General features: G+C 44.8%; 3 protein-coding genes and 1 pseudogene across 3 annotated transcripts; all 4 read right to left on the bottom strand.

Moving 5' to 3' along the window:
* Window positions 1–4,731: 4,731 nt before the first annotated feature.
* On the bottom strand, window positions 4,732–5,670 carry LOC135888191 (olfactory receptor 6N1-like). The gene has a single exon (XM_065416005.1). It carries the CDS (start codon window positions 5,668–5,670, stop codon window positions 4,732–4,734), a length of 939 nt encoding a protein of 312 aa, XP_065272077.1.
* A 12,705-nt stretch (window positions 5,671–18,375) lies between these two features.
* On the bottom strand, window positions 18,376–19,314 carry LOC135888193 (olfactory receptor 11L1-like). Its single transcript, XM_065416007.1, has one exon. The coding sequence runs from the start codon at window positions 19,312–19,314 to the stop codon at window positions 18,376–18,378; it is 939 nt and encodes a 312-aa protein (XP_065272079.1).
* A 14,907-nt stretch (window positions 19,315–34,221) lies between these two features.
* On the bottom strand, window positions 34,222–35,223 carry LOC135887508 (olfactory receptor 10A7-like; annotated as a pseudogene).
* Window positions 35,224–52,358: 17,135 nt separating this feature from the next.
* On the bottom strand, window positions 52,359–53,297 carry LOC135888192 (olfactory receptor 10A7-like). The gene has a single exon (XM_065416006.1). The coding sequence runs from the start codon at window positions 53,295–53,297 to the stop codon at window positions 52,359–52,361; it is 939 nt and encodes a 312-aa protein (XP_065272078.1).
* Between the last annotated feature and the right edge of the window lie 18,792 nt (window positions 53,298–72,089).

Below are 72,089 nucleotides of genomic sequence, written 5' to 3'. Positions count from 1 at the left end.
ACCTCCTTGTTCCTCAGGCTGTAGATAACGGGGTTCAGCATGAGTGTGAGGACAATGTACAACAGGCCAAATAGTCTGTCGCTGCCCGCTCCGTAACTCGACTTGGGTCGGAAATTGATAACACTCGCGGATCCATAGAATACAGTCACCACCACGAGGTGTGAGGAGCAGGTGGAGAAGGCTTTGCGCCTGCCCTCAGCAGAAGACATCCTGAGGATGATGTAGGCATAAGACACGAGGATCAGCATGCCGGGGGCCATGACTACCAACACAACCACCACAAATATTTCCACCTTGTTCAGGTAGATGTCGGCGCAGGCCAGCTTCAGAAGAGGGGGGATGTCTCACAAGAAGTGATGAATCTCAAACCACTAACATCTGGATCAGAGGAACAATGGATCAGAGGAGACTTAAGTGTATAAAATAATTAATGGTCTAGAGGTGGTAGATTAGGCTCTTCTGTTCTCCCTGTCTCATAACACGAGAACAAGGGGACTGTGACGCAGGAAGCCCCTTGGTGCCAAGTGGCAGAGAAAAAACGGGTGGGGGATCCATTGGGTTGGATATCTGCATAATACCAAAGGGTGACATGTGAGGTTACCAAGAGCCAGCTGCCCACTGGTCATCATAATCACTGCAAAATGTATGAACGGATAATATTTAAGGAGTTATGTATCTATACTGGGCATAGAAAAACACTAAATCCTTCACTTGGGAGGCAACTGACAGAGTGTTTGCTTCAGGAAAGGAGGGTCACAGCCAAGTCTAGTTGTAGTGCTCTGCAAGCATTTTGGGGTGAGCAATATTCTGCTAGATGTGAGAGTCTCCTGTTAATCAAGTCTGGGCTCTAGAACACAGGGTATGATTTTGTTTTATATGTAACCATTTGTTCCCGATACTTCTACTTGCTGCTACTTGACTCTCCGTGGTTCGGTAAATAAACTTACACTTGTTTGACTGTAAACATATCTTAGTGCTGTGTGTCAAGCAGAGCCGTGATCTGAGGTGGACCTGGCTCGGGTGTTGGAGTGAGCCTGTTGCTAACCTGTATAGTAACAGTGGGGCCTTTGTAGGCGTAGAAGGGCGTGCTTGTCTCGCCCATGGCCAGTGGATTTGGGGACCTGACCCCCAGCAAGCACAGACTTGGCTTCCCCACGCTAAGGGAAGGTGGCAGTAGGCATTGCACAATCCCGGGCACCATGAGAAACATCACAGGGACATACAATAAAATTAAAAGATGGCAAATTCTGAACCAATAAATACCTTTTTCCACGATGTGTAATTAGACTGTAGTCATCAAAGCGGGACTGGACATTTGTATGGCTAACAAGAATAACCAGAGTTATCATAGGTAATTATGATAATCCCTATTACTCTAAGCAGCAGGTTGTTTTTTCTCTAGGGACCAGACAGAGACACAAACACTCAGCACTCTCAGCTATTTTGCTGCAAAAACAAGACAACCCTGAGTAGATGCTGAGGGCATTAGGGTTCAAACCTCCCCAAAGACAATGTGTATCCCCATGCCGGGTAGAGACTGCGTATTGTTACCCCTTTTTGACCCAAGTGGTTAGTCAAAGTTTGGAGCCGTGGGGATGTCCCAGTTGGAAGTAGAAATTGATGGAATCTGATATTTGATTTGATCCAATCTCGTTAATTGACAAGGAATGTACAAAGTCCGACTTCTCTGAATGCATGAGGAACCAAGAACATAAGGAGCAGCTTCTTTGCTCACCGCCCCAAGTCTCGTTAGCCACCTCATTTGACCCAAATGCTCACTTTTTCCAGGCTCGCACTGGGCTACTGCTTGGCTTCCTTGCTTTTTCCCCTCAGGCTCTCTCTCTCTGTTCTGTGTGTTCACTCTTCTCTCTCTTCTCACACACACACCTATGCTCAGCAAAACCCTTTTGCCCACTCAGTCCAAATTCCTGGACAGGTTCACACACCTCTTTGTCTTAGGCGGGGAAGGGGGCTTCTGATTAATTCATCCTGACAGTTACGTGAATAGAAGGGGTGTTCATATATCAGTTAGAATAAGTATTTTAACTCAACCATAACAAGTTTTCATCCAGCTCATAACGACATGCCTCACCTCAGTGGAGGCTCAGGCTAGTCACCAAGGCTTGGCCCCACCCTATAATGTCCACACAGCTATTTTTAGCATGCTAGCACAAGCCCTGCTAGCACAAGTCTGCCTGCCCAGGCTGGGAGGCTCACCTTTAGTTGCCGTGTAGACGTACCCTCAGTGGCTCAACTACTGTCCTGCCTTCAATTACTTCCTGTGTATTCATTTGTATCAGAGGCGTAAGGATTAAAGTACTATTCAATGGGTAGAATTTTCATAAGTGCCAAAGTGACTTGAGAGCCTGCGTTCCCCTTTCAGAAGGACCTAAGGACAGGGGTATCTGTGTCTCACTGAAAGTCAATGAGATTTATGCTTTTAAGTCAGCTAGACACTTTTGGAAATTTTACCCAACGCGCTTCAGGATGAAAGATGCTGGCACTTTTCATATATGTCATGAGTACCATTTCCTCCATGCCTACCTGCTGTTTTTTTACTTGACATTGATTTTGTTGTTGTTATTGCTGCAGCAAAGAGGTTGCGTCAACAGAAATCATTCACATCGTTTATTTTATTTTGATATCCATTAATCTGTTTTGGGTCTGACGCACTGGGTCTTAGGGAATGTGTACACTGCAATGTAAGCCTAAACTCAGACTCAGGCTTGAGGATTTCAATCTGACAAACGCACATTCAACCACCATTCTATACCTGCTGGGGAATATAATTAAACCTTCTTTTGCCATGGCCTCATGTGATCAGGATACTGTTTTATAAGCCCAGGCAAAAGGGGTACATTGGATCCCCTAGAATAACCATGGGAACAGTAATTCCATTTATGACATTGTCATTTGGAATAGTGTTCCGGCCTGTCCATGAAGGTAGATGCCTGACTGACGGAAAACCCTAGCATCATGAACTTTTCCAGTGCAGCCCACGTTGGCGTCCATAAATTGGCCTCTTAGGTCCCCAAGGGCCTGCATACCCATGGAGTAGTACGTTTTGCAGTGTATGTACTCCGGCTCTTTGAGTACATACAATAATGGCCCCAGTGCAGTGGGGAAACCCCATTCTCTCCAAGCCAGCAGTTACTTTAGGGATATTGTTTATGCCCCCACCTTTGGATAAACCACCCACCTGACTGCCTCAGAAACCTCGGCCACCACTTTATCTTCCAGTTGAATTTCCAAACCCAAATTGGTTAGCAATCTACTATTGAACAGGAATGGCTTCCCTCACTTATGTGTCGTGGTGCTGAAGGGTCCGGGCAAGCTGCTAACAAGGCTCCAGAAATGTAGCTAGGTCTGCATGATGATGGGGTCCCACCAGTCTGTGCTTGTGGCCCTGCTCCAGAAGTGCCATTGTACACAGGGAGCATCAGCGGCTCTCCTGAGAGCCGTGAGCAGCATCAGCCAGTTTGAGACTGTCAGGTCTGTATCACCCTCACCCCCCTCCAACAGGTGCCTTCTTCTGGAGGTCAGAAAATGCCCCTGAAACTTCCACCAGTGCTTCATGGAAGCTCCGCCTGTTCCCTGAAACAGGAGGGAAAGCACAAGCAAGACAAGTGCTTCAAACACTGACTCCTCCCTGTTGCTGGCTCTGGCTGCCGGGCGCGTGCAAACTCAAAAGACAACTTGGCCCGATGCCTTGGCAGGCTGCGATAGCTTATGGTAAAGTGTTGCAGGATGGACAGTCAAGTTTTATCACAGGGCACCACAAACAAAGGGCTAGAACGGCTACTCGCTGGGGTACAGGCTGGCACAGGCTGGTTTGGCTTAGGTCTGCATAGTGCAGCGTAGATGCCTGAGCACTGGTGTGAAGCCCGGGGGACGCTTGAGCCTAGGTTTACACTCACTGAGCCTACGGGTTCAAGTCCCACAGACCCTAGGCTTACATTGCAGTATAGGTACACCCTTCTACCCATTGCAAGATGACACGTAGTACAACAAATGGGAAGACCAGTACAATCTTCCCAGATATAAAGTTATGGAGCTTTTGGGAATCCAGGATGTCAAGGAGAGAGAAAATATTTGAACCAGCTAATTCCACCCACAGGGATCTGAGGCCAGTGCCAAGTAAAATGTGGCATTTTCCCAACTCAGAGAGAGCAGAAAAATAGATGAAACACGTATCTGAAATTTCAAATGTTACCATTTGGAGTGTAGAGCGCAAGACAGTCAGGTTTACAATTAAGGCAGTAGCAAGTATCAGCTTTAGCCATCAATGGGAATGTCATCATTCCAAAACGTAGTATGTCCTCACATTCCCCGAAGCAGTTCCCATTAGTGTGAGCTAGGGCCCTAATAGATGTAAACTTTCTTGCTCATTAAGCCAGATACATTCCTTCACAGATCAGTGACTCCATCTGAATTCATTTGAGCAACATATATTAACTGCAAAAAGAACAGGAGTACATTCCCAGTCTCTATTTTTATTTCTCTTACTTTATTGGCCTATCAGAGTTGGTAAGACAACTCCCACCTATTCATGCTCTCGTTATGTGTATATATATCACATCAATATATATTCCATTCTATGCATCTGAAGAAGTGGGCTGTAGCCCACGAAAGCTTATGCTCAAATATATTTGTTAGCCTCTAAGGTGCCACAAGTACTCCTGTTCTTTTTGCGGATACAGACTAACACGGCTGCTACTCTGAAACCATATATTAACTGATGATTTTTCTCAGGGCTTCCTTCACCTCTTTATTTCGCAGGCTGTATATGAGGGGGTTGAGCATGGGCGTCAGGACTGTGTAGAAGACAGAGAACACTTTGTTCAGGGCTTTCAGTGTATTGGTATTTGGTAGCAGATACACAGTCATTATGGTCCCATAGAAAACTGTAACCACAATGAGGTGAGAGGAGCAGGTGGAAAAGGCCTTTTGCCTCCCGGTGGTGGAAGGGATTCTCAGGATAGTAGCAATGATACAAACATAGGATGTCACAGTTAATAGAAATGGGCAAGGCGAATCTAGGGAGACGAGTATGAAACTAACCAGTGTGATCATGCTGGTGTCACTGCAGGAGAGTTTTAGCATTGGAGAAAAATCACAAAAGAAATGGTCAATTTCATTGGGGCCACAGAATGTTAATTGTGACATAAAGCACATCATTATTACACAACTTAGAAATCCGCTTATCCAAGACCCCGCTGTTAGCTGGAGGCACAACCTGCCGTTCATCAGGGCTGCATAACGCAGGGGTCTGCATATCGCTAAATACCGATCATAAGACATTGCTGCTAGGAGATAGCATTCTGTAGTTGCCAAATAACCAAAGAAAGAAAACTGTATCATGCAGCCCCCCACAGAAATGGTTCTGTCTCCTGTCAGGAGACTGGCCAGCATCCTGGGAAGGATGGTGGAGGTGTAGCAGGTCTCCAAGCAGGACAAGTTCCCCAGGAAGTAGTACATGGGGGTGTGAAGGTGCTGATCAGCCACAACTACCACAATGATGAGGATGTTCCCAGACATGGTCACAATGTAGATCACTAGGAAAACCAGGAAGAGAAGGATCTGCAGTTCAGGGAGATTCCCGAATCCCAGCAGGATGAATTCTGTGATGTCCGTTCCATTGTCCTCTTCTGCTTTCTCTATGAGGTGCATCTAGATACAAATAAAAATACTCAAACTCAGAGGTGGAACTTTCAAAAGGACAAACATCCCATCAACTTAAGCAAGTGCAGAAGAACAGGTATCCAGAGGCATTTAGGCACCCAAAGTTGCAGATAGGTGCCGAGTGGGATTTTCAAAAGTACTTAGGCAACCTAGGTGGCTTAAGGTCAGATTTTTAAAGCTATTTAGGTTCTGCAGCACACAGCATCACAATGCCCAAGCCTAAATCGCATTTTCCCAGATTTAGGCACTGAGGAGTCTACATTCTATTGACAGCCAATGGGATTTAGACTCCTCCATGCCTAAATCCCTTTTGAAAATGGAATTTAGGCTCCTCAATCAGTTAGGCATTGTTGCAACACTGAGCTCAGCAACCCCTAAATAGCTTTAAAAATCTCGGCCTTAGTGCTTTGCTGAGTCAGGACCTTAATTCAAGCTATGCAGAGCCACAAAGGATCTGCTGTTCCTCAAAGGATGCTAGCCACTGGGAAGTTTTAGCCCACACCAAAACTGGTCAGCGGAGCTAAGAGAGAGTAAAGGAATGGCTTTAAAAATAATGATCTCACAGCCTTTCCTCACATGAATAAATCTACGAGGTCTAATTATGATCTCACAAACTGTTTTTTGCAATATTAACTTCTGCCGGAGATCAGAACCAGGAGCTGTAAATTCCTAGTCCATGTATATCCTATATGCTATATATTTTATTTTTAAATAACTGACTTGCTGCACTGAATATATATATTATATTATTTTATTTTAATGGGAATTGGGGGGTCTACATTCATAAGTGGGATAGATAGAGGAGTAGGTGTGGTTGATCTACCCTGTAATCTCAAAAGAGATTGCAAAGAGATGATGCAGTCCTCAATACCTCCTGACATATGCTGAGAGCTCTCAGATGACACTCCGGTCAGTGGAAGAAAGGCTCTGCTGGAGACAACCAGCAGCTACAGGGTCAGGAACATGCACAGAACTTCCACTTTAGGGAAAAATCAATAGGGACATTTTAGAAACAACTGAGGAAAGGAGTGAGAATCCATGTGAAAGAGGTGAGTTGTCAGGGAGATAGAAAGGCATGCAAGCCCTGTCTAAAGGGCTGGGGGATGGGAGATAAAGGCTATGGGAATCACCCTGGGTACTGTTATGCTCACAGGATACAAACAGGGAAGTTAGATTAAAACATCAAATACTCTCTCTGGAAGGTTTCAATGTAACATGACTTTATTGCATAAAATCCAAAACCCTAATGCACATAACCCAAAACCAGAGAGAGAAAAGCAGGCTGCTCCCTAAGGAAGAGACACCAAACTCACCCCACATTGCTGAAAGACACTGATCTCATGCTTCTCTACAGTGCCCCCTGGTCTGCAAGCAGGACCAGGAGAACCCTTAAGAATTTAAAGTAATAGCGTATATTTTTTATAGTTTTCAATATACCACAGATGCCTTAGAAAGAGAGGGAAAGATACAGGCAAACAGAGAAACAGACAGACAGGCACAGAGAGACATATGCAGAAAGACAGAGAGACATCAGACAGATAGAGGGAGATGTGTGAAACAGCTCTATTTAACATTAGAGCTGACTGGAATTTTTTTTCTTCATAGAAATTTTTGACTTTTTGTGAAAAAAATTGACAATCAAAATTTTGTGGCTGAAAACTGAATATTTTCTACCAGAAGCTGAAAGCTTTTGATTTTTGACCCAATATTTTTCAGTTTTTGCTGAAAAGTTTTGGGGTTTTGGCCAAAAAGTTTCCCCCCCCCTTTTTTTTAAATGAAAACATGCCATTTTCCAGGGAAAGCAGACACTTTTCATGAAAAATTTTCATTTAATTTGAAAACCCAATTTTCCATACAAAACAAAAAAAACTGTTTTGACAAGAAAATTTCCCACAAGCTCTATTTATCAAAAGAAATGTAACACATCCAAAAAGGCAATATAAAAAACCCTCTGAATTCCAGTGTTACAGAAATAAAGAGACAAATTAGCAATACACTAGATCAGTAATGTATCACTGTGACCAATTTCACTCAAACAATCACTGAAACACCAAGTCAGCTGAAATGTGTCCGAGTGATCAGTTAACGTAGAGAAGATGCATCAAGCCACAGCCTGGCCATGAGCCACCTGAGCACAAGGATTTGTTTTCCTTATGGAAGCACAGAGCAGCTGATTTTGCTTGTTACACGGGAAACAATTCCCACCCAGTCCCTATATCTCATCCACAGCATAAAAAGGAGCTTGAAGAACAACAGTGGGCTGAAAAGCAAGGGCAAAATTTCATAGAGAGGAATCAAATGCAGGCAATCAAAGAAACACTGAAACACCCTGTCTGGGACAGGATAGAATGGGAAATGCTCAGAAACCAAGCGAGAGAGAGAGAGACAGACAGACCAACAGATAGAGCCTTTGTATTTCAATTGTTTTCCTAGTAGTACTCTGCATGGTCTACAGTCCTTCATCAGCCTTCACTCAGTGAAAATTCCCATATACCCAGAACAATGGAAGTGTGTTGGTTACAGACTGAGCAAAAAGTGAATAAAGACCCCCCAGGATTTTCCCCAATAATGATTACATTTACTACATCTGGTTGGAAGTCCCCCGTCCCCTTCATGTAAATTGTCAACTTTTCATCAAAAACCTGACAACTGAAAAATTTGTGCTGAAAGTTACTGAAAACCAGAAGAATTCCATCAGAAACCAAAATATGTTAGGGTTTTCTGAAGAACACTTTTTTTTAAAAATGGAGGAAAACAGACACTTTCCATGAAGAACTAAATTAATAAAAAAAAAGTTCTGGTTGAAAATTTCCACCCAGCCCTAACATTTACCTTTAGTTGTGAGTCTGAAGGAGTGATCAATGTACTGGTGTGTGAGGAGTGACCAGTGTACCAATGGTGGCTGGTTTGGGGAATCATGATGCAGTTTCCACCATCAATCACTCTCCTGTCTTCATTTTCTTTATGCACTTTCACTCTCTCTGTAAAGACCTGTCCATTTTCTTGATGGGTCCTGCGACCCTGCTTATTCCAGCATGCAAAACCTTCATTACCCTTTCTCTGTTATTGTGGGCTTTATAGAAGAAAGCAGCCTCTCCTGCATGTTGCTGAAAGAGGAATGACCCTGGAGACTGCTTGTGATGATCATATCTAAAGTAATGTGATGGGGGAATTGTTTATATTTTGCATTTCCAAACAGAGCACTTAACAAGTCTAAAGAAAACAACATTCTAACACTACTGAGAATTGCACACAGTGATTATTGCACCAAGACCACATCTTCAGGCTGAACTAGCTTACTGGACTCACCCAACTATTTGAGATCTAGGCTGGGATTTTCAGTTCTGCCTAAGAGTATTAGGCACCCAAGTCCTACTGCGTTTCAGTGAAAGTCAGGTCTGGTCTACACTACAGACCTATATCAGTATAACTACATCGCTCAGGGGTGTGAAAAATCCACACGCCTGAGCCACGTAGTTATACCAACCTAACCCTCCATGTAGACAGCACTAGGTTGGCAGGAGAGCTTCTCCTGTTGACATAGCTATTGACTCTTGGGGAGGTGGATTAACTACGCTGACAGGAGAGTTCTCTCCCATCGGCGTAGGAGCATCTTCACTTAAGCGCTACAGTGGCGCAGCTGAATCGGTGCAGCATTTTATGTGTAGACCTCCCCTCAGACAGCTAACTCCCACAGGCCTCTCTGACAATCCCAGCCTGTGTTGATAGGAGCACAGACTGTTTCAAGAAAAAGACAAAACCTAAACATTTTCTAGACTGTCAAGGCTCTTATGTTTTCTGGATTTTTGGTGAAAGGACTCTGAGAATGCTCCATAGTTGCCTTGATAGTCAATGGCAGACAAATATAATCACCAAAGCAATTTAAGGACGATAGCCAGCTTTTTGTTGACTTCCTCATTTTTGTCCATCTCTTTTCATTTATTGTTTCTTATTTAGTGCTCTTTTAGGCCCCTTTGAAAGTCCCAGTTTACGAGCCTATTTAGACTCCCGTAATTGAAAGTCTTGGCCACAGAATTACTTCCCTTAAAGAAACGTCTGTCTAACAATCCCTGATTGTGTTAATCCATCTCCGGATCTCTCTCTCTCTCCACACCAGTACTATCTCTCTCTTTCCCTCAGGGCAAGTGCATCAGAAAGAAAAAGAACAAGTTGTGAGCAGAATGTGTGATTTTGCAGAGAGATAAATGATTAGTAGATTCCAAGGCCAGAAGGGACCATTGTGGTCTTCCAGTCTGACCTCATGTATAATACAGGCCCTAGAACGCCCCCAAAATAATTCCCTGGGCAGATCTTTTAGGAAAAACACCCTTCTTGATTTAAAAATGGTCAGTGAGGGAGAATCCACCACAAACTTTGTTAAAGTGTTTCAATGGTTAGTTGCCCTCACTATTAAATATTTATGACTTATTTCTAATTTTATTTTCAAAATGAAGGCTCAAAAACTAAAAGGAAAATAAGAAAAAAAACTTTTTTATTTAATGATTTTTAATAGCTTCAGAGATTTTAGGGCCAGAAGGAACCATTATGCTAGAAAATTGGAGGGGGTTCAGAGAAGTGCCACAAGAATGATTGAAGGGTTCGAAAACATGCCTGATAATGATAGATTGATCTGTATGAGTCTATTTAGCTTAACAGAGAGAAGGTTAAGCGTTGACTGGACCACAGTCTATAAGTACATACATGGGAAACAAAAATTGAATAATAAAAGACTCTTCAATCTAGCAGACAAAGGTGTAACAATAGCCAATGACTGGAAGTTGAAGCTAGACAAATTCAGACTAGAAATAAGGTAGAAATTTTTGACAGGGAGGGTAATAAATCATTGGAACAACTTGCCAAGGGTTGTGGTGGAGTCTCCATCACTGGAAATGTTTAATTAAAATATTTCTACAAGATCTGCTCCAGTTCAATCACAGCTATTGTATTTGAAGTAGTAATTCATTCACGGAAGTCCTGTGGCCTGCACAATGCAGGAAGTCAGACTAGATCCCAATGGTCCCTTCTGGTCTTTAAATCTATAAATCATCAAATTTGATCCTATCTAGAGCGTATCTGCTAATCAGAGACTCCAATATTGTTATAAAGACTCAAAGAGATGAAGAATGCACCACATTCCATGGTACATTGTTCAGAGCAGCTACAAGAATAATTTGTGAGGTGGAAAAGTTACCTTGCGGTAAGAGACTTAAGAACCACAAACTACTTAACTTAACACAGAGGAGGTTACAAAAGCTTAACAAAGAGTTGATTTGGTCACAGTCTAGCTGTACCTACCTGGGGAGGAGATGTCTGATAGCAGAGGGCTCTTTAATCTCATAGATAAAGGCATAACAAGAGCCAGTGGCTGGAAGCTGAAGCAAGATAAATACAGACTAGAAAGAAGGCGCACATTTTTAACAGTGAAGGCAACTATCCCCTGGAACAATTTACGTAGGGCTGTGGTGGATTCTCCATCACTTGGAGTCTTTAAATCAAGACCGGAGGTCTCTTTCTAAAAGAATCACTCTAGTTCAATGAAAAGCAATGGGTCTGGTGACGGAATCGTTGGGTAAAATTTCTTTGGCCTGTGCAATGCAGGAGGTCAGACTAGATGATCACAATGGACTTTTTCTACTTTAAAAATCTACAAGCTGACTTTCCCCAGTAAAAAAAATGGGTTAAAGGGAAAGTGTGACACTTGCAGGGTCGAATATCTGGTGGGCAAGTTTGCAAGCAGGATGTTTGTGAAACCGCGGCCATCTCTCCCTCCAGCTCCCCTGCTCAGCTGAGTAGAAAAAAAACCACAGTATAAACCACTGTGATCTCCTTGGGGCACAGACCATTCCTTTTGTCTTCTCTGGAAAGAGATAATTTATTATAAATGTTTTTGGATGTTTTTCTACATTTTCAAATATATTGATTTCAAGTACAACACAGAATACAAAGCATACTGTGCTCACTTTATATTATTATTATGTTTACAAATATTTGCACTGTAAAAAAATAAAAGAAATGGTATTTTTCAATTCCCCTCATACAAGTACTGTAGTGCAATCTCTTTATTGTGAAAGTGCAACCTTATAATTCCATATTTGTTTTTGTTTTTTTACATAACTGCACTAAAAAACAAAACAATGTAAAACTTTAGCACCCATAAGTCCACTCAGTTCTACTTCTTGTTCAGCCAGTGGCTAAGACAAACAAGTTTGTTCACATTTAGGGGAGATAATGCTGCCCACTTCTTCTTTACAATGTCACCTGAAAGTGAGACCTAGCGTTCGCATGGCACTGCTGTAATATAAAGTGAGCACTCTACACTTTGTATTCTGTGTTGTAATTGAAATCAACATATTTGAAAACATAGAAAAACATCCAAAAATATTTATAATAAATGTAAACTGGTATTCTATTCTTGTTTAACAGTGCGATTAAAACTGCTATTAATCACGACTATTTTTTTAAATCTAGTTAATTTGTTTTGCATTAATTGCTTGAGTTAACTGTGATTGACAGTCCTAGTTTTAAATGGAAAAAATATATATTTGAAATTGAACCCAGACTTGCTGTGTGAGAGTCACGGGGACTTGTGCTCATCTCATCACACTTTAGGAGCTTCTGAGTGCCCAGTCCCCCAAGGACAGGTCTAGACAACAGTCTCACTCCAGCCATGCGGCCACCCAAATCCGCATTAGCGATGAACTGTGAGACCCTCTAGGCTAAGGGCATTAAACACCCAAAACCCATTATAATCCCAGCCCTATTGAAAGTTAATGGGGGAACTTGTGCTCCTGAGGCACTTTGAGAACCACCCCCATGCAGCCCTGTCGTCTACACGTGGGTCTGTCCAGACGCGCAGGATTGGTTTGGTTGTGTTGAAAGTTGAGCTGACGATAGGATTTTAACGTGCGTGAACTAACATGATGAGAGTCTCAATCTACATGATGATGGGGTGACTTCAGAATGACCCTGGGGTGGCTGGGGAGCGGAGATCAGAATCTGACCCCGGTGTCCTGTACAGCAGAGCTGCTTGGATAATGGCCAACAGAACAGTTTTCCATCTGACTTCATAGCACCAGTTTCAGAAGGGAGGAGGTTCTGCTTTGAGCTTTTAATTCAGTCCATTCGGAGCCAGCCAGATGGTGCCAATAATCCCCACGTCGGGGACAGGGTGGAGCTGCCGCACCGTGGCTTTATAAAACTTAACTCCATTACCATCGAGCAGCCTCGAGCTCCAGCTTACAACCAGCTCTGTATTAATCTGTGTGGACAGTCCATTGAGCGGGTGGCAGCTGTCAAATCCTTGGGCAGCATCATAGACTGGGCTGGAGGATGCTCAAAAGATGTGGGCACTCGTACGGCAGCAGCTGCTGCCATGTTTCGGGCCGTTCAGTGACACCTGTGCTTCCTACATCCAGCTTCCTACAAAGCTACAGATCTATAGAACCGTGGTGACACCAACTCTACCATATGACCGTGAAATGTGGGCTCTGAGGAAGGCTGAAGAGTGGTGGAGGGTTTTTTTTTATTCTTGTCATCTTCGTCCGGCCACTGGACGGGGACTGTTCCCAGCTCTGCTACTGGTCTGCTGGATGACCATGGGCAAGTCACGTCACCTCTCTATGCCTCAGTTTCCCCTCTGTAAAATGGGGATAATGATGTCAAGCTCTTGGAGAGCTGCTGATGAAAAGCACAATATAAAAGCTAGGTCTTTTGATTATTACCAAGCCACAGTAGCACATCAACTGCGAACCTAGGTGAGAACGACAGCTGTCTAAATGGCCAGTAACTCTCACCAACAAACATTACTCCTTCTGTTTAAAAAAAAACTAGGAAATAAAATGTAAAACAAAAAAAATGTTAATGCTGAGTTTAGGTACCCGTTGATAGCTCGGGCCCTTCCCGAAGGGTGAATTCAGCAAAACTCTGACTTCTGAGAACCAGGAAATACAGAGAGAAGATATATGCCCACACAACCTTAACTCTGCCCTATTTGTGCGATACCCTAAAATATCCACACCACACATTCCCACTCTGCCTTGTCACTGCAATGGACCGGCGCTCCCTGCCCTGGCCCTATGTTCAAACACTGATCCTACTCACCCAACAGAATACCACACTTGTAAAGTGTAACGGCCACTTCACACCCTTTTCCAGCCCCTGAGTTGCTGAAGACAGTGGAAAGTATTGTCACACTGTGGCAGCACAGGCTTTTCAAGACCACCTGGCTCACTCATGCCATCCCCAATGACGGGGGAAGAAGGGCTGTCAGGCTGTCTGGAGTGGCTGAAAAGCACGGGTACCAACCTCAGGGCAGACTGTTCAGAAGCAGGGAACAACCCCCACCTTGGCTGTGAGTTCTAGACTTAGATTTCACCAACCAAGTATCAAGTGGGAACTCCTCAAGCACTACAACCACCTTAATATTGAGTCACAGATGGTCCCCTTGGGCACTCCAGTCTGTCTTGCCACCCAGGTAAGCCTGCCTTTGCGATAGATGGTCCCTTACACCAAAAATCACAATAATGTTCAGGGAGCTGACCCCTGGCAGGCACATGCTAAGGGCAGGTGGCAATGGGTGCCACACAATCCTGGGCACTGCAAGAAACATCACAGGGACATACAATAAAATTAAAACATGGCAAATTCTGAACCAATAAATACCTTTTTCCACGATGTGTGATTAGACTGTAGTCATCAAAGCGGGACCGGACATTTTTATGGCTAACAAGAGTAACCAGAGTTATCATAGGCAATGATGATAATTCCTATTACTCTAAGCAACAGGTTGTTTTTCTCTAGGGACCAGACAGAGACACAAACACTCAGCACTCTCAGCTATTTTGCTGCAAAAACAAGACAACCCTGAGTAGATGCTGAGGGCATTAGGGTTCAAACCTCCCCACACACAATGTGTATCCCCATGCCAGGTAGAGACTGTGTACTGTTACCCCTTTTTGACCTGAGTGGCTAGTCACAGTTTGGAGCCGTGGGGATGTCCCAGTTAGAAGTAGAAATTGATGGAGTCTGGTATTTTCTTTGATTCAATCTCGCTTATTGACAAGGAATCTATGAGGAAACAAAAACATAAGGAGCAGCTTCTTTACTTACCGCCCCAAGTCTCGTTGGCCACCTCATTAGACCCAAACGCTCGCTTTTTCAAGGCTTGCACTGGGCTACTGCTTGGCTTTCTTTCCGCAGACAGACAGGCAGGCGAGCTCTCTCTCTCTCTCTCTCTCTCTCTCACACACACACACACACACACACACACACACACACACACGCTCAGCAAAACCCTTCTGCCCACTCAGTCAAATTCCTGGGCAGGTTCACACACCTCTTTGTCTTAGGCGGGGGAGGGGGCTTCTGATTAACTCATCCTGACAGTTATGTGAATAGAAGGGTGTGTTCACACATCAGTTAGAATAAGTTTTTTAACTCAACCATAACAAGGTTTCGTTCAGTTCATAACGACATCCCCCACCCTACAACCTCCACACAACTATTTTTAGTGTAACCCCTTTGGGGTTTAGAAAGCATGGCCCTTTAAATCTTTTTCCTAAGGGGGAGGGGGAGAGTAAGAAAAGAGGAGGGAAACTCCAGGGGCAAGGCTGGAGCTCCAAGGAGAGGGAGAGGCAGCCTGCAGGCCCTGGAAAAGTGAAGCAGCAGAGAACCTGCCCGAGGCCTGAAACGGACAGGGCCGATCGGGGACACCCCAGGACAGGAGCCAGGAGGAGCACTGTGCCAGGGAGGAATTGCCGAGAAGGACAGGCCGGAGCTGGACCCAGTATCACTGCTGCCTAGAGCTGCATGGGGCTGTGAGTACTGGGGCTTCTGACTCTGCATTGGAGGGAGGTTGCTAGCTAGTTAAGTGGGGAGGTGGTCGCTCTGGGTGGCTTTGCAGAGAGCGGCAGAAGAGGGCACCAGAGGGGTTTGTTGGGGGAAAGTTCACTGGCGCCGAAGACAACAGGAGCACCCAAGACTCACCACTGGACTGGAACTTTGCTCAGGACTCCTGAACTCTGTGTGCAGACACATTGCTCGGTGTCTGCCCTTCCAGACTGCGCTACCACTGGGCCTGTGGGGCCTTGGCTTGGATGCAACCTTGTTCTACTGCTCCGCCTATATTTCCCCTTGTTGTTTTTCTCCTCTCATCCCTCTGTAAAGAAATATTTCCCTTGTTATATCCACTGTACTTTTCCTGTGTGTGTGTGTGTTCACTCTGGGGGGTTTGGAACAGGTGCCCCTGGGGTGGAAGGGATTTCTCCTGCTGCATTCCTGCGAGCGCCATCTCTTGGCCAGAGCTGCCTGCAGAGCAGACTCCATCTTGGCCACGAGGACGCTCAAGTTACACTAGCACCCAAGCACAAGCCCTGCTAGCCAAGTCTGCCTACCCAGGCTGGGAGGCTCACCTTCAGCTGCCGAATAAACGTTCCCTCAGTGGCTCAACTACTGTCCTGCCTTCAATTAGTTCCTGTGTGTTAATTTGAATCAGAGGCCTAAGGATTAAAGTACTATTCAATGGGCAGAATTTTCAAAAGCACCAAAGTGACTTCAGAGCCTGCGTTGCCCTTTCAGAAGGACCTAAGGACAGGGGTATCTGTGTATCACTGAAAGTCAATGAGATTTATGCTTGTAAGTCAGCTTGACACTTTTGGAAATTTTACCCAACGCGCTTCAGGATGAAAGATGCTGGCACTTTTCATATATGTCATGAGTACCATTTCCTCCATGCCTACCTGCTGTTTTTTTACTTGACATTCATTTTGTTGTTGTTCTTGCTGTTGTTGTGTCAACAGAAATCATTCACATCATTTATTTTATTTTGACAGCCATTAATCTGTTTAGGGTCTGATGCTCTGGGTCTTAGGGAATGTGTACACTGCAATGTAAGCCTAAACTCAGACTCAGGCTTGAGGATTTCAATCTGACAAACGCACATTCAAAGACCATTCTACACCTATTGAGAAGATAATTTTGCCATGGCCTCTGTTCAGGATACCAGATATAAGCGCAGGCAAAAGGGGTACATGGGATTCCGTAGAATAACCATGGGAATAGTGATTCCATTTATGACATTGTCATTTGGAATAGTGTTCCGGCCTGTCCATGAAGGTAGATGCCTGACTGACGGAAAACACTGGCATCATGAGCGTTTCCAGTGCAGCCTACATTGGCGTCCATAAATTGGCCTCTGTGGTCCCCAAGGGCCTGCATACCCATGGACCAGTACCTTTTGCAGTGTATGTACTCCGGCTCCTTGAGTACATACAATTATGGCCCCACTGCAGTGGGGAAACCCCATTCTCTCCAAGCCAGCAGTTACTTCGGGGATATTGTTTATGCCCACACCTTTGGATAAACCACACACCTGACTGCCTCAGAAACCTCAGCCACCACTTTACCTTCCAGTCGACTTTCCAACCCCAAACTGGTTAGCAACCTACTTTAGAACAGGAATGGCTTCCCTCACATATGTGTCGTGGTGCTGAAGGGTCCAGGCAAGCTGCTAACAAGGCTCCAGAAATGTAGCTTTCTTCATGAGGAAGTTCTGGTCATCCCAGGTCTGCATGACGAGGGAGTCCCACCAGTCTGTGCTCGTGGCCCTGCTCCAGAAGCACCAGTCTACACAGGGAGCATCAGCGGCTCTCCCAAGAGCCATGAGCAGCATCAGCCAGTTTGTGTCTGCCAGGTCTGTATCACCCTCATCCTCCTCCAACAGGTGCCTTCTTCTGCAGGTCAGAAAATGCCCCCGAAATGTCCACCAGCGCCTCATAGAAGCTGTGCCCATTGCCTGAAACAGGAGGGAAAGCACAAGCAAAACAAGGGCTTCAAACGCTGACTCCTCCCTGTTGCTGGTTCCGGCTGCTGGGTGCATGCAGACTCAAAAGACAACTTGGCCCGATGCCTTGGCAGGCTACGATAGCTTCTGGTAAAGTGCCGCGGGATGGACAGTCAGGTTTTCCCACAGGGCACCACAAACAAAAGGCTAGAACAGCTACCTGCTGTGGAGGGTGCTAGGAAACCTGGCACAGGCTGGTTTGGCTTAGGTCTGCGTAGTGCAACGTAGATGCCTGAGCACTGGTGTGAGGACCGGGTCCAGAAATTCTAAACCTAGGCTTAATATTCAGTGTGGACACTCAAGCCTAGGTTTACACCCACCGAGCCTACGGGTTCAAGTCCCACAGACCCTAGGCTTACATTGCAGTATAGGTACACCCTTACACCCCTTCTACCCATTGCAAGATGACACGTAGTACAACAATGGGAAGACCAGTACAATCTTCCCAGATATAAAGTTATGGAGCTTTTGGGAACCCAGGAATCAAGGAGAGAGAAAATATTTGAACCAGCTAATTCCACCCACAGGAATCTGAGGCCAGTGCCAAGTAAAATGTGGCATTTTCCCAACTCAGAGAGAACAGAGAAATAGATGAAACACGTATCTGAAATCTCAAATGTCACCATGTGGAGTGTAGAGCGCAAGACAGTCGGGTTTCCAATTAAGCAAGTATCAGCTTTAGCCATGAATGGGAATGTCATCATCCCAAAAAGTAGTATGTCCTCACATTCCCCGAAGCAGTTCCCACTGGCATGAGCAAGGGCCCTACTAGATGTAAACTTTCTTGCTCATTAAGCCAGATGGATTCCTTCACAGATCAGTGACTCCATCTGAATTCATTTGAGCAACATATATTAACTGATGATCTTTCTCAGGGCCTCCTTCACCTCTTTGTTTCGCAGGCTGTAGATGAGGAGGTTGAGCATGGGAGTCAGGACTGTGTAGAAGACAGAGAACACTTTGTTCAGGGCTCTCAGTGTATTGGTTTTTGGTAGCAGATACACAATCATTAGGGTCCCATCGAAAACTGTAACCACAATGAGGTGAGAGGAGCAGGTGGAAAAGGTCTTTTGCCTCCCGGTGGTGGAAGGGATTCTCAGGATAGTAGCAATGATACAAACATAGGATGTCACAGTTAATAGAAATGGGCAAGGCGAGTCTAGGGAGGCGAGTATGAAACTAACCAGTGTGATCATGCTGGTGTCTCTGCAGGAGAGTTTTAGCATTGGAGAAAAATCACAAAAGAAATGGTCAATTTCATTGGGGCCACAGAATGTTAATTGTGACATAAAACACATCATTATTACACAACTTAGAAATCCGCTCATCCAAGACCCCGCTGTTAGCTGGAGACACAACCTGCCGTTCATCAGGGCTGCATAACGCAGGGGTTTGCATATCGCTAAATACCGATCATAAGACATCGCTGCTAGGAGATAGCATTCTGTAGCTGCCAAATAACAAAAGCAAGACAACCGTGAAAAACAGCCACTGACAGAAATGGTTCTGTCCCCAGTTAGGAGACTGGCCAGCATCCTGGGCAGGATGGTGGAGGTGTAGCAGGTCTCCAAGCAGGACAAGTTCCCCAGGAAGTAGTACATGGGGGTGTGAAGGTGCTGATCAGCCACAACTAGCACTATGATGACGATGTTCCCGGACATGGTCACAATGTAGATCACTAGGAAAACCAGGAAGAGAAGGATCTGCAGTTCAGGGAGATTCCCGAATCCCAGGAGGATAAATTCTGTGATGACCGTTCGATTGTCCTCTTCTGCTTTCCCTATGAGGTGCATCTAGGTACAAATAAAAATACTAAAACTCAGAGGTGGGACTTTCAAAAGGACAACATCCCATTAACTTAAGCAAATGCAGAAGGACAGATATCCAGCGGCATTTAGGCACCCAAAGTTGCAGATAGGCACCTAGTAGGATTTTCAAAAATACTTAGGCAACCAAGGTGCCTTAAGGTCAGATTTATAAAGCTATTTAGGTTCTGCAGCACACAGCATCACAATGCCCAAGCCTAAATCTTATTTTTCCAGATTTAGGCACCAAGGAGTCTACATTCTATTGAAAGCCAATGGGATTTAGACTCCTCCATGCCTATATCCTTTTGAAAATGGAATTTAGGCTCCTCAATCAGTTAGGCATTGTTGCAACACTGAGCTCAGCAACCCCTAAATAGCTTTAAAAATCGGAGCCTGAGGGCTTTGCTGAGTCAGGACCTTAATTCAAGCTATGCAGAGCCAGAAAGGGTCTTCTGTTCCTCAAAGGATGCTAGCCACTGGGAAGTTTTATCCCACACTAAAAATGGTCAGCGGAGCTAAGAGAGAGTAAAGGAATTGCTTTAAAAATAATGATCTCGCAGCCTTTCCTCACGTGAATCAATCCACGAGGTCTAATTCTGATCTCACAAACTGTTTTTTGCAATCTTAACTTCTGCCGGAGATCCTCCCATTTTACAGCTGCCCAGGTGAGGTCAGAACCAGGAGCTGTAAATTCTGAGTACATGTACATCCTTCATGCTATGTATTTTATTTTTAAATAATTGCCTTGCTGTACTGAATATTATATATATATATATATATATATATATATATATATATATATATATATATATATATATATTATTTTATTTTATTTTATTTTATTTTATTTTAATGGGAATTGGGGGTCTACATTCATAAGTGGGATAGACAGAGGAGTAGGTGTGGTTGACCTTGTAATCTCAAAGAACATTGCAAAGAGATGATGCAGTGCTCAATGCCTCCTGACAGCTGCTGAGAGCTCTCAGCTGACACTCTGGTCAGTGGATGAAAGGCTCTGCTGGAGACAACCAGCAGCTACAGGGTCAGGAACGTGCACAGATCTTCCGCTTTAGGGGAAAATCCAGAGGGACATTTTAGAATCAACTGAGGAAAGGAGTGAAAATCCATGTGAATGAGGTGAGTTGTCAGGGAGATAGAAAGGCATGCAAGCCCTGTCTAAAGTTCTACGGGATGGGAGATAAAGGCTATGGGAATCGCCCTGAGTACTGTTATGCTCACAGGATACAAACAGGGAAGTTAGATTAGAACATCGAATACTCTCTTTGGAAGGTTGCAATGTAACATGACTTTATTGCATAAAATCCAAAACCCTAATGCACAAAACTCAAAACCAGAGAGAGAAAAGCACGCTGCTCCCTAAGGCAGAGACACCAAACTCATCCCACATTGCTCTAGGCTGGCTCTTTCCAGACTGACTGCTGAAAGACACTGATCTCATGCTTCCCTACAGTGCCCCCTGGTCTGCAAGCAGGACCAGGAGAACCCTTAAGAATTTAAAGTGATAGCGTATATTTTTAATAGTTTTCAATGTACCACAGATGCCTTAGAAAGAGAGGGAAAGATACAGGCAAACAGAGAAACAGACAGACAGGCACAGAGAGACATATGCAGACAGACAGCGAGACATCAGACAGATAGAGGGAGATGTGTGAAACAGCTCTATTTAACATTAGAGCTGACTGGAATTTTTTTTCTTCACAGAATTTTTTGACTTTTTGTGAAAAAAATTGACAATCAAAATTTTATGGCTGAAAACTGAAAATTTTCCACCAGAAGCTGAAAGCTTTTGAGTTTTGACCCAATATTTTTCAGTTTTTGGCTGAAAAGTTTTAGGGTTTTGGCCAAAAAGTTATTTTTGTTTTTTTTAATAATGAAATCATGCCATTTTCCAGGGAAAGCAGACACTTTTCATGAAAAATTTTCATTTAATTTGAAAACCCAATTTTCCATAAAAAAAAAACAAAAAAACCCAAAAAAAACGGTTTTGACAAGAAATTCCAACAAGCTCTATTTATGTAACACATCCGAAAAGGCAATATAAGAAACTCCTCTCTATTCCAGAGTTGAGAAATAAAGAGACAAATTAGTAATACACTAGATCAGTAATGTATCACTGTAACCAATTTCACTCAAACGATCACTGAAACACCAAGTCAGCTGAAATGTGTCCAAGTTATCAGTTAACTTATAGAAGGTGTATGAAGCCATAGCCTGGCCATGAGACACCTGAGCACAAGCATTTGTTTTCCTTATGTAAGTACAGAGCAGCTGATTTTGCTTGCTACATGGGAAACAATTCTCACCCAGTCACTATATCTCATCCACAGCATAAAAAGGAGCTTGGAAAACAACAGTGGGCTGAAAAGCAAGGGCAAAATTTCATAGAGAGGAATCAAATGCAGGCAATCAAAGAAACACTGAAACACCCTGTCTGGGACAGGATAGAACAGGAAATGCTCAGAAACCAAGAGAAAGAGACAGAGAGACCAACTGATAGAGCCTTTGTATTTCAATTATTTCCTAGTAGTATGGTCTACAGTCCTTAATCAGTATCAATGGGATAGCCGTGTTAGTCTGGATCTGTAAAAGCAGCAAAGAGTCCTGTGGCACCTTATACACTAACAGACGTATAGGAGCATGAGCTTTCGTGGGTGAATACCCACTTCTTCGGATGCATGTCCTTAATCAGCCTTCACTCAGTGAAAATTCCCATATACCCAGAACAATGGAAGTGTGTTGGTTACAGACTGAGCAAAAAGTGAATAAAAACCCCCAGGATTTCCCCCAATAATGATTACATTTACTAGATCTGATTGCAAGTCCCCCATCCCCTTCATGCGAATTGTCAACTTTTCATCAGAAACCTGGAAACTGAAAAAATTGTGCTCAAAGTTGCTGAAAACCAGAAGAATTCCATCAGAAACCAAAATATGTTAGGGTTTTCTGAAGAAAACTTTTTTAAAAAAAGGAGGAAAAGAGACACTTTCCATGAAGAACTAAATTAAAAAAAAATTTCTGATGGAAAATTTCCACCCAGCCCTAACATTTACCTTTAGTTGTGAGTATGAAGGAGTGATCAATGTACTGGTATGCGAAGAGTGACCAGTGTACCAATGGTGGCTGGTTTGGGGAATCGTGATGCAATTTCCACCATCAATCACTCTCCTGTCTTCGTTTTCTTTATGCACTTTCACTCTCTCTGTAAAGACGTGTCCATTTTCTTGATGGGTCCTGCGACCCTGCTTATTCCAGTATACAAAACCTTCATTACCCTTTCTCTGGTTATTATGGGCTTTATAGAAGAAAACAGCCTCTCTTGTGTGTTGCTGGCAGAGGAATGACCCTGGAGACTGCTTGTGATGATCATATCTAAAGTAATGTGATGGAGGAATTGTTTATATTTTGCATTTCCAAACAGAGCACTTAACAAGACTAAAGAAAACAACATTCTAACACTACTGAACTAGCTTACTGGACTCACTCAACTATTTGAGATCTAGGCTGGGATTTTCAGTTCTGCCTAATTGTATTAGGCACCCAAGTCCTACTGCATTTCAGTGACAGTCAGGTCTGGTCTACACTACTAATAGCTTCAGAGATTTTTGGGCCAGAAGGAACCAATATGCTAGAAAATTGGAGGGGGTTCAGAGAAGTGCCACGAGAATGATTGAAGGGTTCGAAAACATGCCTGATAATGATAGATTGATCTATGAGTCTATTTAGCTTAACAGAGAGAAGGTTAAGCATTGACTGGACCACAGTCTATAAGTACATACATGGGAAACAGAAATTGAATAATAAAAGACTCTTCAATCTAGCAGACAAATGTGTAACAATAGTCAATGACTGGAAGTTGAAGCTAGACAAATTCAGACTAGAAATAAGGTGGTAATTTTTGACAGGGAGGGTAATAAACCTTTGGAACAACTTGCAAAGGGTTGTGGTGGAGTCTCCATCACTGGAAATGTTTAATTAAAATATTTCTACAAGATCTGCTCTAGTTCAATCATAGCTATTGTATTTGAAGTAGTAATTCATTCACGGAAGTCCTGTGGCCTGCACAATGCAGGAAGTCAGACGAGATCCCAATGGTCCTTTCTGGCCTTTAAATCTATAAATCATCGAATTTGATCCTATCTAGAGCGTATCTGCTAATCAGAGACTCCAATATTGTTATAAAGACTCAAAGAGATGAAGAATGCACCACATTCCATGGTACATTGTTCAGAGCAGCGACAAGAATGATTTGTGAGATGGAAAAGTTACCTTGCAGTAAGAGACTTAAGAACCACAAACTATTTAACTTAACACAGAGGAGGTTACAAAACTTAACAAAGAGTTGATTTGGTCACAGTCTAGCTGTACCTATCTGGGGAGGACATTTCTGATAGCAGAGGGCTCTTTAATCTCATAGATAAAGGCATAACAAGAGCCAGTGGCTGGAAGCTGAAGCAAGATAAATACAGACTAGAAAGAAGGCGCACAGTTTTAACAGTGAAGGCAACTATCCCCTGGAACAATTTATGTAGGGCTGTGGTGGATTCTCCATCACTTGGAGTCTTTAAATCAAGACCGGAGGTCTCTTTCTAAAAGAATCACTCTAGTGCAATGAAAAGCAATGGGTCTGGTGACGGAATCGTTGAGTAAAATTTCTTTGGCCTGTGCAATGCAGGAGGTCACAATAGATGATCACAATGGACAGTTTCTACTTTAAAAATCTACAAGCTGACTTTCCCCAGAAAAAATGGGTTAAAGGGAAAGTGTGACACTTGCAGGGTCGAGTATCTGGTGAGCAAGTTTGTAAGCAGGAGGTTTGTGAAACTGTGGGAAACATCTCTCCCTCCAGCTCCTCTGCTCAGCTGAGTAGAAAAAAAAACACAGTATAAACCACTGTGATCTCCTTGGGGCACAGACCATTCCTTCTGCCTTCTCTGGAAAGAGACAATTTATTATAAATGTTTTTTGATGTTTTTCTATATTTTCAAATATATTGATTTCAAGTACAACACAGAATACAAAGCATACAGTGCTCACTTTATATTATTATTATGTTTACAAATATTTGCACTGTAAAAAAATAAAAGAAGTCGTATTTTTCAATTCACCTCAAACAAGTACTGTAGTGCAATCTCTTTATTGTGAAAGTGCAACTTATAATTCCATATTTGTTTTTGTTTTTTTACATAACTACACTAAAAACAAAACAATGTAAAACTTTAGAGCCCATTATTCCACTCAGTTCTACTTCTTGTTCAGCCAGTCGCTAAGACATCCATCCCGCCATCAACCTCAGCCTAGATCAATCCACACAAGCGGTCCATTTCCTGGACACTACTGTGCTAATAAGCGATGGTCACATAAATACCACCCTATACCGGAAACCTACTGACCGCTACACTTACCTACATGCCTCCAGCTTCCATCCTGGACAGACCACACGATCCATTGTCTACAGCCAAGCTCTAAGATATAACCGCATTTGCTCCAATCCCTCAGACAGAGACAAGCACCTACAAGATCTCTATCAAGCATTCTTAAAACTACAATACCCACCTGCTGAAGTGAAAAAACAGATTGACAGAGCCAGACGAGTACCCAGAAGTCACCTCCTACAAGACAGGTCCAACAAAGAAAATAACAGAACACCACTAGCTGTCACCTTCAGCCCCCAACTAAAACCTCTCCAGCGCATCATCAAAGATCTACAACCTATCCTGAAAGATGATCCCTCACTCTCACAGATCTTGGGAGACAGACTTTCCTCGCTTACAGACAACCCCCAAACCTAAAGCAAATACTCACCAGCAACCATACATCACTGAACAAAAACACAGACCCAGGAACCTATCCTTGTAACAAAGCCCGATGCCAACTCTGTCAACATAACTATTTAAGTGACATCATCATAGGACCTAATCACATCAGCCATACCATCAGGGGCTCGTTCACCTGCACATCTACCAATATGATATATGCCATCATGTGCCAGCAATGCCCCTCTGCCATGTACATTGGCCAAACTGGACAGTCTCTACGCAAAAGAATTAATGGACACAAATCTGACATCAGGAATCATAATACTCAAAAACCAGTGGGAGAACACTTTAACCTGTCTGGTCATTCAATGACGGACCTGCGGGTGGCTATTTTACAACAGAAAAACTTCAAAAACAGACTCCAACGGGAGACTGCTGAGCTGGAATTGATATGCAAACTAGATACAATCACCTTAGGATTGAATAGGGACTGGGAATGGCTGAGCCATTACAAACATTGAATCTATCTCCCCTTGTAAGTATTCTCTCACTTCTTATCAAACTGTCTGTACTGGGCTATCTTGATTATCACTTCATAAGTTTTTTTTCGCTTACTTAATTGGCCTCTCAGAGTTGGTAAGACAACTCCCACCTGTTCATGCTCTCTGTATGTGTGTATATATATCTCCTCAATATATGTTCCACTCTATATGCATCCGAAGAAGTGGGCTGTAGCCCACGAAAGCTTATGCTCTAATAAATTTGTTAGTCTCTAAGCAGGTGCCACAAGTACTCCTGTTCTTAAGACAAACAAGTTTGCTCACATTTAGGGGAGATAATGCTGCCCACTTCTTATTTACAATGTCACCTGAAAGTGAGAACAGGCCTTCGCATTGCACTACTGTAATATAAAGTGAGCACTCTACACTTTGTATTCAGTGTTGTAATTGAAATCAACATATTTGAAAATTTAGAAAAACATCAAAAAATATTTATAATAAATTTAAACTAGTATTCTATTCTTGTTTAACAGTGCAATTAAAACCACTATTAATCACGACTATTTTTTTTAAATTTAGTTAATTTGTTTTGCATTAATTGCTTGAGTTAACTGCGACTGACAGTCCTAGTTTTAAATTTAAAAAAATATATTTGAAATTGAACCCAGACTTGCTGTGTGAGAGTCATGGGGACTTGTGCTCCTCTCATCACACTTTAGGAGCTTCTGAGTGCCCCAGTCCCCCAAGGACAGGTCTAGACAACAGTCTCACTCCAGCCATGCGGCCACCCAAGCCCGCATTAGCGATGAACGGTGAGACCCTCTAGGCTAAGGGCTTTAGACACCTAAAACCCATTATAATCCCAGCCCTATTGAAAGTTAATGAGGGAACTTGCACTCCTGAGGCACTTTGAGAACCGCCCCCATGCAGCCCTGTCGTCTACACGTGGGTCTGTCCAGACACACGGGATTGGTTTGGTTGTGTTGAAAGTTGAGCTGATGATAGGATTTTAACTTGCGTGAACTAACATGATGAGAGTCTCAATCTACATGATGATGGGGTGACTTCAGAATGACCCTGGGGTGGCTGGGGAGCGGAGATCAGAATCTGACCCCAGTGTCTTGTACAGCAGAGCTGCTCAGATAATGGCCAACAAAACAGTTTTTCATCTCACTTCATAGCACCAGTTTCAGAAGGAAGGAGGTTCTGCTTTGAGCTTTTAGTTCAGTCCATTCGGAGCCAGACAGATGGTGCCAATAATCCCCACGTCGGGGACAGGGTGGAACTGCCGCACCGTGACTTTATAAAACTTAACTCTATTACCATTGAGCAGCCTCGAGCTCCAGCTTACAACCAGCTCTGTATTAATCTGTGTGGACAGTCCATTGAGCGGGTGACAGCTGTCAAATACTTGGGCAGTATCATAGACTGGGCTGGAGGATGCTCGAAAGATGTGGGTACTCGTACGGTAGCAGCTGCTGCCATGTTTCGGGAAGTTCAGTGACACCTGTGGGGATGTCAGGACATCCAGCTTCCTACATAGCTGCAGATCTACAGAACCGCGGTGACACCAACTCTACCATATGAGAGTGAAACGTGGGCTCTGAGGAAGGCTGAAGAGTGGTGGAGGGATGTTTTTTGGTTTTTGTCATCTTCTTCCAGCCACTGGACCGGGACTATTCCGACCTCTGCTACTGGCCTGCTGGATGACCATGGGCAAGTCATGTCACCTCGGTGCCTCAGTTTCCCCTCTATAAAATGGGGATACTTATGTCAAGCTCTTGGAGAGCACAATTTAAAAACTAGGTCTTTTGATTATTACCAAGCCACAGTAGCGCATCAACAGCAATCGTAGGTGAGAACGACAGCTGTTTAAATGGCCAGTAACTCTCACCAACAAACATTGCTCCTTCTGTTTAAAAAACTAGGAAATAAAATGTAAAAAAGAAAAAAAAATTGTTAATGCCGAGTTTAGGTGCCTGGTGATAGCTCAGGCCATTCCCGAAGGCTGAATTCAGCAAAACTCTGACTTCTGAGGACCAGGAAATACAGAAAGAAGATAAATGAGCACACAACCTTAACTGTGCCCTATTTGTGCGATACCCTAAAATACCCACACCGCGCACTCCCACTCTACCGTGTCAAAGCAATGGACAGGCACTCCCTACCCTGGCCCTATGTTCAAACACTGATCCTACTCACCCAACAGAATACCACACTTGTAAAGTGTAACGGCCACTTCACACCCTTTTCCAGCCCCTGAGTTGCTGAAGACAGAGGAAAGTATTGTCACACTGTGGCAGCTCAAGCTTTTCAAGACCACCTGGCTCACTCATGCCATCCCCGATGACGGGGAAAGAAGGGCTGACAGGCTATCTGGAGTGGCTGAAGAGCACGGGTACCAACCTCAGGGCAGACTGTTCAGAAGCAGGGCACAACCCCCACATTAGCTGTGAGTTCTAGACTTAGATTTCACCAACCAAGTATCAAGTGGGAACTCCTCAAGAACTACAACAGCCTTAACATGGGGTCACAGACAGTCCCCTTGGGCACTCCAGTCTGTCTTGCCACCCAAGTAAGGCTGCCTTTATGATAGAATGTCCCTTACACCAAAAATCACAATAATATTCAGGGAGCTGACCCCTGGGAGGCACAGATTTGGCTTCCCCAGGCTAAGGGGGGTGTCAGTGGGTGCCGCACACAATCCCAGGCACCGCAAGAAATGTCACATGGACATACATTAAATTAAAAGATGGCAAATTCTGAACCAATAAATACCTTTTTCCACAATGTGTGATTAGACTGTAGTCATCAAAGCGGGACTGCACATTTGTATGGCTAACAAGAATTGATATGCAAACTAGATACAATCATCTTAGGACTGAATAGGGACTGGGAATGGCTGAGCCATTACAAACATTGAATCTATCTCCCCTTGTAAGTATTCTCACACTTCTTATCAAACTGTCCGTACTGGGCTATCTTGATTATCACTTCAAAAGTCTTTTTTCACTTACTTAATTGGCCTCTCAGAGTTGGTAAGACACCTCCCACCTGTTCATGCTGTCTGTATGTGTGTATATATATCTCCTCAATATATGTTCCATTCTATATGCATCCGAAGAAGTGGGCTGTAGCCCACGAAAGATTATGCTCTAATAAATTTGTTAGTCTCTAAGGTGCCACAAGTACTCCTGTTCTTTTTAAGAATAACCAGTGTTATCATAGGTAATTATGATAATCCCTATTACTCTAAGCAGCAGGTTGTTTTTCTCTAGGGACCAGACAGAGACACAAATGCTCAGACACTCTAAGCTATTCTGCTGCAAAAACAAGACAACCCTGAGTAGATGCTGAGGGCATTAAGGTTCAAACCTCCCCAAACACAATCTGTATCTCCATGCCGGGTAGAGACTGCGTATTGTTACCCCTTTTTGACCCGAGTGGCTAGTCACAGTTTGGAGCTATGGGGTTGTCCCAGTTGGAAGTAGAAATTGATTGAGTCTGATATTTTCTTTGATCCAATCTCGTTTATTGAAAAGGAATGTACAAAGTCTGACTTCTCTGAATGCATGAGGAACCAAGAACAAAAGGAGCAGCTTCTTTGCTTACCTCCCCAAGTCTCGTTAGTCACCTCATTCGACCCAAACGCTCGCTTTTTCCAGGCTCGCATTGGGTTACTTCTTGGCTTCCTTGATTTTTCCCCTCAGGCTCTCCCTCTCTCTGTCCTATGTGTTCTCTCTTCTCTCTCTTCTCTCACACACACACCCATGCTCAGCCAAACCCTTCTGCCCACTCAGTCAAATTCCTGGGCAGGTTCACACACCTCTTTGTCTTAGGTGGGGGAGGGGGCTTCTGATTAACTCATCCTGACAGTTATGTGAATAGAAGGGGGTTTCATATATCAGTTAGAATAAGTTTTTTAACTCAACCATAACAAGGTTTCATCCAGCTCATAACAACATTCCTCACCTCAGGGGAGGCTCAGGCTAGTCACCCAGGCTTGGCCCCACCCTATAACGCCCACACAGCTATTTTTATCACGCTAGCACAAGCCCTGCTAGCACGAGTTTGCCTACCCAGGCTGGGAGGCTCACCTTCAGCTGCCGTGTAGACGTACCCTCAGTGGCTCAACTACTGTCCTGCCTTCAATTACTTCCTGTGTATTCATTTGTATCAGAGGCGTAAGGATTAAAGTACTATTCAATGGGTAGAATTTTCAAAAGTACCAAAGTGACTTCAGCGCCTGAGTTCCCCTTTCAGAGAGACCTAAGGACGGGGGAATCTGTGTCTCATTGAAAGTCAATGAGATTTATGCTTGTAAGTCAGCTAGACAGTTTTGGAAATTTTACCCAATGTGCTTCAGGATGAAAGATGCTGGTACTTTTCAAATATGCCATGAGTAGCATTTCCTCCATGCCTACCTGCTGTTTTTTTACTTGACATTGATTTTGTTGTTGTTGCTGTAGCAAAGAGGTTGTGTCAAGAGAAATAATTCACATCATTTATTTTATTTTGATAGCCACTAATCTGTTTAGGGGCTGAGGCACTAGGTCTTAGGGAATGTGTACACTGCAATGTAAGCCCAAACTCAGACTCAGGCTTGAGGATTTCAATCTGACAAACGCACATTCAATCACCATTCTACACCAATTGAGAAGATAATTAAGCCTTCTTTTTCCATGGCCTCTGTGATCAGGATACTGTTTCATAAGCCCAGACAAAAGGGGTACATGGGACCTCCTAGAATAACCATGGTAACAGTGCTTCCATTTATGACATTGTCATTTGCAATAGTGTTCCGGCCTGTCCATGAAGGTAGATGCCTGACTGACGGAAAACCCTGGCATCATGAACTTTTCCGATGCAGCCCACGTTGGCATCCACAAATTGGCCTTTGTGGTCCCCAAGGGCCTGCATACCCATGGAGTAGTACCTTTTGCAGTGTATGTACTCCGGCTCCTTGAGTGCATACAATCATGGCTCCAGTGCAGTGTAGGAGCTGGATTTTATAATGTACTATATTTAAATCAATAATCAATGCCACCCCAAGAGGGGTAGAAAAATGTTATTTTTGTCTTTCAGAAAATCAGAAAAAGCTAATACCAGCTATAGGACAACCTGAAACAAAAACAAATGAAAGTGAAAAGAAAAAAAAACTATTACTGCTATAGCTATGGAACGTACTGAAATACAGATACTTGCTTTGTCCACCTTGCGACACAAAATGTTTTGGGTAATATCAGAAAACACTAAGGTTTTGATACACTTGTTAAAGCAAAGGAAAAGATCTTTGTTTGATACTGCATCCATTCATGTTTATATGTATGTTTCTAGCATAGTAAGGCCAGACCTTTTTATTGGGAAAGTTGTTAAAATCACACACCAACAGGCTCTGGAAGCAAAGATATGGAAAGTTAGCCCACTCCCCAGATTGCACATGGGATCCTTCTGGCTAGAGCCAGTGGGCTGGGGAGGGAGGGAAGCTGTTGGACACCAGAGGTTGTACCAAGTGGACTCCTCAAAAGTGGGTGTGCTTGTCCATGCCTGTTGCTCCAAAACCCTGTAGTAAAGACATCTCACTAGGATCCTGTATGTGGGATAAAATGGATAATGAGACCAAAGTACTGTATAATGGGCAATGTGTATGCGTTAATTCTTGGAGGGAAAAGTGTTTTGAAAGAATGGAAGTGTTAGCAACCTTCCAATAGACAAATGTAAATGTAATGTAAGTACTGTGTTTACCAATAATCACATTTACTATTTGCCACAACCAAAAATGTTTCAGCTTATTGTGAGCACTGATTTAGCTCAGTTCTCTATCAATCTGGGCATTGAATGGCAGAAAGTTACCAATCATCTGTTAAAAGTTAAAAAGGTAACATAGTTCCTAGAAAAAACTAAAAGGCAATTTGGAAAACAGAACCATTCATATTATACATGCAAATAGGAACATGTTAAGAATTGCCACTGCAGAAAGACATAACAGCTTACCATTGGTATAACATATTTTCTGGATGGTCTCCCACAACTACTGGCATACTAATGTTACTACCCCTAATTGTTTTGGTTTTAAATTGTATGTGTTTAATTGAAATGTTTATTATGTGCTGTTGGATAAAACCAATGTATGCAAAGCTAGAACCACAGGCCCAAATCACCTCCCAGTATTTTCTATTACGCGGACTAAATAAGAAGTGACACTGGTGATTAATAATCTTAGTGTCAAAAGGGGAATATGTAGGAGCTGGATTTTATAATGTCCCATAAGAATTAATGTATGATTTGATTTCATCCTGTCAGCCACCCTTTTTGAATAACAGAAAGGAATGACAGACCAGAACAATCCTTATGAGTGATTATGGTCACTCTTTTGTTTTAAAATAAGTTATAATGTCTACTATGGTTTCCTATATATATTACAAAGTAGGCACTCTAGTTAAATATACATTTCTTTGTTTTAAGGTTTTAGTAAGTAAGTGACAGGATTTTCTATTGTGTCTATGATAAGTAGATTAGAGGAACATTGAAGACCTGGGTCTCAATGTAAATTGTCTTGGTTATTGATTGTAAAACTTAGCAAGGTTTAATTTGCAATGCCTTTTTGCTCGATATAAAATACTACTGTTTGTATTCTCAATCTGTTTTTGTGAATGAGGAATGTATGCATCAGGAAAAGATAAGGTGTGAAGACCATTGTTATAGCCAGAGTCAAGGAAGAGGAAGTGAAGAAACTTAAAGGACATCAAAGAATCATCAACGCACATCCATAATGAGGGGCAGATTGACGACCCTGAGGTAAAGGCTGGCACCCCTAAAGACAACTGATTAAATAGGAAGAAAGGACAGGATGATCCTCTCGGAGGTGTATTGGAATGTTTACACCAATTAAGAAGTAACTGGTCACAAACTGACACAGCAAAATCCATAGGCTTCAACAGAGAAAAAAACCCTATAAGAACAGGGTGCTTTGCCATGGGACTTTGGGTTCATCTTGCCACACTCCAGGAGCATCGGATCACGACTGATAGAACCCCGCTCCCCTCTGCGACCAATCTGGCTGGCCACTAGATTGATCCAGACTCTGGACTGGTAACTATAAACATCACTGCAGGACTCTGTGTGTGTGTGTGTGTGTGTTTCTGTGACTGAAAAGCATATGCTAACTGTGTTATTCTCAATAAATGCTGTGTGTATTTACCTTCCTTTATAAAGATCTCGTGTGATTTGTATGAGCATAACAGCAGTGGGGAAACCCCATTCTCTCCAAGCCAGCAGTTACTTCGGGGATATTGTTTATGCCCCCACCTTTGGATAAACCACACACGTGACTGCCTCAGAAACCTCGGCCACCACTTTACCTTCCAGTCAACTTTCCAACCCCAAACTGGTTAGCAACGGACCTGTAGGACTCTGGGATATAGCAACCTACTCTTCAACAGGAATGGTTTCCCTCGCGTATGCGTCGTGGTGCTGAAGGGACGGGGTAAGCTGCTAACAAGGCTCCGGAAATGTAGCTTTCTTCATGAGCAAGTTCTGGTCTGCATACCAAAGGGGTCCCACCAGTCTGTGCTCGTGGCCCTGCTCCAGAAGCACTGGTCTACACAGGGGGCATCAGCGGCTCTCCCGAGAGCCATGAGCAGCATCAGCCAGTTTGAGTCTGCCAAGTCTGTATCACCCTCATCCTCCTTCAACAGGTGCTGTCTTCTGCAGGTCAGAAAATGCCCCCGAAACATCCACCAGTACCTCATGCAAGCTGCACCCATTGCCTGAAACAGGAGTGAAAGCACAAGCAAGACAAGTGCTTCAAATGCTGACTCTTCCCTGTTGCTGGCTCCGGCTGCCGGGCGCATACAGATTCAAAAGACAACTTGGCCCGATGCCTTGGCAGGCTGTGATAGCTTCCGGTAAAGTGCCGCGGGATGGACAGTCAAGTTTTCCCATAGTGGACCACAGACAAAAGGCTAGAACAGCTAACCACAGGGGAGGGTGCTAGGAAACCTGGCACAGGCTGGTTTGGCTTAGGTCTGCGTAGTGCAGCGTAGATGCCTGAGCACTGGTGTGATGCCCGGGTCCAGAAATTCTAAACCTAGGCTTAATATTCAGTGTGGACACTCAAGTCTAGGTTTACACCCACCGAGTCTACAGGTTCAAGTCCCACAGACCCTAGGCTTACATTGCAGTATAGGTACACCCTTACACCCCTTCTACCCATTGCAAGATGACACGTAGTACAACAATGGGAAGACTACTACAATCTTCCCAGATATAAAGTTATGGAGCTTTTGGGAATCCAGGAATCAAGGAGAGAGAAAATATTTGAACCAGCTAATTCCACCCACAGGGATCTGAGGCCAGTGCCAAGTAAAATGTGGCATTTTCCAAACTCAGAGAGAACAGAGAAATAGATGAAACACGTATCTGAAATCTCAAATGTCACCATCTGGAGTATAGAACGCAAGATAGTCAGGTTTCCAATGAAGGCAGTAGCAAGTATCAGCTTTAGCCATGAATGGGAATGTTATCATCCCAAAACGTAGTATGTCCTCACATTCCCCGAAGCAGTTCCCATTGGTGTGAGCTAGGGCCCTACTAGATATAAACTTTCTTGCTCATTAAGCCAGATGGATTCCTTTACAGATCAGTGATTCCATCTGAATTCATTTGAGCAACATATATTGACTGATGACTTTTCTCAGGGCCTCCTTCACCTCTTTGTTCCGCAGGCTGTAGATGAGGGGGTTGAGCATGGGAGTCAGGACTGTGTAGAAGACAGAGAACACTTTGTTCAGGGCTCTCAGTGTATTGGTTTTTGGTAGCAGATACACAGTCATTAGGGTCCCATAGAAAACTGTAACCACAATGAGGTGAGAGGAGCAGGTGGAAAAGGCCTTTTGCCTCCCGGTGGTGGAAGGGATTCTCAGGATAGTAGCAATGATACAAATATAGGATGTCACAGTTAATAGAAATGGGCAAGGCGAGTCTAGGGAGGCGAGTATGAAACTAACCAGTGTTATCATGCTGGTGTCACTGCAGGAGAGTTTTAGAATGGGAGAAAAATCACAAAAGAAATGGTCAATTTCATTGGGGCCACAGAATGTTAATTGCAACATAAAGCACATCGTTATTACACATGTTAGAAATCCGCTTATCCAGGACCCCGCTGCTAGCTGGAGGCACAACCTGCCGTTCATCAGGGCTGCATAATGCAGGGGTTTGCATATTGCTAAATACCGATCATAAGACATCGCTGCTAGGAGATAGCATTCTGTAGTTGCCAAATAACCAAAGCAAGACAACTGTGCAAAACAGCCACTGACAGAAATGGTTCTGTCTCCAGTCAGGAGACTGGCCAGCATCCTGGGCAGGATGGTGGAGGTGTAGCAGGTCTCCAAGCATGACAAGTTCCCCAGGAAGTAATACATGGGGGTGTGAAGGTGCTGATCAGCCACAACCAGCACTATGATGAGGATGTTCCCGGACATGGTCACAATGTAGATCACTAGTAAAACCAGGAAGAGAAGGATCTGCAGTTCAGGGAGATTCCCGAATCCCAGGAGGATGAATTCTGTGATGACCGTTCGATTGTCCTCTTCTGCTTTCTCTATGAGGTGCATCTAGGTACAAATAAAAATACTAAAACTCAGAGGTAGGACTTTCAAAAGGATAAACATGCCATCAACTTAAGCAAATGCAGAAGGACAGATATTCAAAGGCATTTAGGCACCAAAGTTGCAGATAGGCGCCGAGTGGGATTTTCAAAAGTACTTAGGAAACCAAGGTGCCTTAAGGCCAGATTTTTAAAGCTATTTAGGTTCTGCTGCACACAGCATCACAATGCCCAAATAAATCACATTTTCTCAGATTTAGGCACCAAGGAGTCTACATTCTATTGACAGCCAATAGGATTTAGACTCCTCCATGCCTAAATCCCTTTTGAAAATGGAATTTAGGCTCCTCAATCAGTTAGGCATTGTTGCAATACTGAGCTCAGCAACCCCTAAATAGCTTTATAAATCTGAGCCTGAGGGCTTTGCTGAGTCAGGACCTTTATTCAAGCTATGCAGAGCCACAAAGGATCTGCTGTTCTTCAAAGGATGCTAGCCACTGTGAAGTTTTAGCCCACATTAAAAATGGTCAGTGGAGCTAAGAGTGAGTAAAGGGGGGAGGGATAGCTCAGTTGTTTGAGCATTGGCCTGCTTAAACCCAGGATTGTGAGTTCAATCCTTGAGGGGGGGCCATTTGGGGATTTAGTTAGGGATTAGTCCCTCTTTGAGCAGAGGGTTGGACTAGATGACCTCCTGAGATCCCTTCCAACCCTGATATTCTATGAATGGCTGTAACAATCTCACAACCTTCCTTCACATGAATAAATTCACAAGGTCTAATTCTGATCTCACAAATTGTTTTTCTCAATATTAACTTCTGCCGGAGATCCTCCCATTGCCCAGGAGAGGTCAGAACCAGCAGCTGTAAATTCTGAGTATATGTACATCCTACATGCTATGTATTTTATTTTTAAATAACAGACTTGCTGTACTGAATATATATATATATTATTTTATTTTAATGGGAATTGGGGGTCTACATTCATAAGTGGGATAGACAGAGGAGTAGGTGTGGTTGATCTACCTTGTAATCTCAAAGAACATTGCAAAGAGATGATGCAGTGCTCAATGCCTCCTGACACCTGCTGAGAGCTCTCAGATGACACTCTGGTCAGTGAAGGAAAGGCTCTGCTGGAGACAACCAGCAGCTACAGGGTCAGGAACATGCACAGAACTTCCTCTTTAGGGGAAAATCCAGAGGGACATTTTAGAAACAACTGAGGAAAGGAGTGAGAATCCATGTGAAAGAGGTGAGTTGTCAGGGATTTAGAAAGGCATGCAAGCCCTGTCTAAAGGGCTGGGGGATGGGAGATAAAGGCTATGGGAATCACCCTGGGTACTGTTATGCTCACAGGATACAAACAAGGAAGTTAGATTAAAACAACAAATACTCTCTCTGTAAGGTTGCAATGTAACATGACTTTATTGCATAAAATCCAAAACCTTAATGCACAAAACTCAAAACCAGAGAGAGAAAAGCAGGCTGCTCCCTAAGGCAGAGACACCAAACTCACCCCACATTGCTCTTGGCTGGCTCTTTCCAGACTGACTGCTGAAAGACAATGATCTCATGCTTCCCTACAAAGCCCCCTGGTCTGCAAGCAGGACCAGGAGAACTCTTAAGAATTTAAAGTGACAGCATATAATTTTAACAGTTTTCAATATACCACAGATGCCTTAGAAGGAGAGGGAAAGATACAGGCAAACAGAGAAACAGACAGACAGGCACAGAGAGACATATGCAGACAGACAGCGAGACATCAGACAGATAGAGGGAGATGTGTGGAACAGCTCTATTTAACATTAGAGGTGACTGGAATTTTTTTTCTTTACAGAAATTTTTGACTTTTTGTGAAAAAAATTGACAATCAAAGTTTTGTGGCTGAAAACTGAAAATTTTCCACCAGAAGCTGAAAGCTTTTGAGTTTTGACCCAAAGTTTTTCAGTTTTTGGCTGAAAAGTTTTTGGGTTTTGGCCAAAAAGTGTTGTTGTTTTTTAATGAAAACATGCCATTTTCCAGGGAAAGCAGACACTTTTCGTGAAAAATTTTCATTTAATTTGAAAACCCAATTTTCCATAAAAAAAAAACAAAACAAAAAAACAGTTTTGAAAAGATATTTCCCACAAGCTCTATTTATCAAAAGAAATGTAACACATCCGAAAAGGCAATATAAAAAACTCCTCTATATTCCAGAGTTAGAGAAATAAAGAGACAAATTAGTAATACACTAGATCAGTAATGTATCACTGTGACCAATTTCACTCAAACGATCACTGAAACACCAAGTCAGCTGAAATGTGTCCAAGTTGTCAGTTAACGTAGAGAAGGTGCATCAAGCCACAGCCTGGCCATGAGCCACCTGAGCAAAAGGATTTGTTTTCCTTATGGAAGCACAGAGCAGCTGATTTTGCTTGTTACACGGGAAACAATTCCCACCCAGTCCCTATATCTCATCCACAGCATAAAAAGGAGCTTGGAAAACAACAGTGGGCTGAAAAGCAAGGGCAAAATTTCATAGAGAGGAATCAAATGCAGGCAATCAAAGAAACACTGAAACACCCTGTCTGGGACAGGATAGAACGGGAAATGGTCAGAAACCAAGAGAAAGAGACAGAGAGACAGACCAACAGATAGAGCCTTTGTATTTCAATTGTTTTCCTAGTAGTACTCTGCATGGTCTACAGTCCTTAATCAGCCTTCACTCAGTGAAAATTCCCATATACCCAGAACAATGGAAGTGTGTTGGTTACAGACTGAACAAAAAGTGAATAAAGACCCCCAGGATTTTCCCCAATAATTATTACATTTACTAGGTCTGGTTGAAAGTCCCCCGTCCCCTTCATGCGAATTGTCATCTTTTCTTCAGAAACCTGAAAACTGAAAAAATTGTGCTGAAAGTTGCTGAAAACCAGAAGAATTCCATCAGAAACCAAAATATGTTAGGGTTTTCTGAAGAACACTTTTTTAAAAAATGGAGGAAAACAGATACTTTCCATGAAGAACTAAATTTAAAAAAAAATTTCCGGTGGAAAATTTCCACCCAGCCCTAACATTTACCTTTAGTTGTGAGTATGAAGGAGTGATCAATGTACTGGTGTGCGAAGAGTGACCAGTGTACCAATGGTGGCTGGTTTGGGGAATCGTGATGCAGTTTCCACCATCAATCACTCTCCTGTCTTCATTTTCTTTAGGCACTTTCACTCTCTCTGTAAAGACCTGTCCATTTTCATGATGGGTCCTGCGACCCTGCTTATTCCAGTATACAAAACCTTCATTACCCTTTCTCTGGTTATTGTGGGCTTTATAGAAGAAAGCAGCCTCTCCTGCCTGTTGCTGACAGAGGAATAACCCTGGAGACTGCTTGTGATGATCATATCTAAAGTAATGTGATGGGGGAATTGTTTATATTTTGCATTTCCAATCAGAGCAATTAACAAAACTAAAGAAAACAACATTCAAACACTACTGAGAATTGCACGCAGTGATTATTGCATCAAGACCACATCTTCAGGCTGAACTAGCTTACTGGACTCACTCAACTATCTGAGATCTAGGCTGGGATTTTCAGTTCTGCCTAAGAGTATTAGGCACCCAAATCCTACTGCATTTCAGTGACAGTCAGGTCTGGTCTACACTACAGACCTATATCAGTATAACTATGTCGCTCAGGGGTGTGAAAAATCCACATGCCTGAGTGACATAGTTATACCAACCTAACCCCCGTGTAGACAGCGCTAGGTTGTCAGGAGAGCTTCTCCCGTCAACATAGCTATTGCCTCGTGGGAAGGTGGATTAACTACGCTGACGGGAGAGTTCTCTCTCGTCGACGTAGGAGCATCTTCACTTAAGCGCTACAGTGGCGCAGCTGAATCAGTGCAGCATTTTATGTGTAGACCTCCCCTCAGACAGCTAACGCCCACAGGCCTCTCTGAAAATCCCAGCCTGTGTTGATAGGAGCTCAGACTGTTTCAAGAAAAAGACAAAACTTAAACATTTTCTAGACTGTCAAGGCTCTTATGTTTTCTGGATTTTTGGTGAAAGGACTCTGAGAATGCTCCATAGTTGCCTTGATAGTCAATGGCAGACAAATATAATCAGCAAAGCACTTTAAGGAGGATAGCCAGCTTTTTGTTGACTTCCTCATTTTTGTCCATCCGTGGTCATTTATATTTTCTTATTTAGTGCTCCTTTAGGCCCCTTTGAAAGTCCCAGTTTACGAGCCTATTTAGACTCCCATAATTGAAAGTCTTGGCCACAGAATTACTTCCCTTAAAGAAATGTCTGTCTAACAATCCCTGTTTGTGTTAATCCATCTCCGAATCTGTCTCTCTCTCCACACCTGTACTCTCTCTCTCTTTCCCTCAAGGGTTGGAAAACATGCCTGATAATGATAGATTGATCTGTTTGAGTCTATACAGCTTAACAGAGAGAAGGATAAGCGTTGACTGGACCACAGTCTATAAGTACATACATGGGGAACAGAAATTGAATAATAAGAGACTCTTCAATCTAGCAGACAAAGGTGTAACAATTGCCAATGACTGGAAGTTGAAGCTAGACAAATTCAGATTAGAAATAAGGTGGAAATTTTTGACAGGTAGGGTAATAAACCATTGGAACAACTTGCAAAGTGTTGTAGTGGTGTCTCCATCACTGGAAATGTTTAAATCAAATATTTCTACAAGATCTGCTCCAGTTCAATCACAGCTATTGTATTTGAAGTAGTAATTAATTCACGGAAGTCCCTTCTGGCCTTTAAATCTATAAATCATCTAATTTGGTCCTATCTAGAGCATATCTGCTAATCAGAAACTCCAATATTGTTATAAAGACTCAAACAGATGAAGAATGTCCCACATTCCATGGTACATTGTTCAGAGCAGCGACAAGAATGATTTGTGAGATGGAAAAGTTACCTTGCAGTAAGAGACTTAAGAACCACAAACTATTTAACTTAACACAGTGGAGGTTACAAAAGCTTAACAAAGAGTTGATTTGGTCACTGTCTAGCTGTACCTACCTGGGGAGGAGATCTCTGATAGCAGAGGGCTCATTAATCTCATAGATAAAGGCATAACAAGAGCCAGTGGCTGGAAGCTGAAGCAAGATAAATACAGACTAGAAAGAAGGCGCACAGTTTTAACAGTGAAGGCAACTATCCCCTGGAACAGTTTACGTAGGGCTGTGGTGGATTCTCCATCACTTGGAGACTTTAAATCAAGACCGGAAGTCTCTTTCTAAAAGAACCACTCTAGCTCAATGACAAGCGATGGGTCTGGTGACGGAATCGTTGGGTAAAATTTCTTTGGCCTGTGTTATGCAGGAGGTCAGACTAGATGATCACAATGGACTTTTTCTACTTTAAAAATCTACAAGCTGGCTTTCCCCAGGAAAAATGGGATAAAGGGAAAGTGTGACACTTGCAGAGTCGAGTATCTGGTGAGGAAGTTTGCAAGCAGGATGTTTGTGAAACCGCAGCCATCTCTCCCTCCAGCTCCCCTGCTCAGCTAAGTAGAAAGAAAAAAAAAACAGTCTAAAACACTGTGATCTTCTTGGGGCACAGACCATTCCTTCTGTCTTCTCTGGAAAGAGACAATTTATTATCAGTGTTTTGGGATGTTTTTTTACATTTTCAAATATATTGATTTCAAGTACAACACAGAATACAAAGCATACAGTGCTCACTTTATATTATTATTTTGTTTACAAATATTTGTACTGTAAAAAAGATAAAAGAAATAGTATTTTTCAATTCACCTCATACAAGTACTGTAGTGCAATCTCTTTATTGTGAAAATGCAACTTATAATTCCATATTTGTTTTTGCTTTTTTTACATAACTACACTAAAAAACAAAACAATGTAAATCTTTAGAGCCCATAAGTCCACTCAGTTCTACTTCTTGTTCAGCCAGTCGCTAAGACAAACAAGTTTGTTCACATTTAGGGGAGAGAATGCTCCCTCTTCTTATTTACAATGTCACCTGAAAGTGAGAACTGGCGTTAGCATGGAACTGCTGTAATATAAAGTGAGCACTCTACACTTTGTATTCTGTGTTATAATGGAAATCAACATATTTGAAAACGTAGAAAAACATCCAAAAATATTTATAATAAATGTAAACTGGTATTCTATTCTTGTTTAACAGTGCGATTAAAACTGCTATTAATCACGATTATTTTTTAAATCTAGTTAATTTGTTTTGCGTTAATTGCTTAAGTTAACGGCGACTGACAGTCCTAGTTTTTAAATTAAAAAAAAAATTTGAAATTGAACCAGACTTGCTGTGTGAGAGTCACAGGGACTTGTGCTCCCATCTTCGCACTTTAGGAGCTTCTGAGTGCCCCAGTCCCCCAAGGACAGGTCTAGACAGCAGTCTCACTCCGGCCATGCAGCCACCCCAGCCCGAATTAGCGATGAACTGTGAGACCCTCTAGGCTAAGGGCATTAGACACCCAAAACCCATTAAAATCCCAGCCCTATTGAAAGTTAATGGGGGAACTTGTGCTCCTGAGGCACTTTGAGAACCGCCCCATACAGCCCCGTCGTCTACACGTGGGTCTGTGCAGACGTGCGGGATTGGTTTGGTTGTGTTGAAAGTTGAGCTGACGATAGGATTTTAACTTGCGTGAACTAACATGATGAGAGTCTCAATCTACATGATGATGGGGTGACTTCAGAATGACCCGGGAGTGGCTGGGTAGCGGAGATCAGAATCTGACCCCAGTGTCTTGTACAGCAGAGCTGCTCGGATAATGGTCAACAAAACAGTTTTCCATCTGACTTCATAGCACCAGTTTCAGAAGGGAGGAGGTTCTGCTTTGAGCTTTTAGTTCAGTCCATTCGGGGCCAGCCAGATGGTGCCAATAATCCCCATGTCGGGGACAGGGTGGAGCTGCCGCACCGTGGCTGGATAAAAGTTAACTCCATTACCATCGAGCAGCCTCAGGCTCCAGTTTACAACCAGCTCTGTATTAATCTGTGTGGACAGTACGTTGAGCGGGTGGCAGCTGTCAAATACTTGGGCCTGGTCTACACTAGGAGGTTATGTCGAATTTAGCAGCGTTAAATCGAATTAACCCTGCACCCGTCCACACAACGAAGCTATTTAGTTCGACATAGAGGTCTCTTTAAATTGATTTCTGTACTCCTCCCCAACGAGGGGAGTAGCGCTAAATTCGACATGGCCATGTCGAATTTGGGTAGGTGTGGATGGACTTCGACGCTAATAGCTCCGGGTGCTATCCCACAGTGCACCATTCTGTTGACGCTCTGGACAGCAGTCCGAGCTCGGATGCTCTGACCAGCCACACAGGAAATGCCCCGGGAAAATTTGAATTCCTTTTCCTGTCTGGCCAGTTGGAATCTCACTTCCTGTTTGGACATCGTGGCGAGCTCAGCAGCACTGACAACGATGCAGAGCTCTCCAGCAGAGGTGACCATGCAATCGCAGAATAGAAAGAGGGCCCCAGCATGGACTGATCGGGAAGTCTTGGATCTGATCGCTGTGTGGGGCGATGAGTCCGTGCTTTCGGAGCTGCGATTGAAAAAACGGAATGCGAAGATCTACAAGAAGATCTCCAAAGCCATGACGGAGAGAGGATACAGCCGGGATGCAACGCAGTGCCGCGTGAAAATCAAGGACCTGAGACAAGGCTACCAGAAGACCAAAGCGGCAAACGGATGCTCCGGATCCCAGCCCCAGACATGCCATTTCTACGAGGCACTGCATTCCATTCTAGGTGCGGCCGCCACCACTACCCCACCACTGACCGTGGACTCTGATGATGGGGTATTGTTGACGGCCGCTTCTTCGGAGATGTTCGCGGACGGGGAAGATGAGAAAGGAGATGAGGAGGACGAGGCAGTCGACAGCGCTTACAACGCTGATTTCCCCGACAGCCAGGATCTCTTCATCACCCTCACGGAGATCCCCTACCAATGCTCCCAAGTCGTTAACCATGACCCTGAATCAGGGGAAGGATCAGTCGGTAAGTGTTTTAAACATGTAAACATTTATTTTGAACAGAGCAGGAATGGAATATTAACAATGGGTTTTTCATGATTACTTTGCCCTAGGCGCTTAACTTTTTAGTCCTTGCCAGTGCAACTACTGCAAAAGTATCTCAAAATGTCCGGTTTTTCATGATTAGTTTGCCCTACGCGCTCTACTTTTTAGTCCTTGCCAGTGCAGCTACTGGAAAATTGTGTCAATATGTCCGGGGATAGAGCTGAAATCCTCATGGGACATCTCCACGAAGCTCTCCTGGAGGTAATTTGAAAAGCCTTTGCATCAGGTTCCTGGGGAGAGTGGCCTTATTGCGTCCTCCATGGTAGGAAACTTTTCCGCGCCAGGCTAGCAGCAAGTACTCTGGGATCAGTGCCTCGCACAGCATGGCCGCATACGGCCCTGGTTTTTGCTGGCATTCACTCAGCATGCGGTCTTTCTCAGTGTCCAAAATCCTCATCAGAGTGATATCACTCATGGTGACCTGCTTTAAATTAGGGGAATGTTAGTATTGGGACTGATTGCCTGTTCCTTTACATAACTGTAACTGGCGGTTTACAGCCACGCGGTGGAGGCGGGACAGGGGCAGCATACAGGGATCTTTCCCGGGGACAGCCGTGAGGGGGGTGGGACAGGGGCAGAGTTCATGCTGGCCGGATTGCCAGCAGCAGGAACTGGCCAACGCTAGGGGCATTGCTTTGAACCTGAAAGGAGGGCACTGCTATAAATTAAGCTTTCAGCAGCCAAAAGTCTACGGCTTACCATGTCCGCCTGCTACCCGAATTCCGCTGTCTTGCCCCGCTTGTGTGATCTGTACTCCAAGACCCCAGGCACTGAATGGGAAGGCCGAAAATTCGACCTTGTCCTGAGTGCGCATGTGATAGGTGATGTGCATGGTCTTGTTCACAGAGAAAGACTATGTTCATTGTTCACAAAAATGTATCTTTGTGAGGAATTCACTCCCTTTTTCCCATCCCACAGCTGCGAGTGTCTCCCGACCTACCCCGGCATCCCCCTCCCAGAGGCTGGCGCAGATTAGGCGCCGAAAGAGAAGGATACGGGATGAGATGTTCTCCGAACTTATGGGCTGCTCCCGAGCCGAGGCGGCACAGCAGACCCAGTGGAGGGAGAACATGTCGCAATACCAGCAATCACACAGCGAACGGGAGGACAGGTGGCGGCAGGAAGACCAGCAGGCGACTCAAACGCTGCTTGGACTAATGGGGGAGCAAACGGACACGCTCCGGCGCCTTGTAGATGTTCTGCAGGACCGGAGGCAGGAGGACAGAGCCCCGCTGCAGTCTATCTCTAACCGCCCTCCCCCGCCACAAAGTCCCATCCCCCCCTCACCCAAAGTCCCAAGAAGGAGGGGCGGCAGGGGCCGTGAAAACAGTCACTCCACCCCTGCAGACTGCTCAAGTACCAGACGGCTCTCATTCCCAAAGTTTTGATAAGTCCTTTCCTTCACTCCAAAAGCACCTCACCCAAGCCCCCATCCCAGTGTCATCCCCTACCTGTGCAGTTGTTAATAAAAAATACGTTTCTTTTAATTACAGTTTCCGTCAGGTTCTTTTAGAGGAGAGTGTGTTTGAAGGGGGGAAAGGGGGTTGGGAATTGGAGAGGACAGTCACCTTTACCAGGGTACAGACACGGGGGCAGGTTCAGCAGCAAGTCACACACACATTGCAGTCATTAGGCACCCTGGTCAGTCTGGGAGGTGGTTTTCATGTTCTGTGTGGGGGGGCTATGTGAGTTTGTGGCGGGGGAGGGCAGTTACAGATCTTATGCAGTGGTCCTTAGCCTGGATGACAGAGCCACGCAGCAGGGGATCTGTAACCGTCCTCCCCCTGCCACAAAGTCACATAGCCCCCACACACAGAGTCCCGAAAAGGAGGGGTGGCAGGCTCCGTTGAAACAACCAGTCCACCACTGCGGACCGCTCTAGGAGCAGGAGCCTGTCATTCCTCGAGTTTAGAAGTGTCCTTTCCATCACTACACCCGCTCCCCACCACAGTCTGCATCCCAGTTTCAACCCTTTACCACGAAACCCTTAATAAAGAAAACGGTGTTAATGAACAAAGTTCCATTTATTTTATTTTTAAAGGTGTGTTGGAAGGGGGGCAACGGGGTGAATGGGGTATGTAACTGGAGAGGATAGTCAACATTAAGTGGGTAAAGAAACGGGGGCAGGTTCAGCTTCTCTTTAAACAAACTTAATAGTCACAGGTTACCCTGCTCACTGTGGAACCTAGCTTTCAAAGCCTCCCGGATGCACAGCGCGTCCCGCTGGGCTCTTCTAATCACCCGGCTGTCTGGCTGGGCGTAATCAGCAGGCAGGTGATGTGCCTCAACCTCCCACCCCACCATAAATGTCTCCCCCTTGCTCTCACAGAGATTGTGGAGCACACAGCAAGCTGCAATAACAATAGGGATATTGGTTTCGCTGAGATCAGAGCGAGTCAGTAAGCTTCTCCATCTCCCCTTGAGACGTCCAAAAGCACACTCCACCACCATTCTGCACTTGCTCAGCCGGTAGTTGAAGAGTTCTTTTTCACTGTCCAGGGTGCCTGTATAGGGCTTCATGAGCCAGGGCATTAGCGGGTAGGCTCAGTCCCCAAGGATCACTATAGGCATTTCCACATCCCCAACAGTTATTTTGTGGTCCGGGAAGTAAATACCTTCCTGCAGCCGTCTAAACAGACCAGAGTTCCTGAAAACATGAGCGTCATGAACCTTGCCCGGCCATCTGACGTTGATGTTGGTAAAACGTCCCCTATGGTCCACCAGTGCTTGCAGCACCATTGAAAAGTAGCCCTTTCTGTTAATGTACTGGCTGGCCTGGTGCTCCGGTCCCAGGATAGGGATGTGAGTTCCATCTATAGCCCCACCGCAGTTTGGGAATCCCATCGCGGCGAAGCCATCTATGATGACCTGCACATTTCCCAGGGTCACTACCTTTGAGAGCAGTAGCTCAACAATTGCATTGGCTACTTGCATCACAGCAACCCCCACGGTAGATTTGCCCACACCAAAGTGGTTCGCAACTGACCGGTAGCTGTCTGGCGTTGCAAGCTTCCAGAGGGCTATGGCCACTAGCTTCTGGACAGTCAGGGCTGCTCGCATCCGGGTGTCCTTGAGCTTCAGGGCAGGGGACAGCAACTCACAAAGTTCAAGGAAAGTTCCCTTACACATGCAAAAGTTTCGCAGCCACTGTGATTCATCCCAGACCTGCAGCACTATGCGGTCCCACCAGTCCGTGCTTGTTTCCCAGAATTGCCGTTCCACAGCATCAACATGACCCATTGCCACCATGATATCCATGGTGCGGGGTCCCGTGCTTTGCGAGAGGTCTGTGCCACTCTCAGACTTAATGTCCTCACCGCGCTGCCGTAGCCTCCTCGCCCGATTTCTCCGCATCTTCCTCTGAAAAAGGTGGATGACAAGGTGCGAGGTGTTGACAACGGCCATAACTGCAGCGATGGTCGCAGCGGGCTCCATGCTTGCAGTACTGTGGCGTTCGCGCTGTCACTCACCAGAAAAGTGCGCAAACTGATTGCTCGCTGGCACTTTCAGGGAGGGAGGGCGGGAGTGACGGTTGAATGACGACAGTTACCCAAAACCACTCTCAACACATTTTTTTCCCTAGCAGGCATTGGGGGCTCGACCCAGAATTCCAATGGGCAGCGGGGACTGCGGGAACTGTGGGATAGCTGCCCACAGTGCACTGCTTCCAGTGTCGACGCTTGCCCCGTTAGTGTGGACTCACAAAGTCGAATTACTGTTCTTAGTGTGGATACACAAGTTCGACTTTGTAATATCGGTTCCACTAATTCGATTTAAGTAAAATCGAACTACTCTTGTAGTGTAGACATACCCTTGGGCAGCATCATAGACTGGGCTGGAGGATGCTCGAAAGATGTGGGTACTCGTATGGCAGCAGCTGCTGCTATGTTTTGAGTCTTTCAGTGACATCTGTGGGGACATCAGGACATTCAGCTTCCTACATAGCTGCATATCTGCAGAACCCCGCTGACACCAACTCTACCATATGACCGTGAAATGTGGGCTCTGAGGAAGGCTGAAGAGTGGTGGAGGGATTTTTTTTTATTCTTGTCATCTTCGTCCGGCCACTAGACCGGGACTATTCCCAGCTCTGCTACTGGCCTGCTGGATGACCATGGGCAAGTCACGTCACCGCTCTGTGCCTCAGTTTCCCCTCTGTAAAATGGGGATAATGATGTCAAGCTCTTGGAGAGCTGCTGATGAAAAGCACAATATAAAAGCTAGGTCATTTGTTTATTACCAAGCCACAGTAGCGCATCAACTGCGAACCTATGTGAGAATGATAGCTGTCTAAATGGCCAGTAACTACCACTAAGAAACATTCCTCCTTCTGTTTAAAAAACTAGGAAATAAAATGTAAAAAAAATAAATTGTTAATGCCGAGTTTAGGTGCCCGGTGATATCTTGGGCCTTTCCCGAAGGCTGAATTCAGCAAAACTCTGACTTTTGAGAACCAGGAAATACACAGAGGAGATAAATGTCCACACAACCTTAACTCTGCCCTATTTGTGCGATACCCTAAAATACCCACACCACACATTCCCACTCTGCCTTGTTACGGCAGTGGACTGGCGCTCCCTGCCCTGGCCCTATGTTCAAACACTGATTCTACTCCCCCGACAGAATACCACACTTGTAAAGTGTAACGGCCACTTCACACCCTTTTCCAGCCCCTGAGTTGCTGAAGACAGAGGAGAGTATTGTCACACTGTGGCAGCTCAGGCTTTTCAAGACCTGGCTCACTCATGCCATCCCCTATGACGGGGGAAGAAGGGCTGTCAGGCTGTCTGGAGTGGCTGAAGAGCACGGGTACCAACCTCAGGGCAGACTGTTTAGAAGCAGGGCACAACCCCCACATTGGCTGTGAGTTCTAGACTTAGATTTCACCAACCAAGTATCAAGTGGGAACTCCTCAAGCATGACAACCACCTTAATATGGAGTCACAGATGGTCCCCTTGGGCACTCCAGTCTGTCTTGCCACCCAAGTAAGCCCGCCTTTGCGATAAATGGTCCCTTACACCAAAAATCACAATAATATTCAGGGAGCTGACCCCTGACAGGCACAGACTTGCCTTTCCCATGGTAAGGGGAGGTGTCAGTGCGTGCTGCACAATCCCAGGCACCGCAAGAAAAGTCACAGGGACATACAATAAAATTAAAAGATGGCAAATTCTAAAACTTTTTCCACGATGTGTGATTAGACTGTAGTCATCAAAGCCGGGCTGCACATTTGTATGGCTAACAAGAATATCCAGAGTTTTCATAGGCAATGATGATAATCCCTATTACTATAAGCAGCAGGTTGTTTTTCTCTAGGAACCAGACAGACACAAACACTCAGACTCTCTCAGCTATACTGCTGCAAAAACAAGACAACCCTGAGTAGATGCTGAGGGCATTAGGGTTCAAACCTCCCCAAACACAATCTGTATCTCCATGCCGGGTAGAGACTGCGTATTGTTACCCCTTTTTGACCCGAGTGGCTAGTCACAGTTTGGAGCCATGGGGATGTCCCAGTTGGAAGTAGAAATTGATTGAGTCTGATATTTTCTTTGATCCAATCTCGTTTATTGAAAAGGAATGTACAAAGTCCGACTTCTCTGAATGCATGAGGAACCAAGAACAAAAGGAGCAGCTTCTTTGCTTACCACCCCTAGTCTCGTTAGTCACCTCGTTCGACCCAAACGCTCGCTTTTTCCAGGCTCGCATTGGGCTACTGCTTGGCTTCCTTGATTTTTCTCCCTCAGGCTCCCTCTCTCTCTGTCCTGTGCATTCTCTCTTCTCTCTCACACACACCCATGGTCAGCAAAACCCTTCTGCCCACTCAGTCAAATTCCTGGGAAGGTTCACACACCTCTTTGTCTTAGGTGTGGGAGGGGGCTTCTGATTAACTCATCCTGACAGTTATGTGACTAGAAGGGGATGTTCACACATCAGTTAGAATAAGTTTTTTAACTCAACCATAACAAGGTTTTCTCCAGGTCATAATGACATTCCTCACCTCAGGGGAGGCTCAGGCTAGTCACTAGGGTGACCAGACAGCAAATGTGAAAAATCGGGACGGGGTGGGGGTTAATAGGAGCCAATATAAGAAAAAGACCCCAAAATCGGGACTGTCCCTATAAAATCGGGACATCTGGTCACCCTACTAGTCACCCAGGCTTGGCCCCACCCTACAACGTCTGCACAGCTATTTTTAGCACACTAGCACAAGCCCTGCTAGCACGAGTCTGCCTACCCAGGCTGGGAGGCTCACCTTCAGCTGCCGTGTAGACGACCCTCAGTGGCTCAACTACTGTCATGCCTTCAATTACTTCCTGTGCATTCATTTGAATCAGAGGCCTACGGATTAAAGTACTATTCAATGGGTAGAATTTTCAAAAGCACCAAAGTGACTTCAAAGCCTGCGTTCCCCTTTCAGAAGGACCTAAGGACAGGGGTATGTGTGTCTCATTGAAAGTTAATGAGATTTATGATTCTAAGTGAGGTAGACACTTTTGGAAATTTTACCCAATGTGCTTCAGGATGAAAGATGCTGGCACTTTTCAAATATGCCAGGAGTACCATTTCCTCCACACCTACCTGCTGCTTTTTTATTTGACATTGATTTTGTTGTTGCTGTTGTAGCAAAGAGGTTGTGTCAACAGAAATCATTCGCATCATTTATTTTATTTTGATAACCACTAATCTGTTTTGGGTCTGACGCACTGGGTCTTAGGGAATGTGTACACTGCAATGTAAGCCCAAACTCAGACTCAGGTTTGAGGATTTCAATCTGACAAACACACATTCAACCACCATTCTACACCTGCGGGGAATATTATTAAGCCTTCTTTTGCCCTGGACTCTGATCAGGATACTGTTTCATAAGCCCAGGCAAAAGGGGGTACATGGGATCCCCTAGAATAACCATGGGAACAGTGATTCCATTTATGACATTGTCGTTTGTAATAGTGTTCCGGCCTGTCCATGAAGGTAGACGCCTGACTGACAGAAAACCCTGGTATCATGAACTTTTCCAGGGAAGCCCACGTTGGCGTCCATAACTTGGCCTCTGTGGTCCCCAAGGGCCTGCATACCCATGGAGTAGTACCTTTTGCAGTGTATGTACTCCAGCTCCTTGAGTACATACAATCATGGCCCCAGTGCAGTGGGGAAACCTCATTTTCTCCAAGCCAGCACTTACTTTGGGGATATTGTTTATGCCCCCATCTTTGGATAAACCACACACCTGACTGCCTCAGAAACCTCGGCCACCACTTTACCTTCCAGTCGACTTTCCAACCCCAAACTGGTTAGCAATGGACCTGTAGGACTCTGGGGTATAGCAACCTACTTTTGAACAGGAATGGCTTCCCTCGCATATGTGTTGTGGTGCTGAAGGGTCCGGGCAAGCTGCTAACAAGGCTCCAGAAATGTAGCTTTCTTCATGAGCAAGTTCTGGTCATCCCAGGTCTCCATGACGATGGGGTCCCACCAGTCTGTTCCTGTGGCCCTGCTCCAGAAGCACCGGTCTACACAGGAGGCATCAGCGGCTCTCCTGAGAGCCATGAGCAGCATCAGCCAGTTTGAGTCTGCCAGGTCTGTATCACCCTCATCCTCCTCCAACAGGTGCCGTCTTCTGCAGGTCATAAAATGCCCCTGAAACGTCCACCAGCGCCTCATGGAAGCTCTGCCCATTGCCTGAAACAGAAGTGAAAGCACAAGCAAGACAAGTTCTTCAAACACTGACTGTGACGGGTTGGATCACAGAATCCACCCTGGGAGCTGCGACCTGAGTGCCCAGACTACTTATACCCCTGCTTTCCCTGACAGCTCAGGACTCCAGCATCTGTCTTGCTGAGCCAGACATTCCCGACTGCTCCAACAAAGACCCAGGGTCTGAATTACTTGCCCCAAAGCTGCAGGTTTACCTGAAAGCAGGTAACAGAAGTGTGCTTGTCTTTAAAACCCAGATGCCGAACTCCCAATGGGGTCTAAACCCAAATAAATCTGTTTTATCCTGTATAAAGCTTATGCAGGGTAAACTCATACATTGTTCGCCCTCTATAAGACTGACAGAGAGATATGCACAGTTGTTTGCTCCCCCAGGTATTAATACATACTCTGAGTTAATTAATAAGTAAAAAGTGATTTTATTAAATACAGAAAGTAGGATTTAAGTGGTTTCAAGTAGTAACAGACAGAACAAAGTAAGTCACCAAGCAAAATAAAATAAAACACGCAAATCTATGTCTAATCAAACTGAATAGAGATAAGATCCTCACCAGTTCCAGAATGCTCCCTTTTACAGACTAATCTCCTTTTAGCCTGGGTCCAGCAATCACTCACGCCCCTTGCAGTCACTGTCCTTTGTTCCAGTTTCTTTCAAGTATCCTGGGGGGAGAGGCTCTCTCGTTAGCCAGCTGAAGACTTGGCACAACCTGGTTTGACTTAGGTCTGCGTAGTGCAGCGTAGATGCCTGAGCACTGGTGTGAGGCCCGGGTCCAGAAATTCTAAACCAAGACTTAATATTCAGTGTGGACACTCAAGCCTAGGTTTACACTCACTGAGCCTATGGGTTCAAGTCCCACAGACCCTAGGCTTACTTTACAGTATAGGCACACACTTACACTCCTTCTACCCATTGCAAGATGACACACAGTACAATCTTCCCAGATATAAACATGTGGAGCTTTTGGGAATCCAGGAGTTCAAGGAGAGAGAAAATATTTGAACCAACTAATTCCACCCAGAGGGATCTGAGGCCAGTGCCAAGTAGAATGTGGCATTTTCCCAAATCAGAGAGAACAGAGAAATAAATGAAACACGTAACTGAAATCTCAAATGTCACCATGTGGAGTGTAGAGCGCAAGACAGTCAGGTTTCCAATTAAGGCAGTAGCAAGTATCAGCTTTATCCATGAATGGGAATGTCATCAACCCAAAACGTAGTATGTTCTCACATTTCCCAAAGCAGTTCCCATTGGCATGAGATAGGGCCGTACTAGATGTAAACTTTCTTGCTCATTAAGCCAGATAGATTCCTTCACAGATCAGTGACTCCATCTGAATTCATTTGAGCAACATATATTAACTGATGACTTTTCTCAGGGCCTCCTTCACCTCTTTGTTCCGCAGGCTGTAGATGAGGGGGTTGAGCATGGGAGTCAGGACTGTGTAGAAGACAGAGAATACTTTGTTCAGGGCTTTCAGTGTATTGGTTTTTGGTAGCAGATACACAGTCATTAGGGTCCCATAGAAAACTGTAACCACAATGAGGTGAGAGGAGCAGGTGGAAAAGGCCTTTTGCCTCCCGGTGGTGGAAGGGATTCTCAGGATAGTAGCAATGATACAAACATAGGATGTCACAGTTAATAGAAATGGGCAAGGCGTGTTTATGGAGGCAAGTATGAAACTAACCAGTGTGATCATGCTGGTGTCACTGCAGGAGAGTTTTAGCATGGGAGAAAAATCACAAAAGAAATGGTCAATTTCATTGGGGCCACAGAATGTTAATTGCAACATAAAGCACATCGTTATTACACATGTTAGAAATCCGCTTATCCAAGACCCCGCTGCTAGCTGGAGGCACAACCTGCCATTCATCAGGGCTGCATAATGCAGGGGTTTGCATATTGCTAAATACCGATCATAAGACATCGCTGCTAGGAGATAGCATTCTGTAGTTACCAAACAACCAAAGCAATAAAACTGTGCAAAACAGCCACTGACAGAAATGGTTCTGTCTCCAGTCAGGAGACTAGCCAGCATCCTTGGCAGGATGGTCAAGGTGTAGCAAGTCTCCAAGCAAGACAAGTTCCCCAGAAAGTAGTACATGGGGGTGTGAAGGTGCTGATCAGCGACAACTAGCACTATGATGAGGATGTTCCCGGACATGGTCACAATGTAGATCACTAGGAAAACCAGGAAGAGAAGGATCTGCAGTTCAGGGAGATTCCCGAATCCCAGGAGGATGAATTCTGTGATGACCGTTCGATTGTCCTCTTCTGCTTTCTCTATGAGGTGCATCTAGGTACAAATAAAAATACTAAAACTCAGAGACGGGACTTTCAAAGGCACAAACATCCCATCAGCTTAAGCAAGTGCAGAAGAACAGGTATCCAGAGGCATTTAGGCACCCAAAGTTGCAGATAGGTGCCTAGTGGGATTTTCAAAAGTACTTAGGCAACCAAGGTGCCTTGAGGCCAGATTTTTAAAGCTATTTAGCTTTGGACTCAGCATCGCAATGCCCAAGCCTAAATCACATTTTCCCAGATTTAGGCACTGAGGAGTCTACATTCTATTGACAGCCAATGGGATTTAGACTCCTCCATGCCTAAATCCCTTTTGAAAATGGAATTTAGGCTCCTGAATCAGTTAGGCGTTGTTGCAACACTGAGCTCAGCAACCCCTAAATAGCTTTAAAAATCTGAGCCTGAGGGCTTTGCTGAATCAGGACCGTAATTCAAGCTATGCAGAGCCACAAAGGATCTGCTGTTCCTCAAAGGATGCTAGCCACTGGGAAGTTTTAGCCCACACTAAAAATGGTCAACGGAGCTAAGAGAGAGTAAAGGAATGGCTTTAACAATAACGATCTCACAGCCTTTCCTCACATGAATAAATCTATGCGGTGTAATTCTGATCTCCCAAACTGTTTTTTTGCAATATTAACTTCTACCAGAGATCCTTCCATTTTACAGCTGCCCAGGAGAGGTCAAAACCAGGAGCTGTAAATTCTGAGTAGACAGACAGACAGACAGACAGATAGAGCTTTTGTAGTTCAATTGTTTTCCTAGTAGCACACCGCATGGTCTAAGGTCCTTAATCAGCCTTCACTCAGTGAAAATTCCCATATACCCAGAACAATGGAAGTGTGTTGGTTACAGACCAAGCAAAATTGTAGTATATGAACACCTCACAGTCCTTAATGTATTTATCCTCACAATGCCACAGTGAGATTGGAAAAGGTTTCTGTGCCTATTGTACAGATGGAGAACTGAGGCCCAGAGGGCCAGGTTTGATAAGGTACTTAGTGCCTAAAAATGCAGATCAGTGCCCAGTGGGAATTTACAAAGTCCTTGATCAGGCTCAGTGCCTAACTCCCATTGAAACCAAAGGGAGTTAGATGCTTAACCTGCTTAGATGCTTTTCAGCATTCCACTTGGTGCCCATCTACATCATTTGGTGCCTCAACACCTTTAAATATCTGGCCCTAAGTAATTCCCCTGAAGGCCCCGAGAGAGCCTGCTGGAGAGCAGAGAATTGACCCCACGTGTCCAACATCCCAGGTTAGCCCCCTACCCAAATCTATCCAGAGCTATAGCTCGCCACATTATTCAGTTTCCTGAATTACTCAATGATCTCTTATGACAGTGAGTTCCAGGAGACAAATACACATTGTGTAAAAAGAAAATTGTTTCATGTCTGAGTGCTAAAGGTGTTGTCTGTTAAATTGATTGGGTCACTCTTGATATGTAGGTCACCTGATGGAGTTTCTCTGTCCCGTTCATTAATCCTTAACCTCTCGCATGTCCCACCTTGTTCATCTCCTCTTTAAATTAAACTCCCTGAGTCTTTTCTGAGGCTGGGATATTCAAAGGGACCTAAAGAAATTAGACACTTGAAAAATCAAGGGGATTTGGTCACCTGACTCCCCTGAAATTCCCAGCCCCATTAAACTCTGCCCATCCATGCATCTGTTTCTCTTCTCACCCTCTGCTCCGTTCCCAGCCCCATGCAATAAATGGGAAAGAAGAGACGCTCTCTTCCCCAGCTCTGAGACAGCAGGTGCAGCTCAGGAGCCTGCCTGTCAGCGCCAGCAGAGCAGGGTGTGAGCATGCTCTCCTCATGCTAATGCCTGAGACACTGAGAGCACGACACTGACTAGCAGCACAGCTGGGAAACTCCCTCTGCTCAATGTCCTGCCCCGTGCACAAAGGGAATGCCCCGAGCAGACCCCTCTCCCTTTCCTCCCCTCCTTGGCACCCTGAGACACACTCTACCCCAGCTGCACTCTGCAGCCCAGCTGAAGAGTGAGAGTGTCTGGGCCTGGATTTTGTGCAGCATCCCGGGTGCAACAAAACAGCTGGAACTCAATGCTCCCAGCCACGCTCTGCAGTGTCGCAGTTCAGCCCTGTTAGGGGAAGGGATGAGACATATCAAGGGCAGAGTATGAAGTGAGAGGGAGCAGGATATGCACAGCCACAGTGTGCTCCTGAGAGACAGCTCCAGCTGTGTTCCTTCCCACTACCGCACCATTTCCTCCCTCCATGAGATCCCCAGGATCTGACTAAGGGCTTGTCTAAACGGAGAGTTAGATCGTGGCAAGCTGGGGTGTGAATCTACAGCGCACTAGCCTGCCACGTACTAACATGCTGTGTGGACCCTGTTCCAGTGCACTAAACATTCCCTAGTGCACATTGACCTACGCCCATTTCAAACAGCACTAGGGCAAAATCCACTAGGGGACTTTTAGTGCTTGATAGCAGGGTCCACATGGCCCCTTACTGCACAGCAACCTACAGCACTGTAGATTTCCACCCCAGCTTGCCATGCACTGACTCCCTGTGTGGACAAACCCCAGGAAGATTCAGATTTACCTTTAATCCTCAGCAAGAAGCGGCAATCTCTGTGTCGATGCTGAGTGGGTGTGGGGATCTGGTTTCCACTTCCATGCTGCTCCCCTCCGTGTCTCCTGCTCTCAGAGCTTGTCTACCGGGTGGGGTAGTGCACACAAGAGAAATGGGATTTCTAAAGGGCACCAACATCTGGCATGCAAACTGGCTCATGTAGACTCTTGCTGGCGCCCACTGAAAGTTCCTTTGTGCACAACACATTGGGGCACTTTAGAATTAACACCCCGCTGTTGTGCACCACCGCCCCATATGGACAAGCCCTTATTCGCTCTGCAAAGACACCTACCTTCTACTGCTGCACTAGGCTGGCTCTTGATTTCTTGCTTGATGCACACACCCGTGTATATTACAAGGGACCTCCATGCCTCCTGCTCTGGAGCCTTCTAGGGTTTATAGGAGAAAGCAGCCTCACGCTGGCTCAGGCAGCTGTTGGGATCTCCGCTGAGGCTGCTGCTAATGATCCCTTTGAAAGTGCCCTCAGGAGGGAATTCAATGCTATGGTGCTTGTTATGACAGTGTAAACATCAAGGCCATTGACTACTGAGGCCTGGTCTACTCTACAGAGTTAGGTCAACGCAAGGCAGCTTACATTGACCTAACTATGGAAGCGTTTACACTTAAATTTCACTCCCACCAATGTAACTGCCCCACTACGCCGACTTAATAACCCCACCTCCACGAGCGGCGTAGAGTCAAGGTTGATGTAGTTAGTGTTAATGTAGACACTGCGTTGCTTATGTCGACTGTTACTGGCTTTCTGGAGCCTTCCCACAATGCCTCACACTGGCAGTTCAATCAGTGCGAGTGCTCCTGGTGAGGTCACACACCGCCAACACAAGGAGCAAAGTGCAGACACGCACAAGCGATGTAATTACTGCGGCGGCTGTCTGCCGACGTAAGTTAGGTCATCTTAATTTTGTAGTGTAGACATGGCCTGAGTTAAAGAAGAATGAATTCCTTAGGATTTGGCCCATAGAAGTTATTCTTTGCTGACTGTCTGGGCTAGATTGTCCATTCCGGGATGAATTAACAGGAGTTTTGTATGTAAGACCTGGGAGGTAATTGTTCTGCTCTACTCGGCACTGGTGAGGCCTCAGCTGGAGTAGTGTGTCCAGTTCTGGGCCCCACACTTCAAGAGGGAAAACCTAACCCGTGAGGAAAGGTAGAAAGAATTGGGCATGTTTAGTCTAGAGAAGAGAAGGGTGAGGGGGGACGTGATAACAGTCTTCAGAGACGTACCAGGTTGTTAGACAGAGGATGATGATCCATTGTTCTCCACGTGCACCAAGGATAGGACAAGAAGGAAACTATAACAAAACATGCAGAGGAGTGGGGAGGAGCACTGCGGAATCACAGAGCAACTGTGTGGCCCATGGAGAAACCACTGGATTGGGACTATTCCCAGTTCTGCAACTGGCCTGTCACGTCACCTCTCTGTGTCTCAGTTTCCCATCTGTAAAATGGGGATAATGATGTCAAGCTCTTGGAGATCTGCTGATGAAAAGCATGATATAAAAGCTAGGACTTTTGATTATTACCGAGCCACAGTAGTGCATCAACTGCGAACCTAGGTGAGAAGGACAGTTATCTAAATGGCCAGTAACTCTTGCCAACAAACATTGCTCCTTCTGTTTAAAAAACTAGGAAATAAAATGTCACAAAAAACCTTTGTTAACGCAGAGTTAAGGTGCCCGGTGATAGCTCGGGCCCTTCCCAAAGGCTGAGTTCAGCAAAACTCTGACTTCTGAGAACCAGGAAATACAGAGAGAAGATAAATGACCACACAACCTTAACTCTGCCCTATTTGTGTGGTACCCCAAAATACCCACACCACACATTCCCACTCTGCCTTGTCACTGCAATGGACATGTGCTCCCTGCCCTGGCCCTATGTTCAAACACTGATCATACTCCCCCAACAGAATACCACACTTGTAAAGTGTAACGGCCACTTCACACCCTTTTCCAGCCACTGAGTTGCTGAAGACAGGGGAGAGTATTGTCGCACTGTGGCAGCACAGGCTTTTCAAGACCACTGAGCTCACTCATGCCATCCCCGATGGTGGGGGAAGAAGGGCTGTCAGGCTGTCTGGAGTGGCTGAAGAGCATGGGTATCAACCTCATGGTAGACTGTTCAGAAGCAGGGAACAACCCCCACATTGGCTATGAGTTCTAGACTTAGATTTCACCAACCAAGTATCAAGTGGGAACTCCTCAAGAACTACAACAGCCTTAACATGGAGTCACAGACAGTCCCCTTGGGCACTCCAGTCTGTCTTGCCACCCAGGTAAGCCTGCCTTGGAAATAGATGGCCCTGTGGAAGAATGAGCCTTCATTCTCAAGTTGGAAGCAACAAAATCAGAGGCAGCTTTATTCAAGCAATTGTAAGGGAAGAATACAGCTGACAGAGAGCATCTCTGCCTCATTTTCTCCAAAATACAAGCAATATCACACAAGCATTTATACTCTTTTGTGGCATGCATTAATTGAAAACATCTACATTTTGTTTATATTATATCCTGTCTAATCCAGCATTTTCTCACTTTCACTTCTCAAAACATCGTTATCTCAAGGCTAGGTCACACTGACTTTGCGCTGCTGCTTTCCCACTCACTTCTGACGTGAGCCCTGCTTCTACAGGTCCCGCGATATTAGGCTAAGACTTAGCATAACTGTTGCTCTGTTTCTAACAAAATAAAATTAAACCCTCTCTTTCTTTCCTGCTTCCACATCCCCTTACACCAAAAATCACAATATTCAGGTAATTCCCAGTCCCAAAGGACTGGTCACTTACCCCAGGTCAATTGCACTTTAGATCTTACACCAAAGATGATGCTTGTAGCCAATCCTATAGTAAACTATATAAGGATCTATTAGCTAAGAAAAAACAAACAAGGGAGTTATTTACAAGGTTAAAGCGAGTAATCACACATACAAATGAGTTACAGCCTTAGGTTTCAAAAGGTGATAGAAGCTGCTGTAATATGCAAGCTCTGTGTGTCCTTTAGGGCTAAGCCTGGCTAAGCAGCTGGGAATCCCTTGCTTATGCTTAGAAATCTTGCTATCCCAAAGGCCAAGCAGCACAGACATACAGTTTCTTCTTGTCAGGGAGTTTTTATTCCCTTCTCCCAGAGTTCAAGCTAATGGGATGAGGCCTCATCATGGGTGTTGGGAGGAACAATCATCACAGTCTTTTGTCCTCTGATGTTCCACAATGGTTCTTCTGGTGTCTATGGGCTTGCTTTTGTTGGACTGGAGATAACTACTCCTGGGGCAAGCTAATATTTCACACTTGGTAATGATTCTCTCCTGACTGGGGAGGGGGGGTCCAGTGTCAGAGCAAACACTTAAATATTACCTTAAAACATGGGTGTAGTGAGTCGGTGTGGCTCCCCTCCTGTCCTGAAGAGGGAGCCCCGGCGCAAACACCCAAGTGGGCGGAGCCACCGCCACCTGTCCCCGCCCCCCGGAAGTCAAGGGGCGGGACAGGAAGTATAAAGGCCAGCAGCCAGAGCTCAGTCAGGCGCCGGCCACCGCAGGGAGCAGACGTGCGGTCGGGAGCTCCCCGCCAGGATACCTCGGAAGCCCGAGGTGGATGCCCTAGCTGGCCGGAGCTGCCCCGAGCCCATTACGAAGAGGAGCCGCCGGAGCCCGTCCGCTCCCGTCGCTGGGAGGCGCCCGTGGAACTCCCCCACAGCAACCCTGAAGGGGAGGCCCCGCCAGAATCCTTCCCGCCCTGTTGTTATCCGGAGGAACCGCCCGAGGATCAGTGGCCGGATTTCCCTACAGAGCTACCAGACCTGCCGCCAAGCCCCGGCCGAGAGGAGTCCCCACTGATGGACTGGACCGCAGCCGATGCCACAGACGAGGTAGGCCCTGAGGGGGAAAATGGAAGTAGCCCGGGGGTAGCCGACCCCAGTCAGGCTACAGAGGCCTATGAGCCCATGGCAGTGTGTTTCGGTCAGGATACCCCACTGACCGGCAGCGACACTAATCGCTGCTAGGGCCCCGGGCTGGGACACAGTGGAGTGGGTGGGCCTGTGTCCCCCCCTGCCACCCCTACACACGGGTGGCAGGCTTCCCCCTCACCCAACGCAGGTAGGAACCTGAGCCCCTTTCCTGCCTAGGCCAATTGCCTGCTTGTGCTCCGCCCTGACCCAGGGCCAGAGCTCCTAAACTGCCTGTGTGCTCAGCCCCTGCTACAGAGGCCTGAGCTTATTGACTGCTTGTGCTCAGCCCCTGCTGCAGAGGGCCTGAGCTAAATTAACTATTGTGCTCCGCCCTGACCAAGGGCCAGAGCTTATAGACTGTGTGTGCTCAGCCCCTGCTACAGAGGGCCTGAGCTTATTGACTGCTGGTGCTCAGCCCCTGCTCCAGAGGACCTGAGCTAAAGTGACTATTTGTGCTCCGCCCTGCCTCCAAGGGCCAGAGCTTATTGACTGCTTGTGCTCAGCCCCTGCTCCAGAGGGCCTGAGCTAAATTGACTATCTGTGCTCCGCCCTGCCTCCAAGGGCCAGAGCTTATTGACTGCTTGTGCTCAGCCCCTGCTACCGAGGGCCTGAGCTAGATTGACGGTTTGTGCTCCGCCCTGCTTCCCAGGGCCGGAGCTTATTGACGGCTTGTGCTCAGCCCCTGCTACCGAGGGCCTGAGCTAGATTGACTGTTTGTGCTCAGCCCTGCATCCAAGGGCCTGAGCTTAGTGACTGCCTGCCTGCCCAGCCCCTGTTTCAGAGGGCCTGGGTTCTTGACTGTGGTTTCCTCAGCCCCCTGGACCAGAGGGGCTGAGCCCTGAGCTAACGGACTATTTAATTCGTGCAGTAGGGAGTCGGTGTGGCTCCCCTCCTGTCCTGAAGGGTCGAGCCCCGGCGCAAACCCTTTTACAATGGGATACAGACATTATAAGTGAGATTAATGCTGGCAGCAATTTACAAGCATTCCATAAAGTCTAAACACTAAAGACATTTTTTTATAAATCTAATATCTATTTTAACAATACCGACACACAGGTGAGCCAGACTGGTTTCCAGCTGTGTATTTGTCAGTGTTCAGTGAGGCCTACGGGCCTTGGCATGAGCTGGCACTTGGTCTGCCAGCATCACAGGGCGTATTCTGCCTCTGTCCGAAAAGCATGATAAGGCTGAATATAGCAATGATATAGAGGTATTATGTTACTGTCATTCCCAAGCAAAGTCTTCACTTCTGTGTTAATGTCTCAAATCAAGGATGCACTTCATGGCAAAGATTGGGATCCTCAGTACAACTTTACACCTGGTCATTCCATCGTTGACCAGATCTTTACCCTTTGAGACATCCATATGAAAAGATGGCTGAATTTAATCAGCCATACGCAGCACTTTTTATAGACTTCCATAAGCCCTTTGATTCAGTGAATCAGGTAAGTTTCTGGGGTCTGATGAGGCAGGGACTTGGCGTCCCTGGAAAGCTCTATAATGGAACAGAAAGCTGTGTTTGAGTCAATGGCTGGTATATGGCATGGGGTTTCCTATCTCCACTGGAGTTAGGCCACGTTGCAGTCTCTCCCCATCACTTTTCAATATCAGCATCGACTGGTTGATGGATAAATATGAGGAGGCAGCTGTCAGGGGTGTTGAACTGACCACCATGATTCTTGGAGATCTCAAAGATGCTGTTGATGTTGTCTTGTTGGCTCATGTTGGTGAGCTGCTGCAGCTGACAGCTGATCTGGTTGAACAAGAGGCAGCATGCATTGATCTGGTCATTAATCTGGATAAAACGAAGTCGTAGGCCATTATCATCCAGCTCCAGATTACAAGCAGCTCAGTATTAAACTGTCTGGGCGGGACATAAGGCAGGTGGCAATGCTCAAATACTTGGGCAGCTTCATAGACAGGGCTGGAGGATGCTCAGATGATGTGGACACTAGTATGGCAGCAGGTGCCGCCACATTTCAGGCCTTTCAGTGACATCTGTAGCTTTCTGCATAGCTGCAGATCTATAGAACTGTGGTGACACCAACTCTGTGGTACAACAGTGGAACGTGAGCACTGAGGAAGGCTGAAGAGCATTGGATTACCGGTTTTCGTTCTCATCATCTTTGCCAGCTGCTCCATATTAAGTTAATAGACTCAGGTCTCGGAGTGTGTGGTCCACTGTCCAGGAGAGTGCATTTTGACAGAGGACGTCGGAGTGCTATTTCCTAGCTATGCCAAGGCTTAGTTATTTGACGATTTGGGAATCACTTCCCTCCTCTGTGCCTCAGTTTTTTAGTCTATGAAATGGGGATAATGATATTTGCAATCCTTTGCAATGTGCTTTGAGGTCCACAGATGGAAAGGGGTATGAAGGAGTTACATATCGTTGAAGGGGTTTACACATATTTCCCATTCACTTGGGCTCTTCACACGCAGACAGCAACAGCACGTGGGAAAATGGGAGATTTCCTTTGGGATTAGGATGCCTTTTGCATCGGCTTTGAGGCAGTATAGCAGAGCATAACATTCGGAATATACTACCAACTACCTGACCAGGATGAGGACAGCGACTGTGAAATACTCAGGAAGATTAGAGAGGCTACAAAGGCGGAAAACACAATAATAATGAGGGATTTCAATTATCCCCATATGGACTGGGTACATGTCACCTCAGGATGGGATGCAGAGATAAAAGTTCTAGACACCATTAATGACTAATTCTTGGAGCAGCTAGTCCTGGAACCCACAAGGGAGAGGCAATTTCCAAGTGGAGCACTAGATCTGGTCCAGGAGGGTGAATATAGATGAACTGCTCAGTAACAGTGACCATAATGTAATTAAATTTAAACATCCTTGTAGGGGAAAACCCCCACAGTAGCATTTAACCCCCAAAATGAGAACTACACAAAAATGAGGAGGCTAGTTAAATGAAATTAAAAGGAACAGTCACAAGGGTGAAATGCCTGCAAACTGCATGGAGAGTATTTAAAAACACCACAATAGAGACTCAAACTAAATTTACACACACACTCCTCAAAAAAAAGTAAGAGGACCAGAAAAATGGCTAACAGCAAAGTAAAAAAGGCAGTTAGAGACAAAAAGATATCTTTTAAAAATTGGAAGTCAAATACTACTGAGGAAAATAGAAAGGAGCATAAACTCTGGCAAGTCAAGTATACAAGCATGAGTAAGGCAGGCTAAGAAAGAATTTGAAGAGCAAATAGCTAAGGACACAAAAACTAAAAACAATTTTTTTAAGTACACCAGAAGCAGGAAGCCCGACAAGCAGACAGTGGGGCCATTGGGCGATCAAGGTGCGAAAGGAGCACTCAAGGAAAACAAAGCCATTTCGGAGAAGCTAAACAAATTCTTTGCATCAGTCTTTACTGCAGAGGATGTGAGGGAGCTTCCCACACCTAAGCTATTCTTTTTAGGTGACAAATCTGAGGAACTGTCCCAGATTGAGATGTCAATAGAGGAGGTTTTGGAACAAATTGATAAATTAAACAGTACTAAGTCATCAGCACCAGATGGTATTCACCCATGAATTCTGAAGGAACTTATATGAAATTGCAGAACTACTAACTGTGGTATGCACTTAAATCAGTCTCTGTACTAGACGAATGGAGGGTAGCTAATGTAACGCCAATTTTTAAAAAAGGCTTCAGAGGCAATCCTGGCAATTACAGGCCGGGAAGCCTAACTTCAGTACAAGGCAAATTGGTTGAAACTATAGTCAAGAACAGAATTATCAGACACATAGATGAACACAACGTGTTGGGGGAAGAAGGGAAATCATGCCCCACCAATTTATTAGAATTCTTCAGGGGTGTCAACAAACATGTGGACAAGGGTAATCCAGTGGATATAGTGTACTTGGACTGTCCGAAAGGCTTTGACAAGGTCCCTCACCAAAGGCTCTCAAACAAAGCAAGCAGAGAGGGGATAAGAGGGAAGGTCCTCTCATGAATCAGTAACTGGTTAAAAAGACAGGAAACAAAAGGTAGGAATAAAAGTCAATTTTCACAATGGACAGACGTAAATTATGGGGTCCCCCAAAGATCTGTACTGGAACCAGTGTTGCTCAACATATTCATACATGATCTGGGAAAAGGGATAAAGAGTGAAGTGGCAACATTTGCAGATGAGAGAAAATTACTCAAGAAAGGTAAGTCCAAAGCTGGGAAGGTGCATAGGAATCTGCCCTCAGAAAAGTCTGGAGAAACAGCTGATAAGTAGATGAGAAATTGAAGGGCAAGGTCCCTGAAAAAACAATGAGTTCTCAGAGAGAGAGAGAGAGAGAGAGAGAGAGAGAGAGAGACAGGGAGTGAGAAGGTGAGGGAAGGACAAACAGAGGATGAGTAACAAAGGAGATCTCACAAAACTGTGTTACTGGACAACAAAATGGCAGATGAAATTCAATATTGATAAATGCAAAGCAATGCACATTGGAAAACATAATCCCAATTATGCATACAAAGTGATGGGGTCTAAATTAGCTGGTACCACTGAAGAAAGATCTTGGAATCATTGTGGATAGTTCCCTGAAAACATCTGCTCCATGTGCAGCGGCAGTCAAGAAAGCTAACAATGTTAGGAACCTTTAGGAAAATGATAGCTAATAAGCCAGTAAATAGCATAATGCCTCTATATAAATCTATGGTACGCCCACACCTTGAATACTGAATGCAGTTCGGGTTGCACTATCTCAAAAAAGATATATTAGAACTGGAAAAGGTACAGAAAAGGGCAACAAAAATGATCAGGTGTATGGAACAGCTTCCATATGAGGAGAGATTAAAAAGACCGGGACTGTTCAGATGGAAAAGAGACGACTAAAGGGAGATATGATAAAGGTCTATAAAACTATGAATGATGTTGAGAAAGTGAATAAGGAAGTGTTTTTATCCCTTCACATAAAACAAGAACCAGGGGTCACCAAATGAAATTAATAGGCAGCAGGTTTAACACACACATACGGAAGTTGTTCTTCACACAACGCACAGTCAGCCTGTGGAACTCATTGACAGGGGATGTTGTGAAGGCCAAAAGTATAAATGGGTTCAACAAATAATTAGATCAGTTTATGGAGGATAGGTCTTTTGATGGCTATTAGCCAAGATGCTCTGGGTGTCCCTAAACCTCTGCCTGTCAGAAGCTGGGATTGGATGACAGGGGATGGATCACTCGATAATTTCCCTGTTCTGTTCATTCCCTCTGAAGCATCTGACACCAGCCACTGCCAGACACAGGACACTGGGCTAGATGGACCATTAGTCTGACCCAGAGTGGCCATTCTTGTGTTGTTACACTGTTTTAACAGGTAACATAGCATCAATTCCCCTATGGAGGGAATCCAGACGATCACTGGCAGCAGTCCCAAGGGGGATCCCAACAGCAGCGGCAAGGGCCAGGGGCTGGCTGCTTTCCCTGATAAATCCTGCAAGAATCCAGAGCAGGAGACATTAAGGGTTTGTGTGATGCCAACAATCAACCCAGGCAGTGAGAGACGCCCATCCCAGCACCCACAGGCAGATGTCTGCCCACAAACTGAGTCAAGAAGGCTGACTGATACCAGACCCTGTCACTGGCGATGGGGAGCTCGCTGCTTCATGTGGAGGTTTGAAGGTAAGTGTCACTAGCCTCGGGGCAATTCCTCAGGTTCTTGCTCAAATGAAGCCCTTGCTCTGAGACACTCCCCTTGGATAGTGTCCTCACACACTGGGAGCTCTGCCGGAGTAAGGACTTCACAGTCGGTTTCTTTGTGGTTCACAGCTAGAAAAACTGATGAATCAGAAAGAAGACCCAGCTATCATCTCTGCCCTTACACATCCCTCTGTCTGTCTTCCCCTCACCCTCCTGATCGCTGGCTGGATCTCCCCATCTCTCTCTCCCTGACAGATCATTGTTTTCTCAGGGACGGTGGCCTTCAGTTTCTCAACTACTTATCAGCTGCCGCTCCAGACTTTTCTGGGGGGCAGATACCTATGCACCATCCCAGCCCAATCCTCAGATGCTTCATGTCTACTGCTGAGTATCTCCTCCCTGGATTTCCGTGGGGCTTGAGGGCCCTCAGCATTTCTTGGGCAGTATTGAGCACCCCACAGAAAAAGGGTGTACATTAGAAATTCACTGAATGGAGACAGGATTCCTTACAGATTAGGAAACAAGTGTCTCTGTCACAAACTTTGCCCAAGCATTTACTACTCTACCTTAATTTTTTTTCCAGAGGATGGGTACTAGGCACCAGCCTGTGACTTAGAAGATCTGGGGGTCTCTTCTCTGATCAGCCACAGCCTCTCTGTACCACCTTGAGTAAGTCACTCATAGTCAATAATTATTAGTTAACATTAATCAACAATAGCTTGTAATTCATTATAAGCAGTTTCAGTGTTTCTGGACTAGTCGCTAATGGGATATGAATGAGAGGAATCTGAGTATGCATCTGCTCTAAGGGGTGGTTTTATTTGTGCCTTGGGCACAGCCCTGGGCACAGTCACTTTCCCATCTGTGCTGTTGGTCATTGTCACTCCCTCATCGCAGGCACTGACATGCTACAATCTCATTCCTGCCCTTCTCTGAGGAAGCTCGTGTGTCTGACCCTCGCCCCCATCACATTGTTAAGCAGGATGCATCTGATGAAGTGGGCTGTAGTCCATGAAAGCTTATGCTCAAATAAATTTGCTAGTCTTTAAGGTGCCACAAGTACTCCTGTTCTTTTTGCGGATATAGATGAACACGGCTGCTACTGTGAAACCTACAGTGGACAAGTGACTCAACTTCAGCTCCCAGCACGATGCTGCAGGGCCTTCCTGGGTAGATAACACTGGTTATCAAAGGGCTTTTTTGTCAAACAGGGAAAGGCACAGCTAGAACCAATGACTGGAAGCTAAAACCAGACACATTTCAATGAGAAATAAGGCACAGTTTGTTGCCAATGAGTGTGACTATCCATTGGAACAAACTACCAAGGGAAATGATGGATTCTCATCTACTGATATCTTCAAATCAAGACTGGCTGCCTTTCTGAAAGGTACGTCTTAGCCAAACAAGTTATTCAGCTCAGTGCTGGGGAATTCTGTGATTATTGTTACGCAGGAGCTCAGACTGGATGATCTAATGCCTAATAGACTTTAAGGTCAGAAGGCCCATCATGATGATCTAGTCTGACCTCCTGCACATCGCAGGCCACAGAACCTCACCCACCCACTCCTGTAATAGACCCCTAACTTCTGGCTGAGTTACTGAAGTCCTCAAATCATAGTTTAAAGACTTCAAGTGACAGAAAATCCACCATTTACACTAGTTTAAACCTGCAAGTGACCTATGCCCCATGCCGCAGAGGAAGAAGAAACCCCCCCAAGGTCTCTGCCAATCTGACCTGGGGAAAAATTCCTTCCCAACCCCAAATATGGCAATCAGTTAGACCCTAAACATGTAGGCTAAACCCACCAGGCAGATACCTGTGAAATAATTCTCTGTAGTAACTCAAAGCCCTCCCCATCTAGTGTCCCATCACCAGCCACTGGAGATATTTGCTGCAGATCGGCTCCATGCCATTGTAGGCAATCTCATCATACCATCCCCCTCCATAAACTTATCAAGCTCAGTCTTGAAGCTAGTTAGGTTTTTTGCTACCACTGTCCCCCTTGGAAGGCTGTTCCAGAACTTCACTCTGATGGTTAGAAACCTTCACCTAATTTCAAGCCTAAACTTGTTGGTGGCCAGTTTATATCCATTTGTTGTTATGTCCACATGGATATTTAATTTAAATAACCCCTCTCCCTCCCTGGTATTTATCCCTCTGATGTATTTATAGAGAGCAATTATATCTCCTCTCAGCTTTCTTTTGTTTAGGCTAAACAAGCAAAACTCTTTGAGTCTCCTCTCATACGATAGGTTCTCTATTCCTCAGATCAGCCTAGTAGCCCATCTCTGCACCTGTTCCAGTCTGAATTCATCTTTCTTAAACATGGGAGACCAGAATTGCACACAGTATTCCTGATGAGGTCTCACAAGTGCCTTGTATAATGGTACTACCATTTCCCTCTCTCTACTGGAAATACCTCAACTGATGCATCCTAAGCCTGCATTAGTCTTTTTCATGGCTGCATCACATTAGCGGCTCATGGTCATCCTGTGATCAACCAATACACCCAGGTCTTTCTCCTCCTGAGTCGCTTCCAACTGATACATCCCCAGTTTATAGCAAAAATTCTTGTTGTTAGTTGCTAAATGCATGACCTTGCACTTTGCACGGTTAAATTTCATCCCATTTCAATTACTCCATTTTTCAAGGTCATCCAGATCTTCTTGTATGATATTCCGGTGCTCCTCCGTATTGGCAAATACCTCCCAACTTTGTGTCATCCACAAATGTTATTAGCACACTCCCACTTTTTGTGCCAAAGTCAGTAATAAAAATGTTAAATAAGATTGGTCCCAAAACCGATCCCTGATGAACTCCACTAGTAACCTCCCTCCAGCTGGAAAGTTCACCTTTCAATATGACCCATTATAGTCTCCCCTTTAACCAGTTCCTTTATCCATCTTTCAATTCTCATATTAATCCCCATCTTTTCCAATTTAACTAATAATTTCCCATGTGGAACTGTATCAAATGCTTTACTGAAATCCAGGTAGATTAAATCTACTACAATTCCTTTGTCTAGAAAATCTGTTATCTTCGCAAAGAAAGAGATCAGATTGGTCTATCACAATCTACCAATTGTAAAACCATGTTGTATTTTATCTCAATTACCATTTACCTCTATGTCCTTACCTACTTTCTCTTTCAAAATTTGTTCTAAGTCCTTGCATACAATTGAGGTCAAATTAGCAGATGTGTAGTTTCCTGGCTCACTTTTTTTTCCTCTTTCTTAAATATAGTTATTATATTTGCAATTCTCCAGTCCTAGGATATGATCCCGAAGTTTACATATTCATTAAAATCCTTGCTATTTGGCTTGCAATTTAATGTGCCAATTCCTTTAATATTCTTGGATGGAGATTATCCAGGGCCCATGATTTAGTCCCATTAAGCTGTTTGAGTTTAGCATCCACCTTGCACGTGGTAATTTCTACTTCCATATCCTCGTTCCCATTAGCCACCCTGCCACTACCCCTAAGCTCTTCATTAGCCTCATTAAAAACTGAGGCAAAGTATTTGTTTCTGTGTTAGGCCTTGCCTAGATTATCTTTTATCTCAACCCCATCCTCAGTGTTTAGTGGTCTTTTTCTTTCTTTGTTTTCCTCTTATATATATGGCTATAGAACCTTTTACTACAGTGACTCCTCACTTATTGTTGTAGTTATGTTCTTGAAAAATGCGAATTTAAGCGAAACGATGTTAAGTGAATCCAATTTCCCCATAAGAATGAATGTAAATGCGGGGGTTATGTTCCAGGGAATTTTTTTTCACCAGACAAAAGACTGTATTATATATATATATATATATATATATATATATATATATATATATATATATATATATATATACACACACACACAGTATAAGTTTTAAACAAGCAATTTAATATTGGTACACAGTGATGATGATTGTGAAGCTTGGTTGAGGTGAAGGAGTCAGAGGGTGGGATATTTTCCAGGAAATGCCTTACTGCTAAATGATGAACTAGCAATTGGCTGAGTCCTCAAGGGTTAACTCTCGCAGTCTACAAGGCAGCAGGAATGGTCGGAAGGGAGACAGCATCACAGACAGAGACACACACTGTGTGTGTGAGGGAGAGATGTGCATTTCCCCTTTAAGTACACTGCCTTGTTAATTAGATCAGCGTGCTGAGACCGCAGCTGCTGCTGCCAGCAAGCTCCCTCTGTCTTGAGCAACGTCGTGTGTCCCCCCTGCTCTTTGGAAGATGGGGTAAGTGGGGTGCAGGAGCAAGGGGGAGGGGGACACCATGACATTAGCCCCCCTCTTCCTCCCCTCCCCCCCCGGACAGCAAGCAGGAGTCTCGGGGTGCAGCTCCAAGACAGAGGGCAGGAGCAGCACATGGCAGTTGGGGGAGGGACAGCTGAATGCCAGCAATTGCTAGTCTGCTGGGCACCTGCTGCACAGGGAACTTAAGGGAGCAGGGAGCTGATGGGGGGCTGCCGGTCCACCCTGGTTCCAAGCCCCCACCAGCTAGCTGCAATGGGCTGCTCTTCCTGCAAGCAGTGGACAAAGCAGGCTGCTGCCAAATGACGTTAGAAGGGAACATTGCACAACTTTAAATGAGCATGTTCCCTAATTGATCAGCAACGTAACAACGAAAAAATGTTAACCGGGACGACTTTAAGTGAGAAGTTACTGTATTGGTTTTAATTCCCTTTGCAAGGTCCAATTCTGCTTGGCTTTTGGCAGTTTTCACTTTATCCCTACATTTTCTGACCTCCATGAGGTAGCTTTCCTTGCTGAACTATCCTATCTCCCATTCCTTGCAGGCTTTCTGCTTTCTTTTAATCACCTGTTTGAGAAACTTGCTCATCTGGGCTGGGCTGGAACCCTTCCCTACAATTTTTTCCCCCTTGCTTGGGATGCCGACTTCAGATAGCTTCTGCAACTTCGACAAAGTAATTCCAAGCCTCCTTCCCATTCAGATCCTGAAGTTCTTCGCGCCAGTCCACATCCCAAATAAATCCCTTATTTTTTTTAAGTTAGCCCTATTGAAATAAGGCACCCTAGTTGCAGATCTAATTTTATTTATCCTTCCATTTAGTTTAAACTCAATTAGCTCATGATCACTCGAACCAAGGTTGTCCCCTACAACCAGTTCTTCTATGAGGTCCTCATTGCTCACCAATACCAAATCTCAAATGGCATCACCTCTTGTTGATTCAGCAACTATTTGGTGAAGAAATCTGTCAGCAATCACATCCAGGAAAATCTGGGCCCTACTATTATTAGTTTCAGAGCGGTAACCGTGTTAGTCTGTATTGGCAAAAACAATGAGGAGTCCTTGTGACACCTTAGAGACTAACAAACGTATTTGGGCATAAGCTTTTGTGGGCTAAACCCCACTTCATCTGGTGCATGGAATGAAAAATACAGTAAGCAGAATATATATTCTAGCACATGAAAAGATGGGAGTTGCCTTACCAAGTGGGGGGTCAGTACTAATGAGCCGATTCAATTAAGGTGGAAGTGACCTATTCTCAATAGTTGACAAGAAGAGGTGAATACCAAGGGGCAGGGAGGGGCGGAGGGAATTACATTTGTAGTGCCAACAAGGCCAATGCAATCAAGGTGGCCCATTTCCAATAGTTGACAAGAAGGTGTGAGTATCAGCAGAGGGAAAATTACTTTTTGTAGCACTTGTCCTCCAAACTATATCTGGGAAATCAAAGTCTCCCTTGATCACACAATTCCCAGTAGTATTTGTTTCATTAAAAAGATTCAAAAGAGGTCTCTATCCATATCGGATCCTGGTGGTCTGCCGCAGACTCCAAGATTACCTGGGAGAACCTCTGGTAGCTTTCTTCCCCAAAGTGATTTTGGCCAAAATAGACTCAGTCTTATCTATTCCATCACTTCTAATTTCTTTACAGTCTACCTCATCATTAATATATAATGCTGATCCACCACCTTTGCCTTTATTTCTGTCTTTCCTGAACAGCACATACCCATCAATACCTGGTCTCCAGTCATGACTATTATTCCACCATGTTTCTGTTATCCCTATAATACCTGGTTTCACTTCCAGCTCCAGTAGTTCTAGTTCCTCCATTTTGTCACCCAGGCTCCTTGCATTGGTGTACAAACATCTTAACTGTTGCTGCTTGGCTTCGCCCACATTCCTTGCCTGATTGGGTACAGTTATTCTACTTCCCGTATCACCTATCTGACTGGTATCAGCACTATCCTTCCTCTTAATGTCCATTCTCCTATACACTGCGGATCCTTTCTCCATTGCTGTATCCTTTCTTATTTGATTTTCCTCCCTCTCAATGTTAGAATCAGGTGTGGAGATTACATGAACATCTCTCCCAAGTTTCTAGTTTAAAGCTCTTTTAATCAGTTGTGCCAACCTCCATCGCCAAATGGTCCCTTTTGGTCTTAAATCTAAGAATCAATGAATGAAAAAAGTTGGGGTATGAGGCAGAAGAGGGGCAAATTAACTCAGTGACAGCTCTTTGTGGTGTGTGGGGAATCTCTACGAATTTCTCTGAAGTGAAGAAGTTTCTCTGTTGTGAGAGAATATAAATCCAGCTCTCAGTTTGCAGTGGGAACTCTTATG

Source organism: Emys orbicularis, chromosome 13, assembly GCF_028017835.1.
Source record: "Emys orbicularis isolate rEmyOrb1 chromosome 13, rEmyOrb1.hap1, whole genome shotgun sequence".
Classification (NCBI taxonomy): domain Eukaryota; kingdom Metazoa; phylum Chordata; order Testudines; family Emydidae; genus Emys; species Emys orbicularis.
Note: the sequence above shows the minus strand (reverse complement) of the source record. Positions and strands in the feature narration are given on the sequence as shown.

Excerpts from the sequence above, each read along its gene's own strand:
- LOC135888192 (XM_065416006.1), bottom strand. The coding sequence starts at position 53,297 with ATGCACCTCATAGAGAAAGCAGAAGAGGACAATCGAACGGTCATCACA.
- LOC135888193 (XM_065416007.1), bottom strand. The coding sequence starts at position 19,314 with ATGCACCTCATAGGGAAAGCAGAAGAGGACAATCGAACGGTCATCACA.
- LOC135888191 (XM_065416005.1), bottom strand. The coding sequence starts at position 5,670 with ATGCACCTCATAGAGAAAGCAGAAGAGGACAATGGAACGGACATCACA.